This window comes from Oncorhynchus masou, chromosome 1 (genome assembly GCF_036934945.1).
Source record: "Oncorhynchus masou masou isolate Uvic2021 chromosome 1, UVic_Omas_1.1, whole genome shotgun sequence".
NCBI lineage: Eukaryota > Metazoa > Chordata > Actinopteri > Salmoniformes > Salmonidae > Oncorhynchus > Oncorhynchus masou.
The window spans coordinates 881,675-953,763 of record NC_088212.1 but is presented as its reverse complement, the minus strand read 5'-3'; the positions used below and the strand labels follow the sequence as shown (position 1 = coordinate 953,763).

Below are 72,089 nucleotides of genomic sequence, written 5' to 3'. Positions count from 1 at the left end.
TCTGCCCCTCCCAAAATATAGAATTTGTAGGTAATTGGCCCTTTTTTGGGGTCTCGCCCACAAACAGGACCAAGCATGACCTGCTGAGGAGTGAAGGACGCCATCCTAGCTGGAGGGGTGCTCTCATCTTATCTATGTACATAGACATGGCTCTGACTCCTCTAGCTCCACAATGAGATAGGGTGCAGGCCAGGCAGCAGGCTTTTAGCCAGCTTGCAAGCTTAGTGGAGTCTGCCACGAGTACAGTCAGTGTAGTCAGCTCAGCTATCCCCATTGAGACCGTGTCTGTGCCTCAACCTAGGTTGGACAGAACTAAACATGGTGGTGTTCGCTCTAGCAATCTCACTGGAATAAAGACCAATAAAGAGATTGTGATATCTCACATCTCAAAATAGGGTTACTTAATGTTAGATCCCTCATTTCCAAGGCAGTTATAGTCAGTGAACTAATCACTGATCATAATCTTGATGTGATTGGCCTGACAAACATGGCTTAAGCCTGATGAATTTACTGTATTGAATGTGTAACGGCTGTTGGAAGGAGCGGACCAAAGTGCAGCGTGGTGAGGGTACATTTCCTTTATTAATCCAAATGACGCCAAATGAAACAATAAGCACTACAAAGACAAACCGTGAAGCTCACAAGCAATGTGCTCTAAACAAAGTCAACCTCCCACAAACACAGGTGGGAAAAAGGGCAAAAAAGGGTTCCCAATCAGAGACAACGATAGACAGCTGTCCCTGATTGAGAACCATACCCGGCCAAACACAAAGAAATAGAAAACATAGAACACAAAACATAGCATGCCCACCCCAACTCACAACCTAACCAAACCAAAATAGAGACATAAAAAGGATCTCTAAGGTCAGGGCGTGACAGAATGAGGCCTCTCCTCCTTCTTGCACTAGTGACCATATTCCCCGCTCATCCCGCAAAGGCGAAGGTGTTGCTAACATTTACGATAGCAAATTAAAATTTACAACAAAAAAAAGTTAGCATTTTTGTCTTTTGAGCTTCTAGTCATGAAATCTATGCAGCCTACTCAATCACTTTTTATAGCTACTGTTTACACGCCTCCTGGGCCAGATACAGCGTTCCTCACTGAGTTCCATGATATCCTATCAGACCGTGTAGTCATGGCAGATAATATTCACATTTGTGGTGACTTTAATATTCACATGGAAAAGTCCAGAGACCCACTCCAAAAGGCTTTCGGCGCCATCATCGATTCAGTGGGTTTTGACCAACATGTCTCCGGACACTCACGGCCACAGTCATACTCTGGGCCTAGTTTTATCCCGTGGAATAAATATTGTAGATCTTAATGTTTTTCCTCATAATCCTGGACTATCGGACCACCATTTTATTACGGTGGTAATCGCAACAAATAATCTACTCAGACCCCAACCAAGGATCATCAAAAGCTGTGCTACAAATTCTAGTCCAACCCAAAGATTCCTAGATGCCCTTCCAGACTCCCTCCACCTACCCAAAAACATCTGTCATAAGAAACTAGCTCCCTGGTAAATACCCGAGCCCTGAAGTAAGCTTCCAGAAAATTGGAACGGAAATGGAGCTACACCAAACTGGAAGTCTTCCGATTAGCTTGGAAAGACAGTACCGTCCAGTATCGAAGAGCCCTCACTGCTGCTCCATCATGATATTTTTCCAACTTAATTGAGGAGAATAAAAACAATCCGAAAAAAATGTTTGTTGCTGTAGCAAAGCTAACTAAAAACAGCATTCCCCAAGCGAGGATGGCTTTCACTTCCGTAGTGATAAATTCATGAACTTCTTTGACGAAAAGATGATGATCATTAAAAAGCAAATTACGGAATCCTCTTTAAATCCGCTTATCTCTCCAAAGCTCAGTTGTTCTGAGTCTGCATAACACTACCAGGATCAAGGGAGACATTCCAGATTTTTAATATTATATCTCTTGACACATTGATGAAAACAGTCAAGGCCTCTAAGATGCAAACTGGACCCTATTCCAACTAAACTACTGAAAGAGCAGCTTCCTGTGCTTGGCCCTTCTATGTTGAACATAATAAACGGCTCTCTATCCACCAGATGTGTACCAAACTCACTCAAAGTGGCAGTAATAAAGCCTCTCTTGAAAACGCCAAACCTTGACCCAGAAAATATAGAAACTATCGGCCTATATCGAATCTCCCATTGCGCAGCAACTCACTGCCTTTCTGAAAACAAACAATGTATACAAAATGATTCAGTCTGGTTTTAGACCCCATCATAGCACTGAGACTGCACTTGTGCAGGTGGTAAATTACCTTTTGATGGTGTCAGACCAAGGCTCATCATCTGTCCTCGTGCTTTTAGACCTTAGTGCTGCTTTTTAAAACCATCGATCACCACATTCTTTTGGAGAGATTGGGAAACCCAAATTGGTCTACACGGACAAGTTCTGGCCTGGTTTCGATCTTATCTGTCAAATAACCTGTAAATGTCGGTGTTCCTCAAGGTTCCGTTTTAGGGCTATTGTTTTCACTATATATTTTACCTCTTGGTGATGTCACTCGGAAACATAATGATAACTTCACTGCTATGCAGACAATACACAGCTGTGCATTTTGAAGAAACATGGTGACATGGTGAAGCCCCAAAATTTCTCTCCCTGGAAACCTGTGTTTCAGACATAATGAAGTGGATGGCAGAAAAAGTTTTACTTTTAAACTCGGACAAAACAGAGATGCTAGTTCTTGGTCCCAAGAAACAAAGAAATCTTCTGTTGGATCTGACAATTAATCTTGATGGTTGTACAGTTGTCTCAACATAAAACTGTGAAGGACCTTGGTATTACCCTGGACCCTGATCTCTCTTTTGACGAACATATCAAGACTGTTTCAAGGACAACATTTACCAATATACCTAACATTGCAAAAATCAAAAACTTTATCGAAAAATCGAAAAATGATGCAGAAAACTGTATCCATGCTCTTGTCAGTTCTGGGGTTGGACTACTGCAATGCTTTACTTTCCGGCTAGCCAGATAAAACACGAAATAAACCTCAGTTAGTGCTAAACATGGTTGCTAGAATCTTGACTAAACCCCAAAATTTGATCATATTACTCCAGTGCTAGCCTCTGGCTTCGGATGTTTTCAAGGTTTTACTGCTAACCTACAAAGCATTACATGGGCTTGCTCCTACCTATCTTTCCGATTTGGTCCTGCCGTACATACCTACACGTATGCTAATGTCACAAGACACAGGCCTGCTTATTGTCCCTAAAATTTCTAAGCAAACAGCTGAGGATAGGCTTTCTCCTATAGAGCAAATTTTTATGGAATGGTCTGCCTATCCATGTGAGAGACGTAGACTCTGTCAAATCAAATCAAATCAAATCAAATTTATTTATATAGCCCTTCGTACATCAGCTGATATCTCAAAGTGCTGTACAGAAACCCAGCCTAAAACCCCAAACAGCAAGCAATGCAGGTGTAGAAGCACGGTGGCTAGGAAAAACTCCCTAGAAAAGCCAAAACCTAGGAAGAAACCTAGAGAGGAACCAGGCTATGTGGGGTGGCCAGTCCTCTTCTGGCTGTGCCGGGTAGAGATTATAACAGAACATGGCCAAGATGTTCAAATGTTCATAAATGACCAGCATGGTCGAATAATAATAAGGCAGAACAGTTGAAACTGGAGCAGCAGCACGGCCAGGTGGACTGGGGACAGCAAGGAGTCATCATGTCAAGTAGTCCTGGGGCATGGTCCTAGGGCCGCGGTTCAGTTGAAACTGGAGCAGCAGCACGGCCAGGTGGACTGGGGACAGCAAGGAGTCATCATGTCAGGTAGTCCTGGGGCATGGTCCTAGGGCTCAGGTCCTCCGAGAGAGAGAAGGAGAGAATTAGAGAACGCACACTTAGATTCACACAGGACACCGAATTGGACAGGAGAAGTACTCCAGATATAACAAACTGACCCCAGCCCCCGACACATAAACTACTGCAGCATAAATACTGAAGGCTGAGACAGGAGGGGTCAGGAGACACTGTGGCCCCACCCGAGGACACCCCGGACAGGGCCAAACAGGAAGGATATAACCCCACCCACTATGCCAAAGCACAGCCCCCACACCACTGGAGGGATATCTTCAACCACCAACTTACCATCCTGAGACAAAGCTGAGTATAGCCCGCAAAGATCTCCGCCACGGCACAACCCAAGGGGGGGGCGCCAACCCAGACAGGATGACCACATCAGTGAATCAACCCACTCAGGTGACGCACCCCCTCAGGGACGGCATGAGAGAGCCCCAGCAAGCCAGTGACTCAGCCCCTGTAATAGGGTTAGAGGCAGAGAATCCCAGTGGAAAGAGGGGAACCGGCCAGGCAGAGACAGCAAGGGTGGTTCGTTGCTCCAGAGCCTTTCCGTTCACCTTCCCACTCCTGGGCCAGACTACACTCAATCATATGACCCACTGAAGAGATGAGTCTTCAGTAAAGACTTAAAGGTTGAGACCGAGTTTGCGTCTCTGACATGGGTAGGCAGACCGTTCCATAAAAATGGAGCTCTATAGGAGAAAGCCCTGCCTCCAGCTGTTTGCTTAGAAATTCTAGGGACAATTAGGAGGCCTGCGTCTTGTGACCGTAGCGTACGTGTAGGTATGTACGGCACGACCAAATCAGAGAGATAGGTAGGAGCAAGCCCATGCAATGCTTTGTAGGTTAGCAGTAAAACCTTGAAATCAGCCCTTGCTTTGACAGGAAGCCAGTGTAGGGAGGCTAGCACTGGAGTAATATGATCAAATTTTTTGGTTCTAGTCAGGATTCTAGCAGCCGTATTTAGCACTAACTGAAGTTTATTTAGTGCTTTATCCGGGTAGCCGGAAAGTAGAGCATTGCAGTAGTCTAACCTAGAAGTGACAAAAGCATGGATTAATTTTTCTGCATCATTTTTGGACAGAAAGTTTCTGATTTTTGCAATGTTACGTAGATGGAAAAAAGCTGTCCTTGAAATGGTCTTGATATGTTCTTCAAAAGAGAGATCAGGGTCCAGAGTAACGCCGAGGTCCTTCACAGTTTTATTTGAGATGACTGTACAACCATTAAGATTAATTGTCAGATTCAACAGAAGATCTCTTTGTTTCTTGGGACCTAGAACAAGCATCTCTGTTTTATCCGAGTTTAAAAGTAGAAAGTTTGCTGCCATCCACTTCCTTATGTCTGAAACACATGCTTCTAGCGAGGGCAATTTTGGGGCTTCACCATGTTTCATTGAAATGTACAGCTGTGTATCATCCGCATAGCAGTGAAAGTTAACATTATGTTTTCGAATAACATCCCCAAGAGGTAAAATATATAGTGAAAACAACAGCGGTCCTAAAACGGAACCTTGAGGAACACCGAAATTTACAGTTGATTTGTCAGAGGACAAACCATCCACAGAGACAAACTGATATCTTTCCGACAGATAAGATCTAAACCAGGCCAGAACTTGACCGTGTAGACCAATTTGGGTTTCCAATCTCTCCAAAAGAATGTGGTGATCGATGGTATCAAAAGCAGCACTAAGGTCTAGGAGCACGAGGACAGATGCAGAGCCTCGGTCCGATGCCATTAAAATGTCATTTACCACCTTCACAAGTGCCGTCTCAGTGCTATGATGGGGTCTAAAACCAGACTGAAGCATTTCATATACATTGTTTGTCTTCAGGAAGGCAGTGAGTTGCTGAGCAACAGCCTTTTCTAAGATTTTTGAGAGGAATGGAAGATTCGATATAGGCCGATAGTTTTTTATATTTTCTGGGTCAAGGTTTGGCTTTTTCAAGAGAGGCTTTATTACTGCCACTTTTAGTGAGTTTGGTACACATCCGGTGGATAGAGAGCCGTTTATTATGTTCAACATAGGAGGGCCAAGCACAGGAAGCAGCTCTTTCAGTAGTTTAGTTGGAATAGGGTCCAGTAAGCAGCTTGAAGGTTTAGAGGCCATGATTATTTTCATCATTGTGTCTCCTCGCCACGCGCCCTCACCACTGGTGTCCCCCAGGGCTCTGTTCTAGGCCCTCTCCTATTCTCGCTATACACCAAGTCACTTGGCTCTGTCATAACCTCACATGGTCTCTCCTATCATTGCTATGCAGACGACACACAATTAATCTTCTCCTTTCCCCCTTCTGATGACCAGGTGGCGAATCGCATCTCTGCATGTCTGGCAGACATATCAGTGTGGATGACGGATCACCACCTCAAGCTGAACCTCGGCAAGACGGAGCTGCTCTTCCTCCCGGGGAAGGACTGCCCGTTCCATGATCTCGCCATCACGGTTGACAACTCCATTGTGTCCTCCTCCCAGAGCGCTAAGAACCTTGGCGTGATCCTGGACAACACCCTGTCGTTCTCAACCAACATCATGGCGGTGGCCCGTTCCTGTAGGTTCATGCTCTACAACATCCGCAGAGTACGACCCTGCCTCACACAGGAAGCGGCGCAGGTCCTAATCCAGGCACTTGTCATCTCCCGTCTGGATTACTGCAACTCGCTGTTGGCTGGGCTCCCTGCCTGTGCCATTAAACCCCTACAACTCATCCAGAACGCCGCAGCCCGTCTGGTGTTCAACCTTCCCAAGTTCTCTCACGTCACCCCGCTCCTCCGCTCTCTCCACTGGCTTCCAGTTGAAGCTCGCATCCGCTACAAGACCATGGTGCTTGCCTACGGAGCTGTGAGGGGAACGGCACCGCAGTACCTCCAGGCTCTGATCAGGCCCTACACCCAAGCAAGGGCACTGCGTTCATCCACCTCTGGCCTGCTCGCCTCCCTACCATTGAGGAAGTACAGTTCCCGCTCAGCCCAGTCAAAACTGTTCGCTGCTCTGGCCCCCCAATGGTGGAACAAACTCCCTCACGACGCCAGGACAGCGGAGTCAATCACCACCTTCCGGAGACACCTGAAACCCCACCTCTTCAAGGAATACCTAGGATAGGATAAGTAATCCTTCTCACCCCCCCCCCCCCTTAATGATTTAGATGCACTATTGTAAAGTGGCTGTTCCACTGGATGTCAGAAGGTGAATTCACCAATTTGTAAGTCGCTCTGGATAAGAGCGTCTGCTAAATGACTTAAATGATGTAATGTAATGTGTCAAGAGATATAGTACTAAAACACTTGAGCGTCTCTCTTGATCCTAGGTCCACGCAGAGTTGTGCAGACTCAGGACAACTGAGCTTTGAAGGAATACGCAGATTTAAGGAGGAGTCTGTAATTTGCTTTCTAATAATCATAATTTTTTCCTCAAAGAAGTTCATGAATTTATCACTGCTAAAGTGAAAGTCATCCTCTCTTGGGGAATGCTGCTTTTTAGTTAGCTTTGCGACCGTATCAAAAAGGAATTTTGGATTGTTCTTATTGTCCTCAATTAAGTTAGAAAAATAGGATGATCGAGCAGCAGTAAGGGCTCTTCGGTACTGCACGGTACTGTCTTTCCAAGCTAGACGGAAGACTTCCAGTTTGGTGTGGCGCCATTTCCGTTCCAATTTTCTGGAAGCTTGCTTCAGAGCTCGGGTATTTTCTGTGTACCAGGGAGCTAGTTTCTTATGAGAAATGTTTTTAGTTTTTAGGGGTGCAACTGCATCTAGGGTATTGCGCAAGGTTAAATTGAGTTCCTCAGTTAGGTGGTTAACTGATTTTTGTCCTCTGGTGTCATTGGGTAGACAGAGGGAATCTGGAAGGACATCAAGGAATCTTTGTGTTGTCTGTGAATTTATAGCACGACTTTTGATGTTCCTTGGTTGGGGTCTGAGCAGATTATTTGTTGCAATTGCAAACGTAATAAAATGGTGGTCCGATAGTCCTGGATTATGAGGAAAAACATTAAGATCCACAACATTTATTCCATGGGACAAAACTAGGTCCAGCGTATGACTGTGACAGTGAGTGGGTCCAGAGACATGTTGGACAAAACCCACTGAGTCGATGATGGCTCCGAAAGCCTTTTGGAGTGGGTCTGTGGACTTTTCCATGTGAATATTAAAGTCACCAAAGATTAGAATATTATCTGCTATGACTACAAGGTCCGATAGGAATTCAGGGAACTCAGTGAGGAACGCTGTATATGACCCAGGAGGCCTGTAAACAGTAGCTATAAAAAGTGATTGAGTAGGCTGCATAGATTTCATGACTAGAAGCTCAAAAGACGAAAACGTCATTTTTTTTTTTGTAAATTGAAATTTGCTATCGTAAATGTTAGCAACACCTCCGCCTTTGCGGGATGCACGGGGATATGGTCACTAGTGTAGCCAGGAGGTGAGGCCTCATTTAACACAGTAAATTCATCAGGCTTAAGCCATGTTTCAGTCAGGCCAATCACATCAAGATTATGATCAGTGATTAGTTCATTGACTATAATTGCCTTTGAAGTAAGGGATCTAACATTAAGTAGCCCTATTTTGAGATGTGAGGTATCATGATCTCTTTCAATAATGACAGGAATGGAGGTGGTCTTTATCCTAGTGAGATTGCTAAGGCGAACACCGCCATGTTTAGTTTTGCGCAACCTAGGTCGAGGCACAGACACGGTCTCAATGGTGATAGCTGAGCTGACTACACTGACTATGCTAGTGGCAGACTCCACTATGCTGGCAGGCTGGCTAACAGCCTGCTGCCTGGCCTGCACCCTATTTCATTGTGGAGCTAGAGGAGTTAGAGCCCTGTCTATGTTGGTAGATAAGATGAGAGCACCCCTCCAGCTAGGATGGAGTCCGTCACTCCTCAGCAGGTCAGGCTTGGTCCTGTTTGTGGGTGAGTCCCAAAAAGAGGGCCAATTATCTACAAATTCTAACTTTTCGGAGGGGCAGAAAACAGTTTTCAACCAGCGATTGAGTTGTGAGACTCTGCTGTAGAGCTCATCACTCCCCCTAACTGGGAGGGGGCCAGAGACAATTACTCGATGCCGACACATCTTTCTAGCTGATTTACACGCAGAAGCTATGTTGCGCTTGGTGATCTCTGACTGTTTCATCCTAACATCGTTGGTGCCGACGTGGATAACAATATCTCTATACTCTCTACACTCGCCAGTTTTAGCTTTAGCCAGCACCATCTTCAGATTAGCCTTAACGTCGGTAGCCCTGCCCCCGGTAAACAATGTATGATCGCTGGATGATTCGTTTTAAGTCTAATACTGCGGGTAATGGAGTCGCCAATGACTAGAGTTTTCAATTTGTCAGAGCTAATGGTGGGAAGCTTCGGCGTCTCAGACCCCGTAACGGGAGGAGTATAGACCAGAGAAGGCTCGGCCTCTGACTCCGACTCGCTACTTAATGGGGAAAACCGGTTGAAAGTTTCTGTCGGCTGAATGAGCGACACCGGTTGAGCGTTCCTACAGCATTTCCTTCCAGAAACCGTGAGAAAGTTGTCCGGCTGCGGGGACTGTGCCAGGGGATTTATACTACTATCTGTACTTGCTGGTGGCACAGACGCTGTTTCATCCTTTCCTACACTGAAATTACCCTTGCCTAACGATTGCGTCTGAAGCCGGGCTTGTAGCACAGCTATCCTCGCCGTAAGGCGAGTACAGCGACTGCAATTAGAAGGCATCATGTTAATGTTACTACTTAGCTTCGGGTGTTGGAGGTCCTGACGAATCGTGTCCAGATAAAGCGTCCGGAGTGAAAAAGTTGTGGGTGGAAAAAAAAAATATATATATATATGTGTGTGTGTGTATAACAACAGTAATTAAAAAGTAAAAACCGTAAAATTGTCAGGTAGAAAAATAGGTTGGCAACAAAACGCACAGCACAGCAACTCGAAAACAGGTCTGCAAGTTGTCTCGACCTTTAAGTCTTTGTTGAAGACTCATCTCTTCAGTAGGTTCTATGATTGACTAGTCTGGCCCAGGGGTGTGAATGTGAACGGAAAGGCACTGGAACAACCAACCACCCTTGCTGTCTCTGCCTGGCCAGCTCCCCTCTCTCCACTGGGATTCTCTGCCTCTAACCCTATTATAGGGGCTGAGTCACTGGCTTACTGGTGCTCTTCGATGCCGTCCCTAGGAGGGGTTCATCACTGTCTGGGTTGGCCCCGCCCCCTCGGGTTCGTGCTGTGGGGGAGATCTGGGCTATACTCGGGACTTGTCTCAGGGTAGTAACTTGGTAGTTGAATATATCACTGGTGGTGTGGGGGCTGTGCTTTGGCAAAGTGGGTGGGGTTATATCATGCCTGGTTGGCCCTATCCGGGAGTATCGTCGGATGGGGCCACAGTGTCTCCCGACCCCTCCTGTCTCAGTCTACAGTATTTATGCTGCAATAGTTTATGTGTTGGGGGGCTAGGATCAGTATGATATATCTGGAGTGTTTCTCCTGTCTAATCCGGTGTACTGTATGAATTTATGTATGTACCCTCTAACTCTCTCTCTTTCTCTCTATTCTCTCTTCGCTCGGAGAACCTGAGCCCTAGGATCATGCTTCAGGACCACCACTCCTCGCTGTCCCCGGTCCACCTGATCGTGCCGCTGCTCCAGTTTCAACTGTTCTGCCTGCGGCTATGGAACCCAGACCTGTTCACCTGACGGGCTACCTTGTCCCAGACCTGCTGTTTTCAAATCTCTCTCTCGACCGCACCTGCTGTCTCTTACTCTGAATGATCACTCTGAAAAGCCAATTGACATTTATTCCTGAGGTGCTGACCTGTTGCAATCTCTACAACCACTGTGATTATTATTATTTGACCCTGCTGGTCATCTATGAATGTTTGAACATCATGGCCATGTACTGTTATAATCTCCACCCGGCACAGCCAGAAGAGGACTGGCCACCCCCCAGAGCCTGGTTCCTCTCTAGGTTTCTTCCTAGGTTCCTGCCTTTCTTGGGAGTTGTTCCTAGCCATCATGCTTTTACATCTTCATTGCTTGCTGTTTGGGGTTTTAGGCTGGTTTTCTGTATAGCACTTTTTGACATCAGCTGATATTATTAGATTTAGATAGAAAACACTCTGAAGTTCCTAAAACTGTTTGTATAATAGAACTCATAAGGCAGGCAAAAACCTGAGGAAAAAATCCAACCAGAAAGTGAGAATTCTGAGGTTTGTTGTTTTTCAACTCATTGCCTATCGAATATACAGTGTCTATAGGGTCATATTGCATTTCCTAAGGCTTCCACTAGATGTCAACAGTCTTTAGAATGTTGTTTGATGCTTCTATTGTGAAGCAGGGGGGAATAGGAGCTGAATGAGTCAGAGGTCTGCCAGAGAGCCATGTGCTGACCACGTGCGCTCATGTGAAAGTTAGCTTGCGTTCCATTGCATTTCTACAGACAAAGAAATTCTCCGGTTTAAAAATTATTGAAGATTTATGATAAAAACATCCTAAAGATTGATTCTATACATCGTTTGACATGTTTCTACGGACTGTAACGGTACTTTTTGACTTTTCGTCTGCTCGCGCCTCATGAATTAGGATTACTGGGCTAAACACGCGAACAAATAGGAGGTATTTGGACATAAATATGACTTTTATCGAACAAAACATGTATTGTGTAACATGAAGTCCTATGAGTGTCCTCTGATGAAGGTCATCAAAGGTTAGTGATCAATTTTATCTCTATTTCTGCTTTTTGTGACTCCTCTCTTTTGCTATAAAAATGGCTGTGTTTTTCTGTGACTAGATACTGACCTAACATAATCGTTTGGTGTGCTTTTGTTGTAAAGCCTTTTTGAAATCGAACACTGTGGCATGATTTAAAACAAGTTTATCTTTAAAATGGTTATCTTTAAAACCTGCACGTTTGAGGAATTTTAATTATGGGATTTCTGTTGTTTTGAATTTGGCGTCCTGCACTTTCTCTGGCTGTTGTTGAGGTGGGACGCTACCGTCCCGAATATTCCAGAGAGGTTTTAAAAGAACATTGGTACTGCTGCCACTTTTTGTTTCTCTCCTCCTTCTTCACAGCCAACTCAACATGAGGTTTCACTCCTCCTTCTTCATAGCCAACTCAAGATGAGGTTTATCTCCTCCTCCTTCATAGCCAACTCAACATGAGGTTTCTCTCCTTCTTCATAGCCAACTCAACATGAGGTTTCTCTCCTCCTTCTTCATAGCCAACTCAACATGAGGTTTCTCTCCTCCTTCTTCATAGCCAACTCAACATGAGGTTTCTCTCCTCGTTCTTTATAGCCAACTCAACATGAGGTTTCTCTCCTCCTTCATAGCCAACTCAACATGAGGTTTCTCTCCTCCTTCTTCATAGCCAACTCAACATGAGGTTTCTCTCCTCCTAATTCATAGCCAACTCAACATGAGGTTTCTCTCCTCCTAATTCATAGCCAACTCAACATGAGGTTTCTCTCCTCGTTCATAGCCAACTCAACATGAGGTTTCTCTCCTCCTTCTTCATAGCCAACTCAACATGAGGTTTCTCTCCTCCTTCTTCATAGCCAACTCAACATGAGGTTTCTCTCCTCCTTCTTCATAGCCAACTCAACATGAGGTTTCTCTCCTCCTTCTTCATAGCCAACTCAACATGAGGTTTCTGTCCTCCTTCATAGCCAACTCAACATGAGGTTTCTCTCCTCCTTCTTCATAGCCAACTCAACATGAGGTTTCTCTCCTCGTTCATAGCCAACTCAACATGAGGTTTCTCTCCTCCTTCTTCATAGCCAACTCAACATGAGGTTTCTCTCCTCCTCCTTCATAGCCAACTCAACATGAGGTTTCTCTCCTCCTTCTTCATAGCCAACTCAACATGAGGTTTCACTCCTCCTTCATAGCCAACTCAACATGAGGTATCTCTCCTCCTTCATAGCCAACTCAACCTTAGGTTTCTATCCTCCTTCTTTATAGCCAACTCAACATGAGGTTTTACATCTTCATATTTTAATTTAACCCTTATTTCACCTGGTAAGTTGACTAAGAACACATTCTCATTTACAGCCACGACCTGGGGAATAGTTACAGGGGAGAGTAGGGGGATGAATGAGCCAATTGTAAGTTTGGGATGATTAGTTGACCGTGATGGTATGAGGGCCAGATTGAGGGTTAATAGCCCTACTCGCCAGGTTTAATACCCCTACTCTTACGATAAAGTCCAATGAGATCTTAAATTACTACAAAGAGTCAAAACACCTGTTTAACGTCCCATCCGAAAGACAGCACCCTACACAGGGCAATGTCCCCAATCACTGCCCTGGGGCATTGGGATATTTTTTACCAGATGAAAAGGTGCCGCCTACTGGCCCTCCAACACCACTTCCAGCAGAATCTGGACTCCCATCCAGGGACCAACCAGGACCAATCCTGCTTAGCTTCAGAAGCAAGCCAGCAGGGTGGTATGCTGCTCTTCTTTTAAATACATTAGTTTGTGCTCATTAAATTCCATGGCCAGTTTCTCATGCATGCTCAGCATCTTTGTCTTTGTGTCACTAACCCGGGCCAGAGGACAATCTCCCTCCTGGCTGCTGCAGATGTAGCAGACTGACCTTCATCCTGTTAAGACGAGTCTGTCTTAACCTCCAAGCTATGGTGTTCATCGGCCTCTAGAAAATGATTACATTGCTGCATTAGAGAACATTATTTCTTCAAGAGTTGAGTTCCTTATATCAGTTGTATTATGGGAGTGCAAGAGATGACTGACAATATCACATTTTCCCTGCAGTCTGGGGATGGCACATGTTGAATGAATGTGTCCTACCAAATGAAGATTGGAACGGTCCCCCATCTGAACTGTCCAAATGGTTATTGTCGAGGATACCCTCCAGGGGTTTCTGGCTATCAATGAGACCTGTCAACAAGTCCCCCAGCTCATCTGCCTATGGTCTTACTCAGGGCCAGCCACCATCTTGAAACGCTCCCTACGAGCAACCACATTTGTTGTCTTCTTTATGTTGATTTTCAAACAATAAATCCACTATCTTACCTGAAGTTGTAGTGTCCTTTTTTAAACTTTTTAATTTGAGTTTCATTCATTACAAATGGTATCATTATTTTAGTCTTTTTCTGTTAATGAATCATGCGGTAATGAAAATATATTTAGTCAAAGTCATTCCGTGGGTTGCTACGATCTATAACCGGCCTTCTGTCTGGCCTTGATGGTGCTCTGTGATCATCATTGAAAAAGTCCAGGTATCTATTTCCCTCCATTGCCCAGGTCATCCTGGGGGCCAACAACCTACAACATGTCTCTGGCCAGACTGGGGGTGAACATCCTACAACATGCCTCTGGCCAGCCTGGGGGTCAACATCCTACAACATGCCTCTGGCCAGCCTGGGGGCCAACATCCTACAACATGCCTCTGGCCAGCCTGGGGGTCAACATCCTACAACATGCCTCTGGCCAGCCTGGGGGCCAACATCCTACAACATGCCTCTGGCCAGCCTGGGGGTCAACATCCTACAACATGCCTCAGGTCAGCCTGGGGGCCAATATCCTGCAACAGGCCCCAGATCAGCCTGGGGGCAAACATCCTACAACAGGCCTCTGGTTTATTTAAGCCTTCACTTAGATCTACATGAACCCTAATCGTCCTTATGGAAATCAGATTTTAAAATCTTAAACTCTAAAATTATTTTAATAAACCATGTCTGAGAACTGCAATTTCAGTTAGTCCAGTTTAAAAGTGCGATTTAGTCTATGATTATGCTTAAATATGTGTCCACGAAACCAACCCATAGTCACACTAATCCAGTGTTAAATGAACACTTTGAGTTGATAAAACAACACTTGCTTGATCTCACAGGCGTGACAAAGTGTAGCGTAATCGCCAATATTTAGTTTAATGCAAATCTTTTCAGGTAATTTCCTTTTCTTTTCCCAGGTAGGTTATTGAGTAAACATTATCTTCTATAAAAATAACCTGACCACAGTCGATGTGGTGACCTTTGACTGAAACAACACCAGGGTATTAAAGGCTCCATGATGCGTTCCTCTCTCTGCCTTTTCTATTGTTGCCCTTTAGGAAAAGACAACTCTATATTTGAATACAGTTTTACTGGGCCATGCAAATCACAGTATTTAAGTGTTAACCTTCATCAGGCTGTCTCAACATGTCACTAGCCAGGTGTCCTGCAGGTCAATGAGTTAGTTAGTTCGTGCGACTGACTGACCCCCTCCTGTCCCCTGCTCCTCCTCCTCTTCTTCTACCGCCTTCTTTCCCCTGGATACCCTCAGTCTCTATTGTTAGTAACGGTGTTATGATGATGTTACTCAAAGGATTACAACACTGATAGTGATAGTGCTACATTGCCATAGAAGAAGGTATTTTCTTTGGGACAAAATGCAACACAAGTCATTTTTCCATAGCATTTACATGTTGCTTTAGAATACCAAATCTTCCTCCATGCCTCAGCAGAAACAGAAGATACTCTGAGCTTTGGTCTCACGCTGATAGAGCTGGAACAATGTGACTACTCTACTCAAGGTACATCAAACATAACACACATATTATACATGAAGCAGTATTTACCGATCTGACACAGAATGTCTCACGGTTAAATGCCCCCCCCCCTGTCTGTCACTACCGAGACTGAGCTTTCTGACCTCGGGTTCCTAGGAGATTTACAAACATTTGCAAGAATTTGTAAATTTGCTTACTTTGTTAACTTGTGAAGTCGAAGGATTTGCTTGAGACCTCCTTGATCTCCTTGTTGTTATTGTCAACCATAAACACATCCAGGTAGCCTGGTGCCAGTCTGGTGGTGCCATCATGCCACTCCTTGCCACATTAGATATCTTTGGCAAACGAGTTGACATAAAAGCACAAACTGATCTGGGACCAAGATAGTATTATTATTTTATTTATTTAACCTTTGTTTAACTAGGCAAATCAGTTAAGAATAAATTCTTCTTGAAAATGATTAGGATTAGAGAGTCTGGTTATTAGGATTAGGGAGTCTGGTATATTAGGATTAGGGAGTCTGGTATTAGGGGAACTGCTATGCTTTATCTTGGCCAGGTTGCAGTTGTAAATGAGAACTTGTTCTCAACTAGCCTACCTGGTTAAATAAAGGTGAAATAAAAAATATAAAAAAATATTAGATTGACATATTTTAGCTTTTTCAAGTCCAGTGTAACAAAACAAAAAAGTAAGTATACAAGAGACTGACTTTGTGTCTTTTTATTTGACCTTTTTTTAACTAGGCAAGTCAGTTAAGAACAAATTCTTATTTATAATGACGGCCTAGGAAGAGTGGGTTATCTGCCTTGTTCAGGGACAGAACGACAGATTTTTACCTTGTCAGCTCGGGGATTCGATCCAGCAACCTTTCGGTTACTGGTCCAACACTACCTGCCACCCCAAATGATACATCCTCATTTCATTAAAACCTTGCCCTCTACCCCATGACACAAAACATCACAATAACCAAAACCTCAACACTTCTACAACCGTATATCCCATCTTCCCCAGCTATACAGACAACCCCCCCTCCCCCCCATACAGACAGCACACCATATCTCCTGAAACATCTCCACACTTGTTATCATTTTATAAAACTCAAATTCCACCCTAAGGTATGCAGGGACAATCCCATGACATAATAGTGAAGGGTCTGTTATCCCCCACCTTTACCCTGTTCCTCCATGTTAGCAAAATAGCCAACTTTGCCTGAGCAAACAGAAAATTTAACAACACACATTTTGCCTTTTCCTTATTCGAATACATGTATCCCATCATAAACATCCCAAAAGTAAACTCCTCCAGGCCCTTAGTTGACAGACATATACAACACTGCCGCCCTCAGCCAGTCAAATCAAATCAAATCAAAGTGTATTTGACAGGAGCATAGGCTCCTCCCACACCTCCTTCTCATGTGGGCTTTAGCAGCTGCCAGGCCCTCAGCACTGCAGAGTAAAAATCTGAGAGACCTGTTGTATTCAGCCTCTCCAGCCTCATGAGGAACAGCCACCGGTCCAACCCTAGTCCACCAGCTCTCCTCAGCAGCGCGCATGCTGACTCCCTCCTGCTGGGCTCCCTCCTGATGGGCCCCTTCCTGCCGACATAGGTATGGCACAGCAGTCTTTCTGCCGCCGTTAGTCATGCAGCCACCCTGCTCTCTAGTTCCACCAGGCCCTGTCCTTCCTAGTGGCAGACATATACAACACTGCCGGCCTCAGCCAGTGACATCCCAACCAGAAAAATATCCACCAGCTTGCGTAGCAGGTCTGTGAGCAGAACCGCAGGGGGGTTGAGGACAGCCAGTTTATGCTACAAGGAGGATCCCGCCAGGTTGTTGATTATCTATATGACAAGTGGGACAGGAGCCGACTCCACCTGGCCAGTCTTGACACCACTGCCTGTGACAGCCATCCCAGTTCTTCCTGACCCACCTCTCCAAGCCCAGGTTAACACCCAAAATGTTAAGCCCTTCACAATCCCACTGTAACCACACTGGAAGCCCTCCATGCCCCACATAACAGAGTTTTGCACAAGTTCACCTTTGCTGACGAAGTTCCCTCGTACACCTTCAGACTCCAGAGACGGGCACATCGTGCACCACTCCCTAGCATTCTTCTCGCCACTGTCCAGTCTCTTGACAACAAGGTTGATGAAATCCGAGCAAGGGTAGCATTCCAGGGGGACATCAGAGACTGTAACGTTCTTTGCTTCACGGAAACATGGCTCACTGGAGAGACGCTATCCGAAGAGGTGCAGCCAACGGGTTTCTCCACGCATCGCGCCGACAGAAACAAACATTTTTCTGGTAAGAAGAGGGGCGGGGGGTATGCCTTATGGCTAACGAGATGTGGTGTGATCACAAAAACATACAGAAACTCAAATCCTTCTGTTCACCTGATTTAGAATTCCTCACAATCAAATGTCGACCACATTATCTACCAAGAGAATTCTCTTCGATTATAATCACAGCCGTATATATTCCCCCCCAAGCAGACACATCAATGGCTCTGAACTAACTTTATTTGACTCATTGCAAATTGGAATCCATACATCCTGAGGCTGCATTCATTGTAGCTGGGGATTTTAACAAGGCTAATCTGAAAACAAGACTCCCTAAATTGTATCAGCATATCGATTGCGCAACCAGGGCTGGCAAAACCTTGGATGATTGCTATTCTAACTTCGGCGACGCATATAAGGCCCTGCCCCGCCCTCCTTTCGGAAAAGCTGACCACAACTCCATTTTGTTGATCCCTGCCTACAGACAGAAACTAAAACAACCAATCTGATTCCACACTCCAAGACTGCTTCCATCACGTGGACTGGGATATGTTTCGTATTGCGTCAGACAACAACATTGACGAATACGCTGATTCGGTGTGCGAGTTCATTAGAACGTGCGTTGAAGATGTCATTCCCATAGCAACGATTAAAACATTCCCAAACCAGAAACCATGGATTGATGGCAGCATTCGTGTGAAACTGAAAGCGCGAACCACTGCTTTTAATCAGGGCAAGGTGACCGGAAACATGACCGAATACAAACAGTGCAGCTATTCCCTCCGCAAGGCAATCAAACAAGCTAAGCGTCAGTATAGAGACAAAGTAGAATCTCAATTCAACGGCTCAGACATAAGAGGTATGTGGCAGGGTCTACAGTCAATCACGGATTACAAAAAGAAAATCAGCCCCGTCACGGACCAGGATGTCTTGCTCCCAGGCAGACTAAATAACTTTTTTGCCCGCTTTGAGGACAATACAGTGCCACTGACACGGCCTGCAACAAAAACATGCGGACTCTCCTTCACTGCAGCCGAGGTGAGTAAAAGGTGAGTAAAACGTTTAAACATGTTAACCCCCAGCCCCGCCCTCAGAGCATGCGCAGACCAGCTGGCTGGTGTGTTAACGGACATATTCAATCAATCCCTATACCAGTCTGCTGTTCCCACATGCTTCAAGAGGGCCCCCATTGTTCCTGTTCCCAAGAAAGCTAAGGTAACTGAGCTAAACGACTACCGCCCCGTAGCACTAACTTCCGTCATCTTGAAGTGCTTTGAGAGACTAGTCAAGGATCATATCACCTCCACCCTACCTGACACCCTAGACCCACTCCAATTTGCTTACCGCCCAAATAGGTCCACAGACGATGCAATCTCAACCACACTGCACACTGCCCTAACCCATCTGGACAAGAGGAATACCTATGTGAGAATGCTGTTCATCGACTACAGCTTGGCATTTACACCATAGTACCCTCCAAGCTCGTCATCAAGCTCGAGACCCTGGGTCTCGACCCCGCCCTGTGCAACTGGATACTGGACTTCCAGACGGGCCGCCCCAGGTGGTGAGGGTAGGCAACAACATCTCCACCCCGCTGATCCTCAACACTGGGGCCCCACAAGGGTGCGTTCTGAGCCCTCTCCTGTACTCCCTGTTCACCCATGACTGCGTGGCCACGCACGCCTCCAACTCAATCATCAAGTTTGCAGATGACACAACAGTGGTTAGGCTTGATTACCAACAACGACGAGACGGCCTACAGGGAGGAGGTGAGGGACCACGGAGTGTGGTGTCAGGAAAATAACCTCACACTCAACGTCAACAAAACTAAGGAGATGATTGTGGACTTCAGGAAACAGCAGAGGGAACACCCCCCTATCCACATCGATGGAACAGTAGTGGAGAGGGTAGTAAGTTTTAAATTCCTCGGCAAACACATCACAGACAAACTGAATTGGTCCACCTACACAGACAGCATCGTGAAGAAGGCACAGCAGCGCCTCTTCAACCTCAGGAGGCTGAAGAAATTTGGCTCGTCACCAAAAGCACTCACAAACTTCTACAGATGCACAATCGAGAGCATCCTGGCGGGCTGTATCACCGCCTGGTACAGAAACTGCTCCGCCCACAACCGTAAGGCTCTCCAGTAGGTAGTGAGGTCTGCACAACGCATCACCGGGGGCAAACTACCTGCCCTCCAGGACACCTACACCACCCGATGTTACAGGAAGGCCATAAAGATCATTAAGGACAACAACCACCCGAGCCACTGCCTGTTCACCCCGCTATCATCCAGAAAGCAAGGTCAGTACAGGTGCATCAAAGCTGGGACCGAGAGACTGAAAAACAGCTTCTATCTCAAGGCCATCAGGCTGTTAAACAGCCACCACTAACATTGAGTGGCTGCTGCCAACACACTGACTCAACTCCAGCCACTTTAATAATGGGAATTGATGGGAAATGATGTAAAATATATCACTAGCCACTTTAAACAATGCTACCTAATCTAATGTTTACATACCCTACATTATTCATCTCATATGTATACGTATATACTGTACTCTATATCATCTACTGCATCGTTATGTAATACATGTATCACTAGCCACTTTAACTATACCACTTTGTTTACATACTCATCTCATATGTATATACTGTACTCGATACCATCTACTGTATCTTGCCTATGCTGCTCTGTAACATCACTTATTCATATATCTTTATGTACATATTCTTTATCCCCTTCCACTTGTGTGTATAAAACAGTAGTTTTGGAATTGTTAGTTAGATTACTTGTTGGTTATTACTGCATTGTCGGAACTAGAAGCACAAGCATTTCGCTACACTCGCATTAACATCTGCTAACCATGTGTATGTGACAAATGAAATTTGATTTGATTTGATTTGATTTGACTTGTCTCTAGTGCCTGCATATCCTGTCAATACCTGACCATTATAGAAACGTCATCTGCATACGCCGACACTGCTATGCCTGTCACCACACCCCATACCTGTCTGCACACTACTTGCAGTCTCCTGTGTAAAAGGCCAAGAAAAGGCTCAATGGCTAGTGTATATAACTGCCCTTATAGATGGCATCCTTGTCTAATGCCCCATCTCACCCAGAATGGCCTAGTGAGCCAACTCCCACCTTGACCATACATGACGCCCCAGCATACATCTTCACACAAGCCAAAAACCTTTCCCCAAAACCAAACACAGACATCACATTAAACAGATACTCATGGTCCACTCTATTAAAAGCCTTCTCTTGATCTAAAGAGACCAGTCCAAAGTTCACATTAGAACCTCTCGACAAGTCCAACATGTCCCTGATTAAGAACAAAGTTGTCTGTGATTGAGAGTACTGGTACACAATATGTATTGTCCTTGTGTACTGTAGAGTCCAGATGGGACTTCAGTCTGTTAGCGAGGACCTTGGCAAATATCTTGTATTCTGCAGAGAGCAATGCCACAGGCCTCCAGTTTTTGGGGGAGGGGCAGCAGAGTCAGAGCCGCCCGACAACAGCTCATCAGAAACTATCCTACTCCGATGCACTCATGCAACAAGCAAAGGAAGTCCAGTCCAATTATTCCCCAGAATTTTTTATAAAACTCCACAGTCCGTTCCCGTATCTCCCGCACCACAGAGGTCACCCGCACATCCAACAGCCGCAGACAATGCATACCCTTGGCTACACTGCTCTGTCTTTTCAAACCAAAGAAGAAGGAGCTGGGAGCATCCATCTCTTTTAGCATGGAAAACCTAGCTCTTACAAATGCTCCCTTTGCTTTAACTTGGAAAAAACTGCCCAGGTCCCTACGTAATTCAGCTAAATTAGCCTGGTGGCCTACATTGCCTTGCCCCATCAGCTCTACCTCCACTTCATTGAGACTACGCTTTAGTTCCCCCAATACTCTCCTAGCCTCTGAGGATGAGAAAGCTGTACAGTCGTGGCCAAAAGTTTTGACAATGACACAAATGTTCATTTCCACAAAGTTTGCTACCTCAGTTTCTTTAGATATTTTTGTCAGATGTTACTATAGAATACTGAAGCATAATTACAAGCATTTCATAATAGTCAAAGGCTTGTATTGACAATTACATGAAGTTGATGCAAAGAGTCAATATTTGCAGTGTTGACCCTTCTTTTTCAAGACCTCTGCAGTCCTGCCTGGCATGCTGTCAATTAACTTCTGGGCCACATCCTGACTGATGGCAGACCATTATTGCATAATCAATGCTTGGAGTTTGTCAGAATATGTGGGTTTTTGTTTGTCCACCCGCCTCTTGAGGATTGACCACAAGTTCTCAATAGGAAGTTCTGGTCTGGGGAGTTTCCTGGCCATGGACCCAAAATATCAATGTTTTGTTCCCAAGCCTCTTAGTTATCACTTTTGCCTTATGGCAAGGTGCTCCATCATGCTGGAAAAGGCATTGTTCATCACCAAACTGTTCCTGGATGGTTGGGAGAAGTTACTCTCGGAGAATGTGTTGGTACAATTCTTTATTCATGGCTGTAAATCAGAGTTGTGGTCAGATTTACCAAATGGAGGGTGAGAGAGAGCTTTGTACTTGTCTCTGTGTGTGGAGTACAGATGATCTAGATTTTTTTTCCCTCTGGTTGCACAGTTAACATGTTGATAGAGATTTGGTGGAACTGATTTAAGTTTCCCTGCATTAAAGTCTCCGGCCACTAGGAGCCTAGGAACTCTGGGCAAGTGGTTTTCTGTTTGCTTATTTCCTTATACAGCTGACTGAGTGTTGTCTTAGTGCCCGAATCTGTTTGTGGTGGTAAATAAACAGCCACGAAAAGTATAGCTGAGAACTCTCTAGGCAAATAGTGTGGCCTGCAATTTATCACAATATACTCTACTTCAGGCAAGCAAAATCTAGAGACTTCCTTAAATTTCGTGCATCAGATGTTGTTTACAAATATGCACAGACCGCACTCCCCTCATCTTACTGGAATGTACTGTTGCAGCGTATTTTCCTGCTAGCTGAATATCCATGGCGTCATTCAGTCCTTCGTCCTCTGCGTTGCTTTCTTTTGCGAATAATTGGGATATCTGCCCTGTGGGGTGTTTGGAGAATATCGCGTGAGTCCTGTTTGTTGTTGAAAAATCTAGTCAAATCTGTGGTGAGTGATCGCTGTCCTGATATCCAGAAGCTCTTTTCTGCCATAAGGTACGGGTTCAGAAACATTATGTACAAAATAATTTACAAATATTGTGAAAAACGCCACATAATAGCACAATTGGTTAGGAGACCGTAAAACAGCAGCCATCTCCTCCGGCGCCATCTTATTACACATCTTAACATTCTGGAGTATATGTATGTATGTAAATTGCCATCATACAAACTGAGGCAGCAGACTTTGTGAAAATTAATATGTGTGTCATTCTCAAAACTTTTGGCCACAACTGTATACTGTTGACAGAAAAGCCAAATTTGGACTTTTCCAACATCCCACCATTGACACAGAGACTCATACTCCTCTTTTCACTGCCCCCACCTTTCCCAAAAAGTCTGGAAACCTGAGAAAAGGTGGCATCTTGTAAGAGCTTTACATTAAACTTCCATTAGGATACCTGTAGAGGCCCTGGTGAAATAGACAGCCGAGTCATGGTAGTGTGGTGATCTATGGCTCCATTTATATTAAGTGAGCCACCCGAAGAGCCGCCATAAGAAGTAGGAGAAAAGCCAGCATAGAAAGAGACCAAAAGCAACGCTCAAAAAGCCCCAGTACCAGAAAAAAAAACTATTCATCTAAACAGCATCTGAAGATAGAACCTTACGCACGGTTGTGACCCACTTCCTCAACCTAAAACGTTTCCTGGGTGAGAGTTCACCATGCTCCTCATTTTTCATAGCGTGTTGTACTGATCTTACAACATGCTTAACGGATTCTGCCTGAAAACCTGCCGACAGTACATGAAAACTGCTATTAAACTTACCATACCGACTCAGTTCTTTCCGGATTTCATGCTCCTTAAAAATGGAGGCAGATTCGCAACTACCAACCTAATCGAAGAAGTCGAAAGAGGAGTAATCAGCACCAACACCCTTACAAATATTCCACTAGCAATCAGCCTACCCACCAAATTCACTATTTTCATGAACACAACAACATTATTAATTCTGGATGCAGAATGTATAAATTCAGGTCCTAAATGTTCACCAACCCGTGAGCAGAACATCTTCCACCTGAACTCCATTCTCAGGACACACCTGAAACCTCCTGTACTCCCTGTTCACCCATGACTGCATGCCCAAAAACAGTGGTAGGCCTGATCACCGACAACAACGAAACAGACTATAGGGAGGAGGTCAGGGAACTGGCTATGTGGTGCCAGGACCTCTCCCTCAACGTGATCAAGACAAAGGAGATGATTGTGGACTACAGGAAAGGGAGGGACGAGCATATCCCCATTCTCATCGACGAGGCAGTAGTTGAGCAGGTTGAGAGCTTCAAGTTCCTTGGTGTCCACATCACCAACAAATGAATGGTCCAAACACACCAAGACAGTCATGAAGAGGGCACGACAAAGCCTAACCCCCCCTCCCCTGACACCAAGACAGTCGTGAAGAGGCCATGACAGCCACCCTAGTCATAGCAGACACCATAGTCATAGACTGTTCTCTCTGCTACCACACGGCAAGCAGTACCGGAGGGCCAAATCTAGGTCCAAAAGGCTTCTAAACAGCTTCTACCCTCAAGCCATATGACTCATGAGCCGTGAGCCAGGCACATCTCCCTGCTAACCCCCCCTACCACCCCCAGGCTACTAACTTTAAACGCTGTGTCGCTAGCGTAGTGGTGGCTTCCCTGTCCCATCTACTGCTGCCCCCTGGACACTGTGATCACTTGGCTACATAGCTGATGCCTGCTGGACTGTCCATTAATCACGGTACTCCATTCTGTTTGTTTATGTTTTTATCTGTCGGCCCCAGCCGCACTCAGGCTCTGTGTGTAGTTAATCCAACCCTCTCTGCCTAGTCAACACCATTTTACCTGCTGTTGTTGTGCTAGCTGATTAGCTGTTGTTGTCTCACCTGCTGTTTTAGCTAGCTCTCCCACTCAACACCTGCGATTACTGTATGCCTCGCTGTATGTCTCTCTCAAATGTCAATATGCTTTGTATACTGTTGTTCAGGTTAGTTATCATTGTTTTAGTTTACAATGGAGCCCCTAGTTCCATTCTTCATACCTCTGATACCTCCTTTGTCCCACCTCCCACACATGCGGTTAGGGTTAGGGTTAACCCTAACCCTAACCAGTTTTGATAGCCTTTAGCCGCAACCCTCATACTACTCCTCCTCTGTTCTGAGGGTGATGTGGAGGTAAACCCAGGCCCTGCATGTCCCCAGGCACCCTCATTTGTTGACTTCTGTGATCGAAAAAGCCTTGGTTTCATGCATGTCAACATCAGAAGCCTCCTCCCTAAGTTTGTTTTACTCACTGCTTTAGCACACTCTGCTAACCCTGATGTCCTTGCCGTGTCTGAATCCTGGCTTAGGAAGGCCACCAAAAATTCTAAGATTTCCATACCCACCTATAACATTTTCCGTCAAGATAGAACTGCCAAAGGGGGAGGAGTTGCAGTCTACTCCAGAGATAGCCTGCAAAGTAATGTCATACTTTCCAGGTCCATACCCAAACAGTTCGAACTACTCATTTTAAAAATTACTCTCTCCAGAGATAAGTCTCTCACTGTTGCCGCCTGCTACCGACCCCCCTCAGCTCCCAGCTGTGCCCTGGACACCATTTGTGAATTGATCACCCCCATCTAGCTTCAGAGTTTATTCTGTTAGGTGACCTAAACTGGGATATGCTTAACACCCCGCAGTCCTACAATCTAAGCTAGATGCCCTCAATCTCACACAAATTATCAAGGAACCCACCAGGTACAACCCTAAATCTGTAAACAAGGGCACCCTCATAGATGTCATCCTGACCAACTGGCCCTCCAAATACACCTCCGCTGTCTTCAACCAGGATGTCAGCAATCACTGCCTCATTACCTGTATCCGCTACGGATCCGCAGTCAAACGACCACCCCTCATCACTGTCAAACGCTCCCTAAAACACTTCTGCGAGCAGGCCTTTCTAATCGACCTGGCCCGGGTATCCTGGAAGGATATTGCCCTCATCCCGTCAGTTGAGGATGCCTGGTCATTCTTTAAAAGTAACTTCTTCACCATTTTAGATAATCATGCTCCCTTCAGAAAATGCAGAACTAAGAACAGATATAGACCTTGGTTCACTCCAGACCTAACTGCCCTCGACCAGCACAAAAACATCCTGTGGCGGACTGCAATAGCATCGAATAGTCCCCACGATATGCAACTGTTCAGGGAAGTCAGGAACCAATGCACGCAGTCAGTTAGGAAAGCAAAGGCCAGCTTCTTCAGGCAGAAATTTGCATCCTGTAGCTCTAACTCCAAAAATTTCTAGGACACTGTAAAGTCCATGGAGAACAAGAGCACCTCCTCCCAGCTGCCCACTGCACTGAGGCTAGGTAACACGGTCACCGCCAATAAATCCATGATTATCAAAAACTTCAACAAGCATTTCTCAACGGCTGGCCATGCCTTCCTCCTGGCTACTCCAACCTCGGCCAACAGCTCCCCCCCCCCCTCCCCGCAGCTACTCGCACAAGCCTCTCCAGGTTCTCCTTTACCCAAATCCAGATAGCAGATGTTCTGAAGGAGCTGCAAAACCTGGACCCGTACAAATCAGCTGGTCTTGACAATCTGGACCCTCTCTTTCTGAAATTATCCGCCGCCATTGTCGCAACCCCTATTACCAGCCTGTTCAATCTCTTTTTCATATCGTCTGAGATCCCCAAGGATTGGAAAGCTGCCTCAGTCATCCCCATCTTCAAAGGGGGAGACACCCTGGACCCAAACTGTTACAGACCTATATCCATCCTACAAACTGGCGAGAGCTTTCCGAGCTAAAGGTTAGCTGATGACCGCTAGCAGTGGTTAGCTGACTACTAGCTAGTAGCTAGTGAGCTGGCTAGCTTCTGTTGGGGGATTCCGGATTCGAGGTGAATAAAGACACCCTGGACCCAAACTGTTACAGACCTATATCCATCCTGCCCTGCCTATCTAAGGTCTTCGAAAGACAAGTCAGCAAACAGGTCACTGACCATCTCGAATCCCACCGTACCTTCTCCGCTGTGCAATCTGCTTTCCGAGCCGGTCACGGGTGCACCTCAGCAACACTGAAGATACTAAACGATATCATAACCGTCATCGATAAAAGACAGTACTGTGCAGCTGTCTTCATCGACCTGGCCAAGGCTTTCGACTCTGTCAATCACCATATTCTTATCGGCAGACTCAGTAGCCTCGGGTTTTCTAATGACTGCCTTGCCTGGTTCACCAACTACTTTGCAGACAGAGTTCAGTGTGTCAAATCGGAGGGCATGTTGTCCGGTCCTCTGGCAGTCTATATGGGGTGCCACAGGGTTCAATTATCGGGCCGACTCTTTTCTCTGTATATATCAATGATGTTGCTCTTGCTGCTGGCAATTCCCTGATCCACCTCTACGCAGATGACACCATTCTGTATACTTCCGGCCATTCCTTGGACACTGCGCTATCTAACCTCCAAACGAGCTTCAATGCCATACAACACTCCTTCTGTGGCCACCAACTGCTCTTAAACGCTAGTAAAAGCAAATCCATTATTTTCAACCGTTCGCTGCCTGCACCCACACGCCCGACAGGCATCACCACCCTGGATGGTTCCGACCTAGAATATGTGGACATCTATAAGTACCTGTCTGGCTAGACTGTAAACTCTCCTTCCAAACTCATATCAAACATCTCCAATCTAAAATCAAATCTCGAGTCGGCTTTCTATTCCGCAACAAAGCCTCCATCACTCACGCCGCCAAACTTACCCTAGTAAAACTGACTATCCTACCGATCCTCGACTTCGGCGATGTCATCCACAAAATAGCTTCCAATACTCTACTCAGCAAACTGGATGCAGTTTATCACAGTGCCATCCCTTTTGTTACTAAAGCACCTTATACCACCCACCACTGCGACCCACTGTACCTTCTCCGCTATGCACTTCTGGTTTCAGAGCTGGTCATGGGTGCACCTCAGCCACACTCAAGGTCCTAAATGATATCATAACCACCATCGATAAGAGACATTACTGTGCAGCCATATTAATCGACCTGGCTAAGGCTTTTGACTCTGTCAATCACAACATTCTTATTGTGACACAACAGCCTTTGTTTCTCAAATGACTGCCTCTCCTGGTTGGCTGGCCCTCGCTCCATAATCGTCGCCAAAACCCACTGGCTCCAGGTCATCTACCTGAGGCTCTGCTAGGTAAAGCCCCGCCTTATCTCAGCTCACTGGTTATCATAGCAGCAGCTACCCGTAGCACGTGTTCCAGCAGGTATATCTCACTGGTCTCCCCCAAAGCTCTCTCGTTCTCGTTCAAATCAAATTAAATCAAATGTATTTGTATAGCCCTTCTTACATCAGCTGATATATCAAAGTGCTTTACAGAAACCCAGCCTAAAACCCCAAATAGCAGGCAATGCAGGTGTAGAAGCACGGTGGCTAGGAAAAACTCCCTAGAAAGGCCAAAACCTAGGAAGAAACCTAGAGAGGAACCAGGCTATGTGGGGTGGCCAGTCCTCTTCTGGCTGTGCCGGGTGGAGATTATAACAGAACATGGCCAAGATGTTCAAATGTTCATAAATGACCACCATGGTCAAATAATAATAATCACAGTAGTTGTCAAGGGTGCAACATGTCAGCACCTCAGGAGTAAATGTCAGTTGGATTTTCATAGCCGATCATTGAGAGTATCTCTACCGCTCCTGCTGTCTCTAGAGAGTTGAAAACAGCAGGTTTGGGACAGGTAGCACGTCCGGTGAACAGGTCAGGGTTCCATAGCCGCAAGCAGAACAGTTGAACCTGGACCAGCAGCACGGCCAGGTGGACTGGGGACAGCCAGGAGTCATCAGGCCAGGTAGTCCTGAGCCATCGTCCTTGGGCTCAGGTCCTCCAGGAGGGGAGTGAGAGAGGGTGAAAGAGAGAGAGAATTAGAGGGATCATATCGAAGATCACACCAGTGACCAGATAAGACAGCACAATGACACCATATATAACCGACTGACCCTTTAACAGCCACTACACCACTATATCAACAGACCACCAATTTACTACCCTGAGACAAGGTATAGATCACAAAGATCTCCTCAACACATGAGCCCGATCGGCCGTTTGACCGGACAGGATGATCACGTCAGTGACTCAACCCACTCAAGTTGAATATAGTTCAAAAAGCTTGGCACAACGTGACGCACCACTCCTAGGGACAGCGCTAGTAAGCCAGTGACTCAGCCCCCGGTAATAGGGTCAGAGGCAGAGAATCCCAGTGGAGATAGGGGAGCCGACCAAGCAGAGACAGCAAGGGCGGTTCATCATTCCAGTGCCTTCCCATTCTCCTTCGCACCCCTAGGCCAGACTACACTCAATCATAGGATCTACTGAAGAGATGAGTCTTCAGTAAAGACTTAAAGGTTGAGACCGAGTCTGTGTCTCTCACATGGGTAGGCAGACCATTCCATAAAAATGGAGCTCTATAGGAGAAAGCCCTGCCTCCAGCTATTTGCTTAGAAATTCTAGGGACAGTTCGGAGGCCTGCGTCTTGTGACCGCAGCGTACGTGTAGGTATGTACGGCAGGACCAAATCAGAAATATACTGTAGGTAGGAGCAAGCCCATGTAATGCTTGGTAGGTTATCAGTAAAACCTTGAAATCAGCCCTAGCCTAAACAGGAAGCCAGTGTAGAGAGACTAGCACTGGAGTAATATGATACTTTTTTTGTTTCTAGTCTTGAATTTAGCAGCCTTGTTTAGCACTAACTGAAGTTTATTTAGTGCCTTATCCGGGTAGCCGCAGAGTAGATCATTGCAGTAGTCTAATCTAGAAGTGACAAAAGCATGGATTAGCATTTCTGCATCGTTTTTTGACAAAAAGTTTCAGATTTTTGCGATGTCACGAAGATGGAAAAAATCTGCTCTTGAAATATTCTTGATGTCAAAAGAGAGATCAGGGGTCCTTCAGTTTTATTTGAGACGGCAAGACAACCATCAAGATTAATTGTAACAGTGTATTCTATAAAACACATTCCTCTTTTTTATTTGTGCTTTTAATACTCTCTAATCACTTGTACTTGGGCTGTATTCTGTAGTGTAGAATCTAAATTTAAAGCTCATTTCCATTTATGGCGACATATGCAGCGTTTACCGTGAATGCAGGAACATTGCCTTAAAATGTCAATCATGCTGTAACGCCAAACTTCAGCGCTATTGATTGAATCCAGCCCTTAGAAATGCTTGGGAAAAAATGCTGATTTTATAGAATTCTTCATGTCTAATATATAACCAATAGTCATGACAAGGTTGACCCACAGCCCATCACATCAAACATCATTAAATCCTTATGGTTAAATAATTATCATTAAATAATTCATAAAATCATATCATGAAATCATTATCATTAATTCATTATCATTAAATCATTATCATTATCATTAAAACAAATGTATCCAAAGAATGAAACCTGATACAGGAGCTTGATCATTTATAAAGTTTATTGACACATTAGTGATACATTTAAATAATCTACACCATAAAGAGATTTACAACATGCTCATTTAAAATATAATATACATATAATCATTTACATTACTGCTTGAAGTATATCGGTACTGAGAGGCAGTGCTTATTTAAAAATAATAACAAAATAGACCAACTACAGCAACAAGTACAGTGACAGACTTCTGCATCTAATGGAGTGTCTGTGTGTCTGAGTGTCTGTGTGTCTGAGTGTCTGAGTGTCTGAGTGTCTGAGTGTCTGAGTGTCTGAGTGTCTGAGTGTCTGTGTGTCTGAGTGTCTGGGTGTCTGAGTGTCTGTGTGTCTGTGTGTCTTAGTGTCTGAGTGTCTGAGTGTCTGAGTGTCTGAGTGTCTGTGTGTCTTAGTGTCTGAGTGTCTGAGTGTCTGAGTGTCTGTGTGTCTGTGTGTCTGTGTGTCTGTGTGTCTGAGTGTCTGAGTGTCTGAGTGTCTGTGTGTCTGTGTGTCTTAGTGTCTGAGTGTCTGAGTGTCTGAGTGTCTGTGTGTCTGAGTGTCTGAGTGTCTGAGTGTCTGAGTGTCTGTGTGTCTGAGTGTCTGTGTGTCTGTGTGTCTGAGTGTCTGTGTGTCTGAGTGTCTGAGTGTCTGAGTGTCTGTGTGTCTGAGTGTCTGTGTGTCTGAGTGTCTGAGTGTCTGAGTGTCTGTGTGTCTGTGTGTCTGAGTGTCTGTGTGTCTGAGTGTCTGAGTGTCTGAGTGTCTGTGTGTCTGAGTGTCTGAGTGTCTGAGTGTCTGAGTGTCTGAGTGTCTGAGTGTCTGTGTGTCTTAGTGTCTGAGTGTCTGAGTGTCTGAGTGTCTGAGTGTCTGTGTGTCTGAGTGTCTGAGTGTCTGAGTGTCTGAGTGTCTGAGTGTCTGAGTGTCTGTGTGTCTTAGTGTCTGAGTGTCTGAGTGTCTGTGTGTCTGAGTGTCTGAGTGTCTGTGTGTCTGAGTGTCTGTGTGTCTTAGTGTCTGAGTGTCTGAGTGTCTGAGTGTCTGTGTGTCTGTGTGTCTTAGTGTCTGAGTGTCTGAGTGTCTGAGTGTCTGTGTGTCTGAGTGTCTGAGTGTCTGTGTGTCTGAGTGTCTGTGTGTCTGAGTGTCTGAGTGTCTGTGTGTCTGAGTGTCTGAGTGTCTGAGTGTCTGTGTGTCTGAGTGTCTGTGTGTCTGAGTGTCTGTGTGTCTGTGTGTCTGAGTGTCTGTGCAATGGAAGACCAGTTGAAACAATTGCCTGATCAAATCCTTGGACAGTAGATGGTCTGAGAGAGCACTACATAGTTCAGAGCAGACAGAAACAGATATGTCATAGGGAAGTTGGTCCAATGTCACAAATGGTTTGGTCCATTTCAAGCCAGTGGACCAGACTTAACTGAGGGGTTTGTGCAGAATCATCATTATTTAGCCGATAATGGAGGTCTCAAGGAAAAACTAAATTCGCCGTTGATTTTTGGTCCCAGTCCGTTCCTGGTAAACATGACTGTTATTAGTGTGAAGCTCTGTTCATACAGTTAGTGTGATGCTTTGTTCATACAGTTAGTGTGATGCTCTGTTCATACAGTTAGTGTGATGCTCTGTTCATACAGTTAGTGTGATGCTCTGTTCATACAGTTAGTGTGATGCTCTGTTCATACAGTTAGTGTGATGCTCTGTTCATACAGTTAGTGTGAAGCTCTGTTCATACAGTTAGTGTGATGCTCTGTTCATACAGTTAGTGTGATGCTCTGTTCATACAGTTAGTGTGAAGCTCTGTTCATTGCCGGTGATGGCCTATTCAAAATGGCCTCCACAGAGAAGGATAGAGACTGGCTGGACACGACCTTCGTCTCGGCTGACTTAGACAGGAACTCCTTGCTGTATCTATTAGAGCCTTTGAAACTGTAGAAGTCCTTAGAAGGTCCTTCACGGTACTTTCTGGCTGCTTCCTCCAGCAGTTCGTTACAGTAGGGGCCCCGGAGCTCGACCCCAGTCTCAGCTCTCTCCCCAGCCCCAGCTCCTACCTCTACCCCAGCCCTTTCTCTCTCTCCAGTCCCGGCCCGAGCCTTCTCACTCAGTGTCTGCTGGATGAGTGAGTGAAAAGAGTTGAGCTTCATGGATAACGTGTGTTTGGCGCTGTCCTTGCTCAGCTTGTTCAGGACGTGTTCGTGGCTGGGGTGGTAAGGGTGAGGCTGGGGGTGAGGCTGGAGATGAGGTGTACTAGGGGGGAAGGCCTGTCCGAAGCCTCTCTTCGGGGGAGAAAAGGCTGATCGTTTGCGGTGCCCCCCCTGGGTGAGAGGGGCCTGGGACTGGGCGTGGCCGTCCTGCTGCTGGGGGTCAAAACCCTCCAGGAGGCCCACAGCGACCCTCGACCCCTCGAGCTTGGCGGCAGTGACGGCAGTGGTTGCCGTGGCGTCGTGGTCGGGTGGGACGCTTTCTGCGGCAGCGGCCATCGTCCTGGGATCCCAAACTGCACCTGGCTTCATGTTCTGGATGGCCGTGGCATTGCGCAGGCACTGCTGGTACAGGAGGGAGGGGCCACGTGGCCACACCATGAACCCTCGCTGAGAGGTCAGCGGTGAGGTCAGAGGGTACTGGCGGTAGGTGGTCGCCACGGAGACATTGGAGGAGATGAGCTCCATGTTGCTGGGGCTGGTGGCATATTTCAGGGAGAGGTCCACACAGCCGGGTGACAGGAAGCAACAGAGTTCCTTGTTGTTGTGCTGAGGCTCCTCCGGGGCTGTCTTGTAGGACTTGTACTCTGCAGCATGTCGGACCAGACTGTTGGGGAAGAGCAGAGAGGCTGTAGCAGCCTGGGAGGGTTCTAGCAGCTCTCTCTCCTTGTACTCTCTCTCCAGCATGATCCTCTCCAGCTCTTTGTCAGCAAACGCTCTCCTCTTCCTCATCCTGTCGCTGAGGGGGGGCGGGAGGGACGGGCTGCCCCCCAGGTACGGGTCACCCTGCACCGGACGGTATCCTGAGAGGAGACAGAACAGGGCCAGAGGTGAGATGACATATAAATCAAATCAAATCAAATTGGTCACACATGGTTAGCAGATGTTATTGCAAATGTAGCGAAATGCTTGTGCTTCTAGTTCTGACAGTAGAGCAATGCAGCAACATAAATATATAACAATGTGATACTACATGATAGTAATATAATACTATATTAATAATACTATACTATATAATAATAATATAATACTAGGTTAGATATCAGTCAGATTAGGTTCAATAAACAGGTTAGATATCAGTCAGATTAGGTTCAATAAGCAGGTTAGATATCAGTCAGATTAGGTTCAATAAGCAGGTTAGATATCAGTCAGATTAGGTTCAATAAGCAGGTTAGATATCAGTCAGATTAGGTTAAATAAATCAGGTTAGATATCAATGATATTAGGTTAAATAAAGCAGGTTAGATATCAGACAGATTAGGTTCAATAAACAGGTTAGATATCAATCAGATTAGGTAAAATAAACAGGTTAGATATCAGTCAGATTAGGTTCAATAAACAGGTTAGATATCAGTCAGATTAGGTTCAATAAGCAGGTTAGATATCAGTCAGATTAGGTTCAATAAACAGGTTAGATATCAGTCAGATTAGGTTAAATAAACAGGTTAGATATCAATGATATAAATTTAAATAAAACAGGTTAGATATCAGTCAGATTAGGTTAAATAAAGCAGGTTAATATCAGATATATTAAGTTAAATAAAGCAGGATAAATATCAGTCAGATTAGGTTAAATAAAGCAGGATAAATATCAGTCTGATTAGGTTAAATAAATCAGGTTAGATATCAATGATATTAGGTTAAATAAAGACAATTAGATATCAATCAGATTAGGTTAAATAAAGCCAATTAGATATCAATGATATAAATTTAAATTAAACAGGTTAGATATCAGTCAGATTAGGTCAAATAAGCAGGTTAGATATCAGTCAGATTAGGTTAAATAAACAGGTTAGATTTCAATGATATAAGTTTAAACAAAGCAGGTTAGATATCAGTCAGATTAGGTCAAATAAGCAGGTTAGATATCAGTCAGATTGGGTTAAATAAACAGGTTAGATATCAATGATATTAGTTTAAATAAAACAGGTTAGATATCAGTCAGATTATGTTAAACAAGGCGGGTTAGATATCAGTCAGATTAGGTTAAAAAAACAGGTTAGATATCAATGATATAAATTTAAATAAAACAGGTTATATATCAGTCAGATTATGTTAAACAAAGCAGGTTAGATATCAATCAGATTATGTCAAATAAAGCAGGTTAGATATCAGTCAGATTAGGTTAAATAAAGCCAATTAGATATCAGACAGATTAGGTTAAATAAAGCAGGTTAGATATCAATGATATTAGGTGAAATAAAGCAGGTTTGATATCAAGATATTAGGTTAAATAAAGCAGTTTAGATATCAGTCAGATTAGGTTAAATAAAGCAGGATAAATATCAGTCTGATTAGGTTAAATAAATCAGGTTAGATATCAATGATATTAGGTTAAATAAAGACAATTAGATATCAATCAGATTAGGTTAAATAAAGCAGGTTAGATGTCAATCAGATTAGGTTAAATAAAGCAGGTTAGATATCAGACAGATTAGGTTAAATAACGCAGGTTAGATATCAGTCAGATTAGGTTAAATAAAGCAGGTTAGATATCAGAGAGATAAGGTTAAATAAAGCGGGTTAGATATCAGTCAGATTAGATTAAATAAAGCAGGTTAGATATCAGACAGATTAGGTTAAATAAAGCAGGATACATATCAGTCAGATTAGGTTAAATAAAGCAGGTTAGATATCAGTCAGATTAGGTTAATTTAAGCCAATTCGATATCAGACAGATTAGGTTAAATAAAGCAGGTTAGATATCAATAATATTATGTTAAATAAAGCAGGTTAAATATCAGACAGATGGGGTTAAAAAAAGCAGGTTCGATATCAAACAGATTAGGTTAAATAAAGCCAAATAGATATCAATGATATTAGGTTAAAAAAAGCCAATTAGATATCAATGATATAAATGTAAATAAAACAAGTTAGATATCAGTCAGATTATGATAAACAAAGCAGGTTAGATATCAGTCAGATTAGGTCAAATAAGCAGGTTAGATATCAGTCAGATTAGGTTAAATAAACAGGTTAGATATCAATGATATTAGTTTAAATAAAACAGGTTAGATATCAGTCAGATTATGTTAAACAAGGCAGGTTAGATATCAGTCAGATTAGGTTAAAAAAACAGGTTAGATATCAATTATATAAATTTAAATAAAACAGGTTATATATCAGTCAGATTATGTTAAACAAAGCAGGTTAGATATCAATCAGATTATGTCAAATAAAGCAGGTTAGATATCAGTCAGATTAGGTTAAATAAAGCCAATTAGATATCAGACAGATTAGGTTAAATAAAGCAGGTTAGATATCAATGATATTAGGTGAAATAAAGCAGGTTTGATATCAAGATATTAGGTAAAATAAAGCGGTTTAGATATCAGTCAGATTAGGTTAAATAAAGCAGGATAAATATCAGTCTGATTAGGTTAAATAAATCAGGTTAGATATCAATGATATTAGGTTAAATAAAGACAATTAGATATCAATCAGATTAGGTTAAATAAAGCAGGTTAGATGTCAGTCAGATTAGGTTAAATAAAGCAGGTTAGATATCAGACAGATTAGGTTAAATAACGCAGGTTAGATATCAGTCAGATTAGGTTAAATAAAGCAGGTTAGATATCAGAGAGATAAGGTTAAATAAAGCGGGTTAGATATCAGTCAGATTAGATTAAATAAAGCAGGTTAGATATCAGACAGATTAGGTTAAATAAAGCAGAATACATATCAGTCAGATTAGGTTAAATAAAGCAGGTTAGATATCAGTCAGATTAGGTTAACTTAAGCCAATTCGATATCAGACAGATTAGGTTAAATAAAGCAGGTTAGATATCAATAATATTATGTTAAATAAAGCAGGTTAGATATCAGACAGATGGGGTTAAAAAAAGCAGGTTCGATATCAAACAGATTAGGTTAAATAAGGCAGGTTGGATATCAGACAGATTAGGTTAAATAAAGCAGGTTAGATATCAAACAGATTAGGTTAAATAAAGCCAAATAGATATCAATGATATTAGGTTAAAAAAAGCCAATTAGATATCAATTAGATTAGGTTAAATAAAGCCAAATAGATATCAATGATATAAATTTAAATAAAACAAGTTAGATATCAGTCAGATTATGATAAACAAAGCAGGTTAGATATCAGTCGGATTAGGTCAAATAAAGCAGGTTAGATATCAGTCAGATTAGGTTAAAAAAAGCCAATTAGATATCAGACAGATTAGGTTAAATAAAGCAGGTTAGATATCAATGATATTAGGTGAAATAAAGCAGGTTAGATATCAGTCAGATTAGGTTAAATAAAGCAGGTTTGATATCAGATATATTAGGTTAAATAAAGCAGGATAAATATCAGTCAGATTAGGTTAAATAAAGCAGGATAAATATCAGTCTGATTAGGTTGAATAAATCAGGTTAGATATCAATGAAATTAGGTTAAATAAAGCAGGTTAGATATCAGACAGATTAGGTTAAATAAAGCAGGATAAATATCAATCAGATTAGGTTAAATAAAGCAGGGTAGATATCAGTCAGATTAGGTTAAATAAAGCAGGTTAGATATCAGTCAGATTAGGTTAAATAAAGCAGGTTAGATATCAGACAGATTAGGTTCAATAAAGCAGGTTAGATATCAGACAGATTAGGTTAAATAAAGCAGGTTAGATATCAGAGAGATAAGGTTAAATAAAGCGGGTTAGAAATCAGTCAGATTCGGTTAAATAAAGCAGGTTAGATATCAGACAGATTAGGTTAAATAAAGCAGGTTAAATATCAATCAGATTAGGTTAAATAAATCAGGTTAGATATCAATGATATTAGGTTAAATAAAGCAGGTTAGATATCAGACAGATTAGGTTGAATAAAGCAGGTTAAATATCAGACAGATTAGGTTAAATAATGCAGGTTAGATATCAGTCAGATTAGGTTAAATAAAGCAGGTTAGATATCAGACAGATTAGGTTAAATAAAGCAGGTTAGATATCAGTCAGATTAGGTTAAATAAAGCAGGTTAGATATCAGACAGATTAGGTTAAATAAAGCAGGTCAGATACCAGACAGATTAGGTTAAATAAAGCAGGTTAGATATCAGTCAGATTAGGTTAAATAAAGCAGGTTAGATATCATTCAGATTAGGTTAAATAAAGCAGGGTAGATATCAGACAGATTAGGTTAAATAAAGCAGGTTAGATATCAGAGAGATAAGGTTAAATAAAGCGGGTTAGATATCAGTCAGATTAGGTTAAATAAAGCAGGTTAGATATCAGACAGATTAGGTTAAATAAAGCAGGATACATATCAGTCAGATTAGGTTAAATAAAGCAGGTTAGATATCAGTCAGATTAGGTTAATTTAAGCCAATTCGATATCAGACAGATTAGGTTAAATAAAGCAGGTTAGATATCAGACAGATTAGGTTAAATAAAGCAGGTTAGATATCAATAATATTATGTTAAATAAAGCAGGTTAGATATCAGACAGATGGGGTTAAAAAAAGCAGGTTCGATATCAAACAGATTAGGTTAAATAAGGCCGGTTGGATATCAGACAGATTAGGTTAAATAAAGCAGGTTAGATATCAAACAGATTAGGTTAAATAAAGCCAATTAGATATCAATGATATAAATTTAAATAAAACAAGTTAGATATCAGTCAGATTATGATAAACAAAGCAGGTTAGATATCAGTCAGATTAGGTCAAATAAAGCAGGTTAGATATCAGTCAGATTAGGTTAAGTAAAGCCAATTAGATATCAGACAGATTAGGTTAAATAAAGCAGGTTAGGTATCAATGATATTAGGTGAAATAAAGCAGGTTAGATATCAGTCAGATTAGGTTAAATAAAGCAGGTTAGATATCAGATATATTAGGTTAAATAAAGCAGGATAAATATCAGTCAGATTAGGTTAAATAAAGCAGGATAAATATCAGTCTGATTAGGTTGAATAAATCAGTTTAGATATCAATGATATTAGGTTAAATAAAGCAGGTTAGATATCAGACAGATTAGGTTAAATAAAGCAGGTTTGATATCAGACAGATTAGGTTAAATAAAGCAGGTTAAATATCAGTCAGATTAGGTTAAATAAAGCAGGTTAGATATCAGACAGATTGGGTTAAATAAATCAGGTTAGATATCAATGATATTAGGTTAAATAAAGCAGGTTAGATATCAGACAGATTAGGTTAAATAAAGCAGGTTAAATATCAGACAGATTAGGTTAAATAACACAGGTTAGATATCAGTCAGATTAGGTTAAATAAAGCAGGTTAGATATCAGACAGATTAGGTTAAATAAAGCAGGTCAGATACCAGACAGATTAGGTTAAATAAAGCAGGTTAGATATCAGTCAGATTAGATTAAATAAAGCAGGTTAGATATCATTCAGATTAGGTTAAATAAAGCAGGGTAGATATCAGACAGATTAGGTTAAATAAAGCAGGTTAGATATCAGCGAGATAAGGTTAAATAAAGCGGGTTAGATATCAGTCAGATTAGGTCAAATAAAGCAGGTTAGATATCAGTCAGATTAGGTTAAATAAAGCCAATTAGATATCAGACAGATTAGGTTAAATAAAGCAGGTTATGTATCAATGATATTAGGTGAAATAAAGCAGGTTAGATATTAGTCAGATTAGGTTAAATAAAGCAAGTTAGATATCAGATATATTAGGTTAAATAAAGCAGGATAAATATCAGTCAGATTAGGTTAAATAAAGCAGGATAAATATCAGTCTGATTAGGTTGAATAAATCAGGTTAGATATCAATGATATTAGGTTAAATAAAGCAGGTTAGATATCAGACAGATTAGGTTAAATAAAGCAGGTTAAATATCAATCAGATTAGGTTATATAAAGCAGGTTAGATATCAAACAGATTGGGTTAAATAAATCAGTTTAGATATCAATAATATTAGGTTAAATAAAGCAGGTTAGATATCAGACAGATTAGGTTAAATAAAGCAGGTTAGATATCAATGATATTAGGTTAAATAAAGCAGGTTAGATATCAGACAGATTAGGTTAAATAAAACAGGTTAGATATCAGACAGATTAGGTTAAATAAAGCAGGTTAGATATCAGTCAGATTAGGTTAAATAAAGCAGGTTAGATATCAATGATATTAGGTTAAATAAAGCAGGTTAGATATCAGTCAGATTAGGTTAAATAAAGCCAATTAGATACCAGATAGATTAGGTTAAATAAATCAGGTTAGATATCAGACAGAATAGGTTAAAAAAAGCAGGTTTGATATCAGACAGATGAGTTTAAATAAAGCAGGTTAGATATCAGACAGATTAGGTTAAATAAAGCAGGTTAGATATCAGACAGATTAGGTTAAATAAAGCAGGTTAGATATCAGACAGATTAGGATAAATAAAGAAGGTTAGATATCAGACAGATTAGTTTAAATAAAGCAGGTTAGATATCAGTCAGATTAGGTTAAATAAGTAGGTAAGGTATCAATGATATTAGGTTTAAATAAAGCAGGTTAAATATCAGTCAGATTTGGTTAAATAAAACAAGGATACATATCAGTCAGATTAGGTTAAATAAAGCAGGTTTGAAATCAATGATATTAGGTTAAATAAAGCAGGTTAGATATCAGTCAGATTAGATTAAATAAAGCAGGTTAGATATCAGTCAGATTAGGTTAAATAAAACAGGTTAGATATCTGTCAGATTAGTTTAAATATGCAGGATAGATATCAGTCAGATTTGGTTAAATAAAGCAGGTTAGATATCAGTGATATTAGGTTAAATAAAGCAAGTTAGATATCAGACAGATTAGGTTAAATAAAGCAGGTTAGATATCAATAATATTAGGTTAAATAAAGCAGGTTATATATCAGTCAGATTAGGTTAAATAAAGCAGGTTAGATATCAGACTGATTAGGTTAAATAAAGCAGGTTAGATTTCAGTCAGATTAGGTTAAATAAAGCCAATTAGATATCAGACAGATTAGGTTAAATAAAGCAGGATAGATATCAATGATATTAGGTGAAATAAAGCAGGTTTGATATCAAGATATTAGGTTAAATAAAGCAGTTTAGATATCAATCAGATTAGGTTAAATAAAGCACGTTAGATATCAGACAGAATATGTTAAATAAAGCAGGTTAGATATCTGTCAGATTAGTTTAAATAAGCAGGATAGATATCAGACAGATTAGGTTATATAAAGCAGGTTAGATATCAGTCAGATTTGGTTAAATAAAGCAGGTTAGATATCAGTGATATTAGGTTAAATAAAGCAAGTTAGATATCAGACAGATTAGGTTAAATAAAGCAGGTTAGATATCAATGATATTAGGTTACATAAAGCAGGATAGATATCAGACAGATTAGGTTAAATAAAGCAGGTTAGATATCAGACAGATTAGGTTAAATAAAGCAGGTTAGATTTCAGTCAGATTAGGTTAAATAAAGCCAATTAGATATCAGTCAGATTAGGTTAAATAAAGCAGTTTAGATATCAATCAGATTAGGTTAAATAAAGCACGTTAGATATCAGTCAGATTAGGTTAAATAAAGCAGGTTAGATATCAGACAGATTAGGTTAAATAAAAAGGTTAGATATCAGACAGATTAGGTTAAATAAAGCGGGTTAGATATTAGACAGATTAGGTTAAATAAAGCAGGTTAGATATCAATGATATTAGGTTACATAAAGCAGGATAGATATCAGACAGATTAGGTTAAATAAATCAGGTTAGATATCAGACAGATTAGGTTAAATAAAGCAGGTTAGATTTCAGTCAGATTAGGTCAAATAAAGCCAATTAGATATCAGTCAGATTAGGTTAAATAAAGCAGTTTAGATATCAATCAGATTAGGTTAAATAAAGCACGTTAGATATCAGTCAGATGAGGTTAAATAAAGCAGGTTAGATATCAGACAGATTAGGTTAAATAAATCAGGTTAGATATCAGACAGAATATGTTAAATAAAGCAGGTTAGATATCTGTCAGATTAGTTTAAATAAGCAGGATAGATATCAGACAGATTAGGTTAAATAAAGCAGGTTAGATATCAATCAGATTAGGTTAAATAAAACAAGGATAAATATCAGTCACCTTAGGTTAAATAAAACAAGGATAAATATCAGTTAGATTAGGTTAAATAAAGCACGTTAGATATCAGTCAGATGAGGTTAAATAAAGCAGGTTAGATATCAGACAGATTAGGTTAAATAAAAAGGTTAGATATCAGACAGATTAGGTTAAATAAAGCGGGTTAGATATCAGACAGATTAGGTTAAATAAAGCAGGTTAGATATCAATCAGATTAGGTTAAATAAAACAAGGATAAATATCAGTCAGATTAGGTTAAATAAAGCAGGTTAGATATCAATGATATTAGGTTAAATAAAACAAGGATAAATATCAGTCACCTTAGGTTAAATAAAACAAGGATAAATATCAGTTAGATTAGGTTATATAAAGCAGGTTAGATATCAGTCAGATGTCAGAGGTCCTGTGTGGCTCAGTCGGTAGAGCATGGCGCTTGCAACGCCAAGCGTCGTGGGTTCGATTCCCGCTGGGGCCACCCATCTGTAAAAGTAGTGGCCCCAGCCGACTTGTAAGTCGCTTTGGACAAAAGCGTCTGCTAAATGGGATATATTATTATATTTATTATATTATTTGGTTAAATAAAGCAGGTTAGATATCAGTGATATTAGGTTAAATAAAGCAAGTTAGATATCAGACAGATTAGGTTAAATAAAGCAGGTTAGATATCAATAATATTAGGTTAAATAAAGCAGGTTATATATCAGTCAGATTAGGTTAAATAAAGCAGGTTAGATATCAGTCAGATTCGGTTAAATAAAACAGGTTAGATATCAGTCAGATTAGGTTAAATAAAACAAGGATAAATATCAGTCAGCTTAGGTTAAATAAAACAAGGATAAATATCAGTCAGATTAGGTTAAATAACGCAGGTTAGATATCAATGATATTAGGTTAAATAAAGCAAGTTAGATATCAGACAGATTAGGTTAAATAAAGCAGGTTAGATATCAATAATATTAGGTTAAATAAAGCAGGTTATATATCAGTCAGATTAGGTTAAATAAAGCAGGTTAGATATCAGTCAGATTCGGTTAAATAAAACAGGTTAGATATCAGTCAGATTAGGTTAAATAAAACAAGGATAAATATCAGTCAGCTTAGGTTAAATAAAACAAGGATAAATATCAGTCAGATTAGGTTAAATAACGCAGGTTAGATATCAATGATATTAGGTTAAATAAAGCAGGTTAGATATCAGTCAGATTAGGTTAAATAAAGCAGGTTAGATATCAGTCAGATTTGGTTAAATAAAGCAGGTTAGATATCAGTGATATTAGGTTAAATAAAGCAAGTTGGATATCAGTGATATTAGGTTAAATAAAGCAAGTTAGATATCAGACAGATTAGGTTAAATAAAGCAGGTTAGATATCAATAATATTAGGTTAAATAAAGCAGGTTATATATCAGTCAGATTAGGTTAAATAAAGCAGGTTAGATATCAGACAGATTAGGTTAAATAAAGCAGGTTAGATTTCAGTCAGATTAGGTTAAATAAAGCCAATTAGATATCAGACAGATTAGGTTAAATAAAGCAGGATAGATATCAATGATATTAGGTGAAATAAAGCAGGTTTGATATCAAGATATTAGGTTAAATAAAGCAGTTTAGATATCAATCAGATTAGGTTAAATAAAGCACGTTAGATATCAGTCAGATGAGGTTAAATAAAGCAGGTTAGATATCAGACAGATTAGGTTAAATAAACAGGTTAGATATCAGACAGATTAGGTTAAATAAAGCAGGTTAGATATCAGTCAGATTAGGTCAAATAAAGCAGGTTAGATATCAGACAGATTAGGTTAAATAAAGCGGGTTAGATATCAGACAGATTAGGTTAAATAAAGCAGGTTAGATATCAATGATATTAGGTTACATAAAGCAGGTTAGATATCAGACAGATTAGGTTAAATAAATCAGGTTAGATATCAGACAGAATATGTTAAATAAAGCAGGTTAGATATCTGTCAGATTAGTTTAAATAAGCAGGATAAATATCAGTCAGATTAGGTTAAATAAAGCAGGTTAGATATCAATGATATTAGGTTAAATAAAACAAGGATAAATATCAGTCACCTTAGGTTAAATAAAACAAGGATAAATATCAGTTAGATTAGGTTATATAAAGCAGGTTAGATATCAGTCAGATGTCAGAGGTCCTGTGTGGCTCAGTCGGTAGAGCATGGCGCTTGCAACGCCAAGCGTCGTGGGTTCGATTCCCGCTGGGGCCACCCATCTGTAAAAGTAGTGGCCCCAGCCGACTTGTAAGTCGCTTTGGACAAAAGCGTCTGCTAAATGGGATATATTATTATATTTATTATATTATTTGGTTAAATAAAGCAGGTTAGATATCAGTGATATTAGGTTAAATAAAGCAAGTTAGATATCAGACAGATTAGGTTAAATAAAGCAGGTTAGATATCAATAATATTAGGTTAAATAAAGCAGGTTATATATCAGTCAGATTAGGTTAAATAAAGCAGGTTAGATATCAGTCAGATTCGGTTAAATAAAACAGGTTAGATATCAGTCAGATTAGGTTAAATAAAACAAGGATAAATATCAGTCAGCTTAGGTTAAATAAAACAAGGATAAATATCAGTCAGATTAGGTTAAATAACGCAGGTTAGATATCAATGATATTAGGTTAAATAAAGCAAGTTAGATATCAGACAGATTAGGTTAAATAAAGCAGGTTAGATATCAATAATATTAGGTTAAATAAAGCAGGTTATATATCAGTCAGATTAGGTTAAATAAAGCAGGTTAGATATCAGTCAGATTCGGTTAAATAAAACAGGTTAGATATCAGTCAGATTAGGTTAAATAAAACAAGGATAAATATCAGTCAGCTTAGGTTAAATAAAACAAGGATAAATATCAGTCAGATTAGGTTAAATAACGCAGGTTAGATATCAATGATATTAGGTTAAATAAAGCAGGTTAGATATCAGTCAGATTAGGTTAAATAAAGCAGGTTAGATATCAGTCAGATTTGGTTAAATAAAGCAGGTTAGATATCAGTGATATTAGGTTAAATAAAGCAAGTTGGATATCAGTGATATTAGGTTAAATAAAGCAAGTTAGATATCAGACAGATTAGGTTAAATAAAGCAGGTTAGATATCAATAATATTAGGTTAAATAAAGCAGGTTATATATCAGTCAGATTAGGTTAAATAAAGCAGGTTAGATATCAGACAGATTAGGTTAAATAAAGCAGGTTAGATTTCAGTCAGATTAGGTTAAATAAAGCCAATTAGATATCAGACAGATTAGGTTAAATAAAGCAGGATAGATATCAATGATATTAGGTGAAATAAAGCAGGTTTGATATCAAGATATTAGGTTAAATAAAGCAGTTTAGATATCAATCAGATTAGGTTAAATAAAGCACGTTAGATATCAGTCAGATGAGGTTAAATAAAGCAGGTTAGATATCAGACAGATTAGGTTAAATAAACAGGTTAGATATCAGACAGATTAGGTTAAATAAAGCAGGTTAGATATCAGTCAGATTAGGTCAAATAAAGCAGGTTAGATATCAGACAGATTAGGTTAAATAAAGCGGGTTAGATATCAGACAGATTAGGTTAAATAAAGCAGGTTAGATATCAATGATATTAGGTTACATAAAGCAGGTTAGATATCAGACAGATTAGGTTAAATAAATCAGGTTAGATATCAGACAGAATATGTTAAATAAAGCAGGTTAGATATCTGTCAGATTAGTTTAAATAAGCAGGATAGATATCAGACAGATTAGGTTAAATAAAGCAGGTTAGATATCAATCAGATTAGGTTAAATAAAACAAGGATAAATATCAGTCAGATTAGGTTAAATAAATCAGGTTAGTTATCAATGATATTAGGTTAAATAAAGAAGGTTAGATATCAGTCAGATTAGGTTAAATAAAGCAGGTTAGATATCAGTCAGATTAGGTTAAATAAAACAGGTTAGATATCAATGATATTAGGTTAAATAAAGCAGGTTAGATATCAGACAGATTAGGTTAAATAAAGCAGGTTAGATATCAATGATATTAGGTTAAATAAAGCAGGTTAGATATCAGACAGATTAGGTTAAATAAAACAGGTTAGATATCAGACAGATTAGGTTAAATAAAGCAGGTTAAATATCAGTCAGATTAGGTTAAATAAAGCAGGTTAGATATCAATGATATTAGGTTAAATAAAGCAGGTTAGATATCAGTCAGATTAGGTTAAATAAAGCCAATTAGATACCAGATAGATTAGGTTAAATAAATCAGGTTAGATATCAGACAGAATAGGTTAAATAAAGCAGGTTTGATATCAGACAGATGAGTTTAAATAAAGCAGGTTAGATATCAGACAGATTAGGTTAAATAAAGCAGGTTAGATATCAGACAGATTAGGTTAAATAAAGCAGGTTAGATATCAGACAGATTAGGATAAATAAAGAAGGTTAGATATCAGACAGATTAGTTTAAATAAAGCAGGTTAGATATCAGTCAGATTAGGTTAAATAAGTAGGTAAGGTATCAATGATATTAGGTTTAAATAAAGCAGGTTAAATATCAGTCAGATTTGGTTAAATAAAACAAGGATACATATCAGTCAGATTAGGTTAAATAAAGCAGGTTGGAAATCAATGATATTAGGTTAAATAAAGAAGGTTAGATATCAGTCAGATTAGGTTAAATAAAGCAGGTTAGATATCAATCAGATTAGGTTAAATAAAACAAGGATAAATATCAGTCAGATTAGGTTAAATAAATCAGGTTAGTTATCAATGATATTAGGTTAAATAAAGAAGGTTAGATATCAGTCAGATTAGGTTAAATAAAGCAGGTTAGATATCAGTCAGATTAGGTTAAATAAAACAGGTTAGATATCAATGATATTAGGTTAAATAAAGCAGGTTAGATATCAGACAGATTAGGTTAAATAAAGCAGGTTAGATATCAATGATATTAGGTTAAATAAAGCAGGTTAGATATCAGACAGATTAGGTTAAATAAAACAGGTTAGATATCAGACAGATTAGGTTAAATAAAGCAGGTTAAATATCAGTCAGATTAGGTTAAATAAAGCAGGTTAGATATCAATGATATTAGGTTAAATAAAGCAGGTTAGATATCAGTCAGATTAGGTTAAATAAAGCCAATTAGATACCAGATAGATTAGGTTAAATAAATCAGGTTAGATATCAGACAGAATAGGTTAAATAAAGCAGGTTTGATATCAGACAGATGAGTTTAAATAAAGCAGGTTAGATATCAGACAGATTAGGTTAAATAAAGCAGGTTAGATATCAGACAGATTAGGTTAAATAAAGCAGGTTAGATATCAGACAGATTAGGATAAATAAAGAAGGTTAGATATCAGACAGATTAGTTTAAATAAAGCAGGTTAGATATCAGTCAGATTAGGTTAAATAAGTAGGTAAGGTATCAATGATATTAGGTTTAAATAAAGCAGGTTAAATATCAGTCAGATTTGGTTAAATAAAACAAGGATACATATCAGTCAGATTAGGTTAAATAAAGCAGGTTGGAAATCAATGATATTAGGTTAAATAAAGCAGGTTAGATATCAGTCAGATTAGGTTAAATAAAGCAGGTTAGATATCAGTCAGATTAGGTTAAATAAAACAGGTTAGATATCCGACAGATTAGGTTAAATAAAGCAGGATATATACCAGTCAGATTAGGTTAAATAAATCAGGTTAGATATCAGTCAGATTAGGTTAAATAAAGCAGATTAGATATCAGTCAGATTAGGTTAAGTAAAGCAGGTTAGATATCTGTCAGATTAGTTTAAATAAGCAGGATAGATATCAGTCAGATTTGGTTAAATAAAGCAGGTTAGATATCAGTGATATTAGGTTAAATAAAGCAAGTTAGATATCAGACAGATTAGGTTAAATAAAGCAGGTTAGATATCAATAATATTAGGTTAAATAAAGCAGGTTATATATCAGTCAGATTAGGTTAAATAAAGCAGGTTAGATATCAGACTGATTAGGTTAAATAAAGCAGGTTAGATTTCAGTCAGATTAGGTTAAATAAAGCCAATTAGATATCAGAAAGATTAGGTTAAATAAAGCAGAATAGATATCAATGATATTAGGTGAAATAAAGCAGGTTTGATATCAAGATATTAGGTTAAATAAAGCAGTTTAGATATCAATCAGATTAGGTTAAATAAAGCACGTTAGATATCAGACAGAATATGTTAAATAAAGCAGGTTAGATATCTGTCAGATTAGTTTAAATAAGCAGGATAGATATCAGACAGATTAGGTTATATAAAGCAGGTTAGATATCAGTCAGATTTGGTTAAATAAAGCAGGTTAGATATCAGTGATATTAGGTTAAATAAAGCAAGTTAGATATCAGACAGATTAGGTTAAATAAAGCAGGTTAGATATCAATGATATTAGGTTACATAAAGCAGGATAGATATCAGACAGATTAGGTTAAATAAAGCAGGTTAGATATCAGACAGATTAGGTTAAATAAAGCAGGTTAGATTTCAGTCAGATTAGGTTAAATAAAGCCAATTAGATATCAGTCAGATTAGGTTAAATAAAGCAGTTTAGATATCAATCAGATTAGGTTAAATAAAGCACGTTAGATATCAGTCAGATGAGGATAAATAAAGCAGGTTAGATATCAGACAGATTAGGTTAAATAAAAAGGTTTGATATCAGACAGATTAGGTTAAATAAAGCGGGTTAGATATTAGACAGATTAGGTTAAATAAAGCAGGTTAGATATCAATGATATTAGGTTACATAAAGCAGGATAGATATCAGACAGATTAGGTTAAATAAATCAGGTTAGATATCAGACAGATTAGGTTAAATAAAGCAGGTTAGATTTCAGTCAGATTAGGTTAAATAAAGCCAATTAGATATCAGTCAGATTAGGTTAAATAAAGCAGTTTAGATATCAATCAGATTAGGTTAAATAAAGCACGTTAGATATCAGTCAGATGAGGTTAAATAAAGCAGGTTAGATATCAGACAGATTAGGTTAAATAAATCAGGTTAGATATCAGACAGAATATGTTAAATAAAGCAGGTTAGATATCTGTCAGATTAGTTTAAATAAGCAGGATAGATATCAGACAGATTAGGTTAAATAAAGCAGGTTAGATATCAATCAGATTAGGTTAAATAAAGCCAATTAGATATCAGTCAGATTAGGTTAAATAAAGCAGTTTAGATATCAATCAGATTAGGTTAAATAAAGCACGTTAGATATCAGTCAGATGAGGTTAAATAAAGCAGGTTAGATATCAGACAGATTAGGTTAAATAAAAAGGTTAGATATCAGACAGATTAGGTTAAATAAAGCGGGTTAGATATCAGACAGATTAGGTTAAATAAAGCAGGTTAGATATCAATGATATTAGGTTACATAAAGCAGGATAGATATCAGACAGATTAGGTTAAATAAATCAGGTTAGATATCAGACAGAATATGTTAAATAAAGCAGGTTAGATATCTGTCAGATTAGTTTAAATAAGCAGGATAGATATCAGACAGATTAGGTTAAATAAATCAGGTTAGATATCAGACAGAATATGTTAAATAAATCAGGTTAGTTATCAATGATATTAGGTTAAATAAAGAAGGTTAGATATCAGTCAGATTAGGTTAAATAAAGCAGGTTAGATATCAGTCAGATTAGGTTAAATAAAACAGGTTAGATATCAATGATATTAGGTTAAATAAAGCAGGTTAGATATCAGACAGATTAGGTTAAATAAAGCAGGTTAGATATCAATGATATTAGGTTAAATAAAGCAGGTTAGATATCAGACAGATTAGGTTAAATAAAACAGGTTAGATATCAGACAGATTAGGTTAAATAAAGCAGGTTAAATATCAGTCAGATTAGGTTAAATAAAGCAGGTTAGATATCAATGATATTAGGTTAAATAAAGCAGGTTAGATATCAGTCAGATTAGGTTAAATAAAGCCAATTAGATACCAGATAGATTAGGTTAAATAAATCAGGTTAGATATCAGACAGAATAGGTTAAATAAAGCAGGTTTGATATCAGACAGATGAGTTTAAATAAAGCAGGTTAGATATCAGACAGATTAGGTTAAATAAAGCAGGTTAGATATCAGACAGATTAGGTTAAATAAAGCAGGTTAGATATCAGACAGATTAGGATAAATAAAGAAGGTTAGATATCAGACAGATTAGTTTAAATAAAGCAGGTTAGATATCAGTCAGATTAGGTTAAATAAGTAGGTAAGGTATCAATGATATTAGGTTTAAATAAAGCAGGTTAAATATCAGTCAGATTTGGTTAAATAAAACAAGGATACATATCAGTCAGATTAGGTTAAATAAAGCAGGTTGGAAATCAATGATATTAGGTTAAATAAAGAAGGTTAGATATCAGTCAGATTAGGTTAAATAAAGCAGGTTAGATATCAATCAGATTAGGTTAAATAAAACAAGGATAAATATCAGTCAGATTAGGTTAAATAAATCAGGTTAGTTATCAATGATATTAGGTTAAATAAAGAAGGTTAGATATCAGTCAGATTAGGTTAAATAAAGCAGGTTAGATATCAGTCAGATTAGGTTAAATAAAACAGGTTAGATATCAATGATATTAGGTTAAATAAAGCAGGTTAGATATCAGACAGATTAGGTTAAATAAAGCAGGTTAGATATCAATGATATTAGGTTAAATAAAGCAGGTTAGATATCAGACAGATTAGGTTAAATAAAACAGGTTAGATATCAGACAGATTAGGTTAAATAAAGCAGGTTAAATATCAGTCAGATTAGGTTAAATAAAGCAGGTTAGATATCAATGATATTAGGTTAAATAAAGCAGGTTAGATATCAGTCAGATTAGGTTAAATAAAGCCAATTAGATACCAGATAGATTAGGTTAAATAAATCAGGTTAGATATCAGACAGAATAGGTTAAATAAAGCAGGTTTGATATCAGACAGATGAGTTTAAATAAAGCAGGTTAGATATCAGACAGATTAGGTTAAATAAAGCAGGTTAGATATCAGACAGATTAGGTTAAATAAAGCAGGTTAGATATCAGACAGATTAGGATAAATAAAGAAGGTTAGATATCAGACAGATTAGTTTAAATAAAGCAGGTTAGATATCAGTCAGATTAGGTTAAATAAGTAGGTAAGGTATCAATGATATTAGGTTTAAATAAAGCAGGTTAAATATCAGTCAGATTTGGTTAAATAAAACAAGGATACATATCAGTCAGATTAGGTTAAATAAAGCAGGTTGGAAATCAATGATATTAGGTTAAATAAAGCAGGTTAGATATCAGTCAGATTAGGTTAAATAAAGCAGGTTAGATATCAGTCAGATTAGGTTAAATAAAACAGGTTAGATATCCGACAGATTAGGTTAAATAAAGCAGGATATATACCAGTCAGATTAGGTTAAATAAATCAGGTTAGATATCAGTCAGATTAGGTTAAATAAAGCAGATTAGATATCAGTCAGATTAGGTTAAGTAAAGCAGGTTAGATATCTGTCAGATTAGTTTAAATAAGCAGGATAGATATCAGTCAGATTTGGTTAAATAAAGCAGGTTAGATATCAGTGATATTAGGTTAAATAAAGCAAGTTAGATATCAGACAGATTAGGTTAAATAAAGCAGGTTAGATATCAATAATATTAGGTTAAATAAAGCAGGTTATATATCAGTCAGATTAGGTTAAATAAAGCAGGTTAGATATCAGACTGATTAGGTTAAATAAAGCAGGTTAGATTTCAGTCAGATTAGGTTAAATAAAGCCAATTAGATATCAGAAAGATTAGGTTAAATAAAGCAGAATAGATATCAATGATATTAGGTGAAATAAAGCAGGTTTGATATCAAGATATTAGGTTAAATAAAGCAGTTTAGATATCAATCAGATTAGGTTAAATAAAGCACGTTAGATATCAGACAGAATATGTTAAATAAAGCAGGTTAGATATCTGTCAGATTAGTTTAAATAAGCAGGATAGATATCAGACAGATTAGGTTATATAAAGCAGGTTAGATATCAGTCAGATTTGGTTAAATAAAGCAGGTTAGATATCAGTGATATTAGGTTAAATAAAGCAAGTTAGATATCAGACAGATTAGGTTAAATAAAGCAGGTTAGATATCAATGATATTAGGTTACATAAAGCAGGATAGATATCAGACAGATTAGGTTAAATAAAGCAGGTTAGATATCAGACAGATTAGGTTAAATAAAGCAGGTTAGATTTCAGTCAGATTAGGTTAAATAAAGCCAATTAGATATCAGTCAGATTAGGTTAAATAAAGCAGTTTAGATATCAATCAGATTAGGTTAAATAAAGCACGTTAGATATCAGTCAGATGAGGTTAAATAAAGCAGGTTAGATATCAGACAGATTAGGTTAAATAAAAAGGTTAGATATCAGACAGATTAGGTTAAATAAAGCGGGTTAGATATTAGACAGATTAGGTTAAATAAAGCAGGTTAGATATCAATGATATTAGGTTACATAAAGCAGGATAGATATCAGACAGATTAGGTTAAATAAATCAGGTTAGATATCAGACAGATTAGGTTAAATAAAGCAGGTTAGATTTCAGTCAGATTAGGTTAAATAAAGCCAATTAGATATCAGTCAGATTAGGTTAAATAAAGCAGTTTAGATATCAATCAGATTAGGTTAAATAAAGCACGTTAGATATCAGTCAGATGAGGTTAAATAAAGCAGGTTAGATATCAGACAGATTAGGTTAAATAAATCAGGTTAGATATCAGACAGAATATGTTAAATAAAGCAGGTTAGATATCTGTCAGATTAGTTTAAATAAGCAGGATAGATATCAGACAGATTAGGTTAAATAAAGCAGGTTAGATATCAATCAGATTAGGTTAAATAAAGCCAATTAGATATCAGTCAGATTAGGTTAAATAAAGCAGTTTAGATATCAATCAGATTAGGTTAAATAAAGCACGTTAGATATCAGTCAGATGAGGTTAAATAAAGCAGGTTAGATATCAGACAGATTAGGTTAAATAAAAAGGTTAGATATCAGACAGATTAGGTTAAATAAAGCGGGTTAGATATCAGACAGATTAGGTTAAATAAAGCAGGTTAGATATCAATGATATTAGGTTACATAAAGCAGGATAGATATCAGACAGATTAGGTTAAATAAATCAGGTTAGATATCAGACAGAATATGTTAAATAAAGCAGGTTAGATATCTGTCAGATTAGTTTAAATAAGCAGGATAGATATCAGACAGATTAGGTTAAATAAAGCAGGTTAGATATCAATCAGATTAGGTTAAATAAAACAAGGATAAATATCAGTCAGATTAGGTTAAATAAAGCAGGTTAGATATCAATGATATTAAGTTAAATAAAACAAGGATAAATATCAGTCACCTTAGGTTAAATAAAACAAGGATAAATATCAGTTAGATTAGGTTATATAAAGCAGGTTAGATATCAGTCAGATTTGGTTAAATAAAGCAGGTTAGATATCAGTGATATTAGGTTAAATAAAGCAAGTTAGATATCAGACAGATTAGGTTAAATAAAGCAGGTTAGATATCAATAATATTAGGTTAAATAAAGCAGGTTATATATCAGTCAGATTAGGTTAAATAAAGCAGGTTAGATATCAGTCAGATTCGGTTAAATAAAACAGGTTAGATATCAGTCAGATTAGGTTAAATAAAACAAGGATAAATATCAGTCAGCTTAGGTTAAATAAAACAAGGATAAATATCAGTCAGATTAGGTTAAATAACGCAGGTTAGATATCAATGATATTAGGTTAAATAAAGCAGGTTAGATATCAGTCAGATTAGGTTAAATAAAGCAGGTTAGATATCAGTCAGATTAGGTTAAATAAAAGAGGTAAGATATCAGACAGATTAGGTTAAATAAAGCAGGTTAGATATCAATGATATTAGGTTAAATGAAGCAGGTTAGATATCAGACAGATTAGGTTAAATAAAGCAGGTTAGATATCAGACAGAATATGTTAAATAAAGCAGGTTAGATATCAGTCAGATTAGGTTAAATAAAGCAGGTTAGATATCAGTCAGATTTGGTTAAATAAAGCAGGTTAGATATCAGTGATATTAGGTTAAATAAAGCAAGTTAGATATCAGACAGATTAGGTTAAATAAAGCAGGTTAGATATCAATAATATTAGGTTAAATAAAGCAGGTTATATATCAGACAGATTAGGTTAAATAAAGCAGGTTAGATTTCAGTCAGATTAGGTTAAACAAAGCAGGTTAGATATCAGACAGATTAGGTTAAATAAAGCAGGTCAGATATCAGACAGAATATGTTAAATAAAGCAGGTTAGATATCAATGATTTAGGTTAAATAAAGCAGGTTAGATATCAATTATATTAGGTTAAATATAGCAGGTTAGATATCAATGATATCAGGTTAAATAAAGCAGGTTAGATATCAATGATATTAGGTTAAATAAAGCAGGTTAGATATCAGTCAGATTAGGTTAAATAAAACAGGTTAGATATCAGACAGATTAGGTTAAATAAAGCAGGTTAGATATCAGACAGATTAGGTTAAATAAAGCAGGTTAGATATCTGACAGAATATGTTAAATAAAGCAGGTTAGATATCAGTCAGATTATGTTAAATAAAGCAGGTTAGATATCTGTCAGATTAGGTTAAATAAGCAGGTTAGATATCAGACAGATTAGGTTAAATAAAGCAGGTTAGATATCAGTCAGATTCGGTTAAATAAAGCAGGATAGATATCAGACAGATTAGGTTAAATAAAGCAGGTTAGATTTCAGTCAGATTAGGTTAAATAAAGCAGGTTAGGTATCAGTCAGATTAGGTTAAATAAAGCCAATTAGATATCAGACAGATTAGGTTAAATAAAGCAGGATAGATATCAATGAGATTAGGTGAAATAAAGCAGGTTTGATATCAAGATATTAGGTTAAATAAAGCAGTTTAGATATCAATCAGATTAGGTTAAATAAAGCATGTTAGATATCAGTCAGATTAGGCTAAATAAAGCAGGTTAGATATCAGTCAGATTAGGTTAAATAAAGCAGGTTAGATATCAATGATATTAGGTTAAATAAAGCAGGTTAGATATCAGTCAGATTAGGTTAAATGAAGCCAATTAGATACCAGATAGATTAGGTTAAATAAAGCAGTTTAGATATCAGTCAAATTAGGTTAAATAAATCAGGTTAGATATCAGACAGAATAGGTTAAATAAAGCAGGTTTGATATCAGACAGATGAGTTTAAATAAAGCAGGTTAGATATCAGACAGATTAGGTTAAATAAAGCAGGTTAGATATCAGACAGATTAGGTTAAATAAAGCAGGTTAGATATCAGACAGATTAGGATAAATGAAGAAGGTTAGATATCAGACAGATTAGTTTAAATAAAGCAGGTTAGATATCAGTCAGATTAGGTTAAATAAGTAGGTAAGGTATCAATGATATTAGGTTTAAATAAAGCAGGTTAGATATCAGTCAGATTCGGTTAAATAAAACAGGTAGATATCCGACAGATTAGGTTAAATAAAGCAGGATATATACCAGTCAGATTAGGTTAAATAAATCAGGTTAGATATCAGTCAGATTAGGTTAAATAAAGCCAGTTAGATATCTGTCAGATTAGGTTAAATAAAGCAGGTTAGATATCAGAATGATTAGGTTAAATAAGCAGGTTAGATATCAGTCAGATTTGATTAAATAAAACAGGTTAGATATCAGTCAGAATAGGTTAAATAAAACAAGGATAAATATCAGTCAGATTAGGTTAAATAAAACAAGGATAAATATCAGTCAGATTAGGTTAAATAAAGCAGGTTAGATATCAATGATATTAGGTTAAATAAAGCAGGTTAGATATCAGTCAGATTAGGTTAAATAAAGCAGGTTAGATATCAGTCAGATTAGGTGAAATAAAACAGGTTAGATATCAGTCAGATTCAGTTAAATAAAGCAGGATAGATACCAGTCAAATTAGGTTAATTAAATAAATCAGGTTAGATATCAGTCAGATTAGGTTAAATAAAGCAGGTTAGATATCAGTCAGATTAGGTTAAATAAAACAGGTTAGATATCAGACAGATTAGGTTAAATAAAACAGGTTAGATATCAGTCAGATTAGGTTAAATAAAACAAGGATGAATATCAGTCAGATTAGGTTAAATAAAGCAGGTTAGATATCAGTCAGATTAGGTTAAATAAAGCAGGTTAGATATCAGTCAGATTAGGTTAAATAAAACAGGTTAGATATCAGACAGATTAGGTTAAATAAAACAAGGATGAATATCAGTCAGATTAGGTTAAATAAAGCAGGTTAGATATCAGTCAGATTAGGTTAAATAAAGCAGGTTAGATATCAGTCAGATTAGGTTAAATAAAACAGGTTAGATATCAGACAGATTAGGTTAAATAAAGCAGGTTAGATATCAGACAGATTAGGTTAAATAAAGCATGTTAGATATCAGACAGAATATGTTAAATAAAGCAGGTTAGATATCAGTCAGATTAGGTTAAATAAAGCCAGTTAGATATCTGTCAGATTAGGTTAAATAAAGCAGGTTAGATATCAATGATATTAGGTTAAATAAAACAAGGATAAATATCAGTCAGATTAGGTTAAATAAAGCAGGTTAGATACCAGTCAGAGTAGGTTAAATAAAGCAGGTTAGATATCAGTCAGATTAGGTGAAATAAAACAGGTTAGATATCAGTCAGATTCAGTTAAATAAAGCAGGATAGATACCAGTCAAATTAGGTTAAATAAATCAGGTTAGATATCAGTCAGATTAGGTTAAATAAAGCAGGTTAGATATCTGTCAGATTAGGTTAAATAAGCAGGATAGATATCAGACAGATTAGGTTACATAAAGCAGGTTGGATATCAGTTAGATTCGGTTAAATAAAACAGGTTAGATATCAGTCAGATTAGGTTAAATAAAACAAGGATGAATATCAGTCAGATTAGGTTAAATAAAGCAGGTTAGATATCAGTCAGATTAGGTTAAATAAAGCAGGTTAGATATCAGTCAGATTAGGTTAAATAAAACAGGTTAGATATCAGACAGATTAGGTTAAATAAAACAAGGATGAATATCAGTCAGATTAGGTTAAATAAAGCAGGTTAGATATCAGTCAGATTAGGTTAAATAAAGCAGGTTAGATATCAGTCAGATTAGGTTAAATAAAACAGGTTAGATATCAGACAGATTAGGTTAAATAAAGCAGGTTAGATATCAGACAGATTAGGTTAAATAAAGCATGTTAGATATCAGACAGAATATGTTAAATAAAGCAGGTTAGATATCAGTCAGATTAGGTTAAATAAAGCCAGTTAGATATCTGTCAGATTAGGTTAAATAAAGCAGGTTAGATATCAATGATATTAGGTTAAATAAAACAAGGATAAATATCAGTCAGATTAGGTTAAATAAAGCAGGTTAGATACCAGTCAGAGTAGGTTAAATAAAGCAGGTTAGATATCAGTCAGATTAGGTGAAATAAAACAGGTTAGATATCAGTCAGATTCAGTTAAATAAAGCAGGATAGATACCAGTCAAATTAGGTTAAATAAATCAGGTTAGATATCAGTCAGATTAGGTTAAATAAAGCAGGTTAGATATCTGTCAGATTAGGTTAAATAAGCAGGATAGATATCAGACAGATTAGGTTACATAAAGCAGGTTGGATATCAGTTAGATTCGGTTAAATAAAACAGGTTAGATATCAGTCAGATTAGGTTAAATAAAACAAGGATAAATATCAGTCATTTTAGGTTAAATAAAACAAGGATAAATATCAGTCAGATTAGGTTAAATAAAGCAGGTTAGATATCAGTCAGATTAGGTTAAATAAAACAGGTTAGATATCAGACAGATTAGGTTAAATAAAGCAGGTTAGATATCAGTCAGATTAGGTTAAATAAAGCAGGTTAGATATCAGACAGATTAGGTTAAATAAACAGTTTAGATATCAGACAGATTAGGTTAAATAAAGCGGGTTAGATATCAGACAGATGAGGTTAAATAAGCAGGTTAGATATCAGACAGATTAGGTTAAATAAAGCAGGTTAGATATCAATGATATTAGGTTAAATAAAGCAGGTTAGATATCAGACAGATTAGGTTAAATAAAGCAGGTTAGATTTCAGTCAGATTAGGTTAAACAAAGCAGGTCAGATATCAGACAGATTAGGTTAAATAAAGCAGGTTAGATATCAATGATATTAGGTTAAATAAAGCAGGTTAGATATCAATGATTTAGGTTAAATAAAGCAGGTTAGATATCAATTATATTAGGTTAAATAAAGCAGGTTAGATATCAATGATATTAGGTTAAATAAAACAAGGATAAATATCAGTCAGATTAGGTTAAATAAAGCAGGTTAGATACCAGTCAGAGTAGGTTAAATAAAGCAGGTTAGATATCAGTCAGATTAGGTGAAATAAAACAGGTTAGATATCAATGATATTAGGTTAAATAAAGCAGGTTAGATATCAGTCAGATGAGGTTAAATGAAGCCAATTAGATACCAGATAGATTAGGTTAAATAAAGCAGTTTAGATATCAGTCAAATTAGGTTAAATAAATCAGGTTTGATATCAGACAGAATAGGTTAAATAAAGCAGGTTTGATATCAGACAGATGAGTTTAAATAAAGCAGGTTAGATATCAGACAGATTAGGTTAAATAAAGCAGGTTAGATATCAGACAGATTAGGTTAAATAAAGCAGGTTAGATATCAGACAGATTAGGATAAATGAAGAAGGTTAGATATCAGACAGATTAGTTTAAATAAAGCAGGTTAGATATCAGTCAGATTAGGTTAAATAAGTAGGTAAGGTATCAATGATATTAGGTTTAAATAAAGCAGGTTAGATATCAGTCAGATTCGGTTAAATAAAACAGGTAGATATCCGACAGATTAGGTTAAATAAAGCAGGATATATACCAGTCAGATTAGGTTAAATAAATCAGGTTAGATATCAGTCAGATTAGGTTAAATAAAGCCAGTTAGATATCTGTCAGATTAGGTTAAATAAAGCAGGTTAGATATCAGAATGATTAGGTTAAATAAGCAGGTTAGATATCAGTCAGATTTGATTAAATAAAGCAGGTTAGATATCAGTCAGAATAGGTTAAAAAAAACAAGGATAAATATCAGTCAGATTAGGTTAAATAAAGCAGGTTAGATATCAATGATATTAGGTTAAATAAAGCAGGTTAGATATCAGTCAGATTAGGTTAAATAAAGCAGGTTAGATATCAGTCAGATTAGGTGAAATAAAACAGGTTAGATATCAGTCAGATTCAGTTAAATAAAGCAGGATAGATACCAGTCAAATTAGGTTAATTAAATAAATCAGGTTAGATATCAGTCAGATTAGGTTAAATAAAGCAGGTTAGATATCAGTCAGATTAGGTTAAATAAAACAGGTTAGATATCAGACAGATTAGGTTAAATAAAACAGGTTAGATATCAGTCAGATTAGGTTAAATAAAACAAGGATGAATATCAGTCAGATTAGGTTAAATAAAGCAGGTTAGATATCAGTCAGATTAGGTTAAATAAAGCAGGTTAGATATCAGTCAGATTAGGTTAAATAAAACAGGTTAGATATCAGACAGATTAGGTTAAATAAAACAAGGATGAATATCAGTCAGATTAGGTTAAATAAAGCAGGTTAGATATCAGTCAGATTAGGTTAAATAAAGCAGGTTAGATATCAGTCAGATTAGGTTAAATAAAACAGGTTAGATATCAGACAGATTAGGTTAAATAAAGCAGGTTAGATATCAGACAGATTAGGTTAAATAAAGCAGGTTAGATATCAGACAGAATATGTTAAATAAAGCAGGTTAGATATCAGTCAGATTAGGTTAAATAAAGCCAGTTAGATATCTGTCAGATTAGGTTAAATAAAGCAGGTAAGATATCAATGATATTAGGTTAAATAAAACAAGGATAAATATCAGTCAGATTAGGTTAAATAAAGCAGGTTAGATACCAGTCAGAGTAGGTTAAATAAAGCAGGTTAGATATCAATCAGATTAGGTGAAATAAAACAGGTTAGATATCAGTCAGATTCAGTTAAATAAAGCAGGATAGATACCAGTCAAATTAGGTTAAATAAATCAGGTTAGATATCAGTCAGATTAGGTTAAATAAAGCAGGTTAGATATCTGTCAGATTAGGTTAAATAAGCAGGATAGATATCAGACAGATTAGGTTACATAAAGCAGGTTGGATATCAGTTAGATTCGGTTAAATAAAACAGGTTAGATATCAGTCAGATTAGGTTAAATAAAACAAGGATAAATATCAGTCATTTTAGGTTAAATAAAACAAGGATAAATATCAGTCAGATTAGGTTAAATAAAGCAGGTTAGATATCAATGATATTAGGTTAAATAAAGCAGGTTAGATATCAGTCAGATTAGGTTAAATAAAGCAGGTTAGATATCAGTCAGATTAGGTTAAATAAAACAGGTTAGATATCAGACAGATTAGGTTAAATAAAGCAGGTTAGATATCAATGATATTAGGTTAAATAAAGCAGGTTAGATATCAGTCAGATTAGGTTAAATAAAGCAGGTTAGATATCAGACAGATTAGGTTAAATAAACAGTTTAGATATCAGACAGATTAGGTTAAATAAAGCGGGTTAGATATCAGACAGATGAGGTTAAATAAGCAGGTTAGATATCAATGATATTAGGTTAAATAAAGCAGGTTAGATATCAGACAGATTAGGTTAAATAAAGCAGGTTAGATTTCAGTCAGATTAGGTTAAACAAAGCAGGTTAGATATCAGACAGATTAGGTTAAATAAAGCAGGTTAGATATCAATGATATTAGGTTAAATAAAGCAGGTTAGATATCAATGATTTAGGTTAAATAAAGCAGGTTAGATATCAATGATTTAGGTTAAATAAAGCAGGTTAGATATCAATTATATTAGGTTAAATAAAGCAGGTTAGATATCAATGATATTAGGTTAAATAAAACAAGGATAAATATCAGTCAGATTAGGATAAATAAAGCAGGTTAGATACCAGTCAGAGTAGGTTAAATAAAGCAGGTTAGATATCAGTCAGATTAGGTGAAATAAAACAGGTTAGATATCAATGATATTAGGTTAAATAAAGCAGGTTAGATATCAGTCAGATTAGGTTAAATAAAACAGGTTAGATATCAGACAGATTAGGTTAAATAAAAGAGGTAAGATATCAGACAGATTAGGTTAAATAAAGCAGGTTAGATATCAATGATATTAGGTTAAATGAAGCAGGTTAGATATCAGACAGATTAGGTTAAATAAAGCAGGTTAGATATCAGTCAGATTAGGTTAAATAAAACAGGTTAGATATCAGACAGATTAGGTTAAATAAAGCAGGTTAGATATCAATGATATTAGGTTAAATAAAGCAGGTTAGATATCAGTCAGATTAGGTTAAATAAAGCAGGTTAGATATCAGTCAGATTAGGTTAAATAAAAGAGGTAAGATATCAGACAGATTAGGTTAAATAAAGCAGGTTAGATATCAATGATATTAGGTTAAATGAAGCAGGTTAGATATCAGACAGATTAGGTTAAATAAAGCAGGTTAGATATCAGTCAGATTAGGTTAAATAAAACAGGTTAGATATCAGACAGATTAGGTTAAATAAAGCAGGTTAGATATCAATGATATTAGGTTAAATAAAGCAGGTTAGATATCAGTCAGATTAGGTTAAATAAAGCAGGTTAGATATCAGACAGATTAGGTTAAATAAACAGTTTAGATATCAGACAGATTAGGTTAAATAAAGCGGGTTAGATATCAGACAGATGAGGTTAAATAAGCAGGTTAGATATCAGACAGATTAGGTTAAATAAAGCAGGTTAGATATCAATGATATTAGGTTAAATAAAGCAGGTTAGATATCAGACAGATTAGGTTAAATAAATCAGATTAGATATCAGACAGAATATGTTAAATAAAGCATGTTAGATATCTGTCAGATTAGGTTAAATAAGCAGGATAGATATCAGACAGATTAGGTTAAATAAAGCAGGTTAGATATCAGTCAGATTCGGTTAAATAAAGCAGGTTAGATATCAGTCAGATTAGGTTAAATAAAACAGGTTAGATATCAATCAGATTAGGTTAAATAAAGCAGGTTAGATATCAGTCAGATTAGGTTAAGTAAAGCAGTTTGGATATCTGTCAGATTAGGTTAAATAAGCAGGATAGATATCAGACAGATTAGGTTAAATAAAGCAGGTTAGATATCAGTCAGATTCGGTTAAATAAAACAGGTTAGATATCAGTCAGATTAGGTTAAATAAAACAAGGATAAATATCAGTCAGTTTAGGTTAAATAAAACAAGTATAAATATCAGTCAGATTAGGTTAAATAACGCAGGTTAGATATCAATGATATTAGGTTAAATAAAGCAGGTTAGATATCAGTCAGATTAGGTTAAATAAAGCAGGTTAGATATCAGTCAGATTAGGTTAAATAAAAGAGGTAAGATATCAGACAGATTAGGTTAAATAAAGCAGGTTAGATATCAATGATATTAGGTTAAATGAAGCAGGTTAGATATCAGACAGATTAGGTTAAATAAAGCAGGTTAGATATCAGACAGAATATGTTAAATAAAGCAGGTTATATATCAGTCAGATTAGGTTAAATAAAGCAGGTTAGATATCAGTCAGATTTGGTTAAATAAAGCAGGTTAGATATCAGTGATATTAGGTTAAATAAAGCAAGTTAGATATCAGACAGATAAGGTTAAATAAAGCAGGTTAGATATCAATAATATTAGGTTAAGTAAAGCAAGTTATATATCAGTCAGATTAGGTTAAATAAAGCAGGTTAGATATCAGACAGATTAGGTTAAATAAAGCAGGTTAGATTTCAGTCAGATTAGGTTAAACAAAGCAGGTTAGATATCAGACAGATTAGGTTAAATAAAGCAGGTTAGATATCAATGATATTAGGTAAAATAAAGCAGGTTAGATATCAATGATTTAGGTTAAATAAAGAAGGTTATATATCAATTATATTAGGTTAAATATAGCAGGTTAGATATCAATGATATCAGGTTAAATAAAGCAGGTTAGATATCAATGATATTAGGTTGAATAAAGCAGGTTAGATATCAGTCAGATTAGGTTAAATAAAACAGGTTAGATATCAGACAGATTAGGTTAAATAAAGCAGGTTAGATATCAATGATATTAGGTTAAATAAAGCAGGTTAGATATCAGACAGATTAGGTTAAATAAAGCAGGTTAGATATCAGACAGAATATGTTAAATAAAGCAGGTTAGATATCAGTCAGATTATGTTAAATAAAGCAGGTTAGATATCTGTCAGATTAGGTTAAATAAGCAGGTTAGATATCAGACAGATTAGGTTAAATAAAGCAGGTTAGATATCAGTCAGATTCGGTTCAATAAAGCAGGTTAGATATCAATGGTATTAGGTTAAATAAAGGACGTTAGATATCAGTCAGATTAGGCTAAATAAAGCAGGTTAGATATCAGTCAGATTAGGTTAAATAAAACAGGTTAGATATCAGACAGATTAGGTTAAATAAGCAGGATAGATATCAGACAGATTAGGTTAAATAAAGCAGGTTAGATATCAGTCAGATTCGGTTAAATAAAACAGGTTAGATATCAGTCAGATTAGGTTAAATAAAACAAGGATAAATATCAGTCAGCTTAGGTTAAATAAAGCAAGGATAAATATCAGTCAGATTAGTTTAAATAAAGCAGGTTAGATATCAATGATATTAGGTTAAATAAAGCAGGTTAGATATCAGTCAGATTAGGTTAAATAAAGCAGGTTAGATATCAGTCAGATTAGGTTAAATAAAACAGGTAAAATATCAGACAGATTAGGTTAAATAATGCAGGTTAGATATCAATGATATTAGGTTAAATAAAGCAGGTTAGATATTAGTCAGATTTGGTTAAATAAAGAAGGTTAGATATCAGACGGATTTGGTTAAATAAAGCAGGTTAGATATCAGTCAGATTAGGTTAAATAAAACAAGTTAGATATCAGACAGATTAGGTTAAAAAAAGCAGGTTAGATATCAATAATATTAGGTTAAATAAAGCAGGTTAGATATCAGTCAGATTTGGTTAAATAAAGCAAGTTAGATATCAGACAGATTAGGTTAAATAAAGCAGGTTAGATATCAATAATATTAGGTTAAATAAAGCAGGTTATATATCAGTCAGATTAAGTTAAATAAAGCAGGTTAGATATCAGACAGATTAGGTTAAATAAAGCAGGTTAGATTTCAGTCAGATTAGGTTAAATAAAGCAGGTTTGATATCAAGATATTAGGTTAAATAAAGCAGTTTAGATATCAATCAGATTAGGTTAAATAAAGGACGTTAGATATCAGTCAGATTAGGCTAAATAAAGCAGGTTAGATATCAGTCAGATTAGGTTAAATAAAACAGGTTAGATATCAGTCAGATTAGGTTAAATAAAGCAGGTTAGATATCAGTCAGATTAGGTTAAGTAAAGCAGGTTAGATATCTGTCAGATTAGGTTAAATAAGCAGGATAGATATCAGACAGATTAGGTTAAATAAAGCAGGTTAGATATCAGTCAGATTCGGTTAAATAAAACAGGTTAGATATCAGTCAGATTATGTTAAATAAAACAAGGATAAATATCAGTCAGTTTAGGTTAAATAAAACAAGGATAAATATCAGTCAGATTAGGTTAAATAAAGCAGGTTAGATATCAATGATATTAGGTTAAATAAAGCAGGTTAGATATCAGTCAGATTAGGTTAAATAAAGCAGGTTAGGTATCAGTCAGATTAGGTTAAATAAAGCCAATTAGATATCAGACAGATTAGGTTAAATAAAGCAGGATAGATATCAATGATATTAGGTGAAATAAAGCAGGTTTGATATCAAGATATTAGGTTAAATAAAGCAGTTTAGATATCAATCAGATTAGGACATCCGATCCTCGTTTGCTAAGTCAAACGACACCGCTGATTCTGCTCACACTGCCCTACCCTGTGCTCTGACCTCTTTCTCCCCTCTCTCTCCAAATGAAATCTCGCTTCTTGTGACGGCCGGCCGCCCAACAACCTGCCCGCTTGACCCTGTCCCCTCCTCTCTTCTCCAGACCATTTCCGGAGACCTTCTCCCTTACCTCACCTCGCTCATCAACTCATCCCTGACCGCTGGCTACGTCCCTTCCGTCTTCAAGAGAGCGAGAGTTGCACCCCTTCTGAAAAAACCTACACTCGACCCCTCCGATGTCAACAACTACAGACCAGTATCCCTTCTTTCTTTTCTCTCCAAAACTCTTGAACGTGCCGTCCTTGGCCAGCTCTCCCGCTATCTCTCTCAGAATGACCTTCTTGATCCAAATCAGTCAGGTTTCAAGACTAGTCATTCAACTGAGACTGCTCTTCTCTGTATCACGGAGGCGCTCCGCACTGCTAAAGCTAACTCTCTCTCCTCTGCTCTCATCCTTCTAGACCTATCGGCTGCCTTCGATACTGTGAACCATCAGATCCTCCTCTCCACCCTCTCCGAGTTGGGCATCTCCGGCGCGGCCCACGCTTGGATTGCGTCCTACCTGACAGGTCGCTCCTACCAGGTGGCGTGGCGAGAATCTGTCTCCTCGCCACGCGCTCTCACCACTGGTGTCCCCCAGGGCTCTGTTCTAGGCCCTCTCCTATTCTCGCTATACACCAAGTCACTTGGCTCTGTCATAATCTCACATGGTCTCTCCTATCATTGCTATGCAGACGACACACAATTAATCTTCTCCTTTCCCCCTTCTGATGACCAGGTGGCGAATCGCATCTCTGCATGTCTGGCAGACATATCAGTGTGGATGACGGATCACCACCTCAAGCTGAACCTCGGCAAGACGGAGCTGCTCTTCCTGCCAGGGAAGGACTGCCCGTTCCATGATCTCGCCATCACGGTTGACAACTCCACTGTGTCCTCCTCCCAGAGCGCTAAGAACCTTGGCGTGATCCTGGACAACACCCTGTCGTTCTCAACTAACATCATGGCGGTGGCCCGTTCCTGTAGGTTCATGCTCTACAACATCCGCAGAGTACGACCCTGCCTCACACAGGAAGCGGCGCAGGTCCTAATCCAGGCACTTGTCATCTCCCGTCTGGATTACTGCAACTCGCTGTTGGCTGGGCTCCCTGCCTGTGCCATTAAACCCCTACAACTCATCCAGAACGCCGCAGCCCGTCTGGTGTTCAACCTTCCCAAGTTCTCTCACGTCACCCCGCTCCTCCGCTCTCTCCACTGGCTTCCAGTTGAAGCTCGCATCCGCTACAAGACCATGGTGCTTGCCTACGGAGCTGTGAGGGGAACGGCACCGCAGTACCTCCAGGCTCTGATCAGGCCCTACACCCAAACAAGGGCACTGCGTTCATCCACCTCTGGCCTGCTCGCCTCCCTACCACTGAGGAAGTAAAGTTCCCGCTCAGCCCAGTCAAAACTGTTCGCTGCTCTGGCCCCCCAATGGTGGAACAAACTCCCTCACGACGCCAGGACAGCGGAGTCAATCACCACCTTCCGGAGACACCTGAAACCCCACCTCTTCAAGGAATACCTAGGATAGGATAAAGTAATCCTTCTCACCCCCCCCCCCCTTAAATTATTTAGATGCACTATTGTAAAGTGGCTGTTCCACTGGATGTCAGAAGGTGAATTCACCAATTTGTAAGTCGCTCTGGATAAGAGCGTCTGCTAAATAACTTAAATGTAATGTAATGTATGTTAAATAAAGCACGTTAGATATCAGTCAGATGAGGTTAAATAAAGCAGGTTAGATATCAGTCAGATTAGGTTAAATTAAACAGGTTAGATATCAGTCAGATTAGGTTAAATAAAGCAGGTTAGATATCAGTCAGATTAGGTTAAGTAAAGCAGGTTAGATATCTGTCAGATTAGGTTAAATAAGCAGGATAGATATCAGACAGATTAGGTTAAATAAAGCAGGTTAGATATCAGTCAGATTCGGTTAAATAAAACAGGTTAGATATCAGTCAGATTAGGTTAAATAAAACAAGGATAAATATCAGTCATCTTAGGTTTAATAAAACAAGGATAAATATCAGTCAGATTAGGTTAAATAAAGCAGGTTAGATATCAATGATATTAGGTTAAATAAAGCAGGTTAGATATCAGTCAGATTAGGTTAAATAAAGCAGGTTAGAAATCAGTCAGATTAGGTTAAATAAAACAGGTAAGATATCAGACAGATTAGGTTAAATAAAGCAGGTTAGATATCAATGATATTAGGTTAAATTAAGCAGGTTAGATATCAGACATATTAGGTTAAATAAAGCAGGTTAGATATCAGACAGAATATGTTAAATAAAGCAGGTTATATATCAGTCAGATTAGGTTAAATAAAGCAGGTTAGATATCAATGATATTAGGTTAAATAAACAGGTTATATATCAGTCAGATTAGGTTAAATAAACAGGTTAGATATCAGTCAGATTAGGTTAAATAAAGCAGGTTAGATATCAGACATATTAGGTTAAATAAGCAGGTTAGATATCAGACAGATTAGGTTAAATAAAGCAGGTTAGATATCAATGATATTAGGTTAAATAAAGCAGGTTAGATATCAGACAGATTAGGTTAAATAAATCAGGTTAGATATCAGACAGAATATGTTAAATAAACCAGGTTAGATATCAGTCAGATTTTGTTAAATAAAGCAGGTTAGATATCAGTCAGATTTGGTTAAATAAAGCAGGTTAGATATCAGTGATATTAGGTTAAATAAAGCAAGTTAGATATCAGACAGATTAGGTTAAATAAAGCAGGTTAGATATCAATAATATTAGGTTAAATAAAGCAGGTTATATATCAGTCAGATTAGGTTAAATAAAGCAGGTTAGATATCAGACAGATTAGGTTAAATAAAGCAGGTTAGATTTCATTCAGATTAGGTTAAATAAAGCAGGTTAGATATCAGACAGATTAGGTTAAATAAAGCAGGTTAGATATCAATGATATTAGGTTAAATAAAGCAGGTTAGATATCAATGATATTAGGTTAAATAAAGCAGGTTAGATATCAATTATATTAGGTTAAATAAAGCAGGTTAGATATCAATGATATTAGGTTAAATAAAGCAGGTTAGATATCAATGATATTAGGTTAAATAAAGCAGGTTAGATATCAGACAGATTAGGTTCAATAAACAGGTTAGATATCAATCAGATTAGGTTAATTAAATAAAGCAGGTTAGATATCAATCAGATTAGGTTAATTAAATAAAGCTTGGTAAAACATAGAAAGTATTGAACATAAGACAAATTGTGTACGTCTTTTCCACTTTAAAGCATTTTACAAAACATCTCAAAAAGTATTGTGCCTGCTTAGTTCTATCTGATACCTATAAAATAAAGACATTGTAACAAGTCTGAGAGAGAGAAAATATCAAGGAGATAAACAAGTATCCAACGCCTGTTCATTCAGTAAAACCATCACTTGTAAACAGGGTAAAGTAGTCTCCTGCTTTATCTGAGAATAGAATTGCATTGCATAGGATAAAATAGAAGAGGAAAGGATAGGATAGGACAAGATAAAATAGAATAGGAAAGGCTAGGTTAGGACAGGATCAAATAGAAGAGGAAAGGATAGGATAGGACAATATGAAATAGAATAGGAAAGGCTAGGTTAGGACAGGATAAAATAGAAGAGAAAAGGATAGGATAGGACAATATGAAATAGAATAGGAAAGGCTAGGTTAGGACAGGATCAAATAGATGAGGAAAGGATAGGATAGGACAATATGAAATAGAATAGGAAAGGCTAGGTTAGGACAGGATCAAATAGAAGAGAAAAGGATAGGATAGGACAATATGAAATAGAATAGGAAAGGCTAGGTTAGGACAGGATAAAATAGAAGAGAAAAGGATAGGATAGGACAATATGAAATAGAATAGGAAAGGCTAGGTTAGGACAGGATCAAATAGATGAGGAAAGGATAGGATAGGACAAGATAAAATAGAATAGGAAAGGCTAGGTTAGGACAGGATCAAATAGATGAGGAAAGGATAGGATAGGACAAGATAAAATAGAATAGGAAAGGCTAGGTTAGGACAGGATAAAATAGAAGAGGAAAGGATAGGATAGGACAAGATAAAATAAAATAGAAAAGGCTAGGTTAGGACAGAATAAACAGAAGAGGAAAGGCTAGGACAGGATAGGACAGGATAAACAGAAGAGGAGAGGATCGGAGAGGTGAGGATAAAATAGAATAGAATAGGAAAGGATAGGATAGGATAGGACAGGATATTTTTATTTTTATTTACCTTTATTTAACCAGGCAAGTCAGTTAAGAACAAATTCTTATTTTCAATGACGGCCTAGGAACAGTGGGTTAACTGCCTGTTCAGGGGCAGAATAAACAGGATAAACAGAATAGGAAAGGATAGACTAGTATAGAACAAAATAGAATAGAATAGAATCAGATAGAATGGTATAGGACAAAATAGAATATAATAGAATATGATAGAATGGTATAGGACAAAATAGAATATAATAGAATATGATAGAATGGTATAGGACAAAATAGAATAGAATAGAATGGTTTAGGACAAAATAGAACAGAATAGAATATGATAGAATGGCATGGGACAAAATAGAATTGTATAAGACAAATTGGAATATGATAGAATACAATAGAATACAATAGTATAGGATAGAAAAGTATAGAATGTAATATTATATAATAGAATAGCATAGAATACAATAGTATAGGATAGAAAGTATAGAATATAATATTATAGGGTAGAATAGAATAGTATAGGATAGAATAGAATAGAAGTGTATAGGATAGAATAGGATAGAGTAGAATACTATAGGATAGAATATAATAGAAGAGTATAGGATAGAATAGTATAGGACAAAATAGAATAGAATAGGATAGAATACAATAGTGTAGAATACAAAAGTATAGGATAGAATGGTATAGAATAGAATATTATAGAATAGAATAGTATATGATAGAATAGAATAGGATAGAACAAAACTGAAAAGTATTCAATAGTTTAGGATAGGATCGACTAGACAAGACTAGAATAGACTACAACTGTGTTACCTTCCAGAATGCTCTTAGCCAGCATCGTTGATGGTCTGATGTGTCTCTGGTAAATAGCTCTTCTCTCTGCTGGAATCTGCTTCCCACAAATTCCCTTTTTATCCTGATAAAATTACAGAAATAAAACTATTTGAATCGTGATTTCAGAGGCCTTATTCGTTTGATACCAGTCCCAAGGTGTTGAAAAGATTAGATAAGTGATACCAAGAGGCTACTTATAATATAAATAAATTATTAATGTATTATTCTTATTATGCTTTCATCAGCCCATTCTGAGTTCATCACCCTAGCATGTTATTGTGTTATGTGAGGAAATAAATAATATAACTCTACTAAACTAAAACTAAACGTTTTAAAATATTTTCTGTGTTAGACTTTGCTGCTACTTCCTCTGTCTGTCCTGATCATTTCGATGCATAAGACCGAAACGGGACATGACTTCAATTTAGGCCCTTTTTACAATGTTTTTACAGTGTAAAAATGAGATATGTTTCTCGTCAATGAAGACAGTTGGAATACATTTTAAATTAAAATTATTTTAAGATACAGTTTTGGCATCATTGCTTGCAATAAAGTTGCATGTTAAACCAACGCGTTTTACACCCTCTCCAAAGACTGAAAAAACACACGCACCTTAATTGAATAACAGTATAATTTATTAGAATCCAAACACACACCTCTGTAGCTTGTTGTCTCCGTAGTGCCACCTGAGCCGCCATGACCCGCTGTCTCTCCACCACCAGAAGACAGTTGGCACACTGGCAGTCCCTCCAGCGGCAGAACCGCTTATGCCCCTTCAGACACGACACCACTCCATGGTTTCTGCAGCGGGCACACTTCGGCGTCCGGCTTAGCTTCCGCTGTTCACCGGACCCCTGGCTGGCGGTGCCCGGCTTGTCATCTCCCTTGGCCCGCGGCTCGTTGTCTCCTGCGCAGGACAGAGAGGAGCTGTAGTCCGGCTGGTCCTGGTCGTCACTTTCGGTCTCCAGACTCTCCACGTCGATCTCAAACTCTGCACCGGTGATATCCGTCGTCATGTCTGTTGCCTGTCTCCCGGTGCCTCGTGCCTACCGTCCTATCTCCAAGGTTCTGGCTCACGCGGCGGTTAGTTCAATACAGTCAATACAGTCTGAAATAAAAGGTGAATTCACCAATTTGTAAGTCGCTCTGGATAAGAGCGTCTGCTAAATGACTTAAATGTAAATGTAATGATAAAATAATATATCTGTCATTAAAATCCCTATGGAATGATGTTCCACATTGTGCGCCCTATGGATGACAGTTTAATAAATGTCCAATAACCATATAAATTAGTAATAAACAGAGAAATAATAACAGCATATGTTCCCTCCAATCTATGAAGTGTGAAAAACGAGTAAGATGAATGGGTAAACCAGTTAGACTTACTTCAATGCAGGCAGGCAACTCCAGAAAAGATTCAAAGTTCCTTCCAACATCTACTCCTTATTGCAGTTTGTCTCTAGTCAGTGCGCTCCGAACTGATGAACTTGTCTGTAAAACAGCACTGACAGACACCGCTGACAATCAGTTTAATTGTTGCTCAATGTACCGCGGAACAGAGAGAGATATCCCAGCGATAAATACAGACGTTGTTCTGACGTGGTCTGTCACTCTGGTCCGCTCCACGGTTTTCTTCCAGGCTTGAGCCAGAGCACCATCCATATGAAGAATGTGGGTGCGAGTGGATTCCATCGTGATTGGCTCGTTTTCAACCCCTCGACCCTATTGGCTGTTCACGACTTTCTCTTTGTTGATGGAATTGTTGTAATGGCGCGGAGTTACAATCTAAACAAAACGAGGAAATGATTCATCAACATATTGGAGAGCAGAAAGCAAGAGAGAGAGGCTATGAGGCTATATAGAGGGCTTGATAGTGGCCTCGTGCGTAATGACAGCCTGTAGCATAGGCCTCATATTCAATGGTAATAACTTGAAGCTCTTATCAATTCATTGAGTGTAGCAACGTTGTCTGACATAAGATACGATTCCATCCAATTGGTGCCAGATTTTCATGCGAATATTCAAAAATTCGCGTAAAAATATCCATCAAATTGACTTGCTGCTGAAAACATGATGTGCGGGATGAGGTAGTGCACATACAAATGACTTTTGTGGTTAAATTCCCATGTACCGAATAAAAAAAATACACGTTAAATGGGTTTCCATCGCATTTTCAACTCTACAAATGGTTTTGTCACCAAAAATGTTGCGTTATATAGCAAATGTGCTCTAGCCAACAGCTCGCAGATAAATTGTGGGTACGGTACACAATGAGATTATTATGGACAACATGGCAAAATTATTTTTATTTGTCAACCTCATCACCGTGCATTTTCACCACCCTGTGAAGTTCATCATAATGTATTTAATATGTAGCCTATTAGCTTAAACCGCATGCTTTCCCGAGTCGTAGTGGGAGGACGACACGAAATACTATCACCACTTGAC

At 38.1% G+C, this 72,089-nt stretch overlaps 1 protein-coding gene across 1 annotated transcript; it reads right to left on the bottom strand.

The window, feature by feature from the left end:
- Positions 1-30,244: 30,244 nt before the first annotated feature.
- LOC135507538 (doublesex- and mab-3-related transcription factor 2-like) lies at positions 30,245-71,262 on the bottom strand. The gene is made up of 4 exons (XM_064927080.1): positions 71,028-71,262; positions 70,298-70,749; positions 69,621-69,723; positions 30,245-33,220 (listed from the first exon to the last, which is right to left on the bottom strand). Exons 2-4 carry the CDS (start codon positions 70,655-70,657, stop codon positions 32,004-32,006), a joined length of 1,680 nt encoding a protein of 559 aa, XP_064783152.1. The 5' UTR covers positions 70,658-70,749; positions 71,028-71,262; the 3' UTR covers positions 30,245-32,003.
- Between the last annotated feature and the right edge of the window lie 827 nt (positions 71,263-72,089).

Excerpts from the sequence above, each read along its gene's own strand:
- LOC135507538 (XM_064927080.1), bottom strand. The coding sequence starts at position 70,657 with ATGACGACGGATATCACCGGTGCAGAGTTTGAGATCGACGTGGAGAGT. Across the intron at positions 69,724-70,297 it reads GGAGACAACAAGCTACAGAG|GATAAAAAGGGAATTTGTGG; the intron begins GTGTGTGTTTGG and ends TAATTTTATCAG. Across the intron at positions 33,221-69,620 it reads GGCTAAGAGCATTCTGGAAG|GATACCGTCCGGTGCAGGGT; the intron begins GTAACACAGTTG and ends GTCTCCTCTCAG.